The sequence below is a fragment of the Serinus canaria genome, chromosome 4A (assembly GCF_022539315.1).
Source record: "Serinus canaria isolate serCan28SL12 chromosome 4A, serCan2020, whole genome shotgun sequence".
In the NCBI taxonomy this organism is placed as follows: Eukaryota; Metazoa; Chordata; class Aves; order Passeriformes; family Fringillidae; genus Serinus; species Serinus canaria.
Genome location: NC_066318.1, coordinates 5912588 through 5973535, shown reverse-complemented (window position 1 = coordinate 5973535; position 60948 = coordinate 5912588). Strand labels below are relative to the sequence as shown.

Below are 60948 nucleotides of genomic sequence, written 5' to 3'. Positions count from 1 at the left end.
GGCAGCCTTCTGCAGCCTGGTTGTCACCTCCGCGTGGTTCCCATCGCCCCCAGGAGCTCCGGGGAGCACAGCCCGGTGCTCGGTGCCGCAACCAGGACCGGGCTCGCAGGCAGCCCAGGGAGGTGAGCTGTGAGATGTGAGCTGCCAGCCTCAGCCGCCACCACCAGCCACCATGGTGGTGCCTCGCCTGGCCCTGCTGTGGAGTTTCTGCCTGCTCAGTGATGGGCAAGAAGACACTTTCATTCAACAAGCAGTGTTTGTGGTTTTTTTTAAAGACAATTTACCAGTCCTGGAAACTCCACTCAAAAGAGGTGTTCCCAAGTGCAGCTCTGGCTTTGTAGTTACACTTTGTTTGGATAAAACTCAAATTTAGCATTTTTCTCCCCTAAGTGAATCTTTTAAGGCAAATATTCTGCTTGCTGAATTGTACCCTAGGGCAAACAAATGGGGCAGGTGACAGTGGAAGGACGGACTTTTCAGTAAAATCAGTAAAATCAGGAAGTATTACCCACAGAGTGCTGCTGTTGGCAGCTGGGACTGTGAACCTGACCTTTGGCTTTCTTGGCAGGGTAAGCAGGTGACATGGCTGCAGGAGCTGGAAGGCAGGCTGGAGGCTGCTGAATCTCCACGCTGCAGGTACCGAATGCAAGGGCAGTGGCAGGTGGGATGGGACAGGCTGTGTCCAGCACAGAGGGCTCCTCAGTGGACATGTCAGGGGAGTGTCACCAAGGGCAGGTGTGACAGCCCAGCACAGGGACAGCTGCTGGCACAGACACAAGGGTCACTGCATTGCTCTGCTGTCACCTTGTCATGGGGCAATGCCTGTGCTGGGGGGCTCAGGGTCTCTGGGAGACAAAAGTGAAGGTTTGCTCTTATTTATTCTGAGTCCTAGTTGGAATAAAAACCAATAATAAGTGCACTTCCTGATGCAGGAAGGACAGGTTTGGTGTTTCTGCCCCAGTTACCTTCTCTGAACCTTGTCCCCTCTGCCCACGTTTCAGGGAAGGGAACAGGGCAAGTTTTCTGGAGTGCCACAGCTTCCCCATGCCTGGTACCTTGTCATATCTGTGCTCTGAGCCCTCTGTGTGTGAGCAGCTGCTGCTCATGCTGCTGAGGGAAGCAAGGGAGCATCATCAGAGCCTTGGGGACAGTGGGCATGTGGGCAGGCAGGGTCCCCCCACCTGGGAACTCTGTTCTTCCCAGCTATGCCCAGGTGGGAGGAGGTGGAGTGGTTCTCTGCCTCAGCCAAATTTCCCCTGCCTGTGCAGAAGTCTTGGCCCAGCTCCTTCCAGGAGCCTGAAACACACCTCAGACAGCCTGAAATCCATCCCAACGAGCCCCCTCCAAATCCCCTCTCTTCCCTCTGTGCTGCATTGCCAGCAGCAGTGAAAAGGACACGATGGGAAGCACACCCTCCTCTGAAAGTATAGGGGGAATTTGGTATTTTAAGAGAGAAATGAAGAGTACAAACACAGCTGGCTGAATTATACTGTGGGTCTGCATGCTCTGGTGAGGAGAGCATGGAGGTTCCTGGAGTGAGGGCCATAACACCCTTTTCTAATCAAATGGAATGGAAAGGAAAATGAAGAAAAGCAAAATAAATGTAGTCTTCTGTGTAGTTCTGGCTAATGAGTTTTGGTTTTGCATTGCCAGCTCTGCCAGTGGTGGCGAGGTTCCATCCACGGACGATGGAGCTGAGGAGCGCTGGGCACCAAGCAAAGCCACCAGTGTCCCCAGGCCAGCAGGATGAGCCCCCAACCCCATGCTCTTCCTTATCAGCTGAAGATGAGGAAAGTGTCTATGGCTTCCTCTGTCCAAGGAGCAGCAATTGCAGTGCTGAGGATGAGCCTGGTTATGAGCTGATCCATGACACATCCTTGCTGTTCCTCTGGGGATCTTTTCCCAGGAGAAGCAGGAGGCAGCAATCAAGATTTATCAGCCTCACGCAGGGACCTGCAGGGCACAGCAGGGATGCTGCAGGCCACAATAAATTTTTCAGCAGCAGTGAAGAGCTGGCCTTTGGTGAACATTCCCAGACAAAGCCTGGGCACGTGCTCAGGCACAACGAAACAGAGGAGCTGGGGCTGCTCAGGGCAGACCTGGGGAGAGCCCACAATGCCTTGGATTGCAAGGAAGATGACGTTAATGTCTTCCCTGTGTCTCCTGGGGAAGTGAAGGCATGTCCTGGACATCTGGTAAGTGTTCCACATGGTGGCTGTAGGTGCCTGTTCCCTGTGCCCCATTCCCTGCTCCCTAGAGGTGCCCAGCTGGTCCTGAGGTTGGGATGCTCCGGCAGACATGGATGCTTTGTCTTCTCTTTTCTTCTAAACCCCTGCTTTAGACTGGTGATGTGCAGTTCAAATCCAGTGTGTTAAGTTGCCTTTGTATACTTTAACAGTTGGTCTTACTACCCTGAGAGGTTTCTGCCCAAATAGGAACTGGATTTCTGTTCATCCTGGTGTGGTGGCCAAGCAGAGCAGGAGTGTGCCAGGGGTTCAGGGCAGAATGTGTTCCCCCAAGGCCCTGCAGGGAGGAGAAGCCCCTTGGGCCAGGGGAACTGGCACCGGCTGTTTTCCTCTGTGTTTGATCTGGGCATTGTGGGCTTTTCTCTCAGCTCCTCCTGTGCCTGTGGACCCAGAGGCTCCTGGCTGGGCTCCCTCACTGCAGTGTCTGTGCTCCTTGGGCAGCCTGTTTGTCTGTCAGGTCCCAGTGACACCTCTGTACCCCTCTGAGTCCCTGCGCTTATAAGAAACTCATGAGAGCATAGTGCCCCTCAAGACATCTGGTCCTGGTTATTTGGGCTGCAGGGAGTTCCAGGCTCCAGAGCCCTGGAGCAGAGCAGCTGTGGGGGCCAGTGGAGCCATTGGAGCAGCCTTGTCCCCATGGCTGTTCTCCTTCCCCATCCCTGTCTCTGTTCTTGTGCTTCCCACAGCAGCTGCTGCTGCAAGGCAGGAGCCTGATAAGCTCATTGATATCTACAGGAGAAAGGCAAAGGGTGAATTTCAGAGCTCAGCAAGAACTGCTGGAATTCACCAGGATTGTTTTCTGGTTCTTTTCAAGTATTTTTCTGGTGTTTTGTGTCACTGTCTCAGGATCATAAACAGAAAATGCAATTATTTATCCTGGGCACTGATTTAAATCCTTCCTCTCCCCATAACTCAGCCCTCCCTTAGCAAAACCCACGGGGCTGAGGTCTGGGCTGGGGCTGCTGCCTCTTCTTTCTCAGGGCTTTGGAATTCTTCCCAGAAGCAGGAACAGAAGCCCAAGACAGCCCAGCACAGGGTGTGGGGACAGCCTGCTCTGCACCCTGCCTGCAGCCAGGATCTGTCCCCAAAAAGCCTCTTCTACCTCTTGGTTCCCTTTGGGGTGGCTGCAGCTCAGCCCTGTGGCACAGGGCTGGGAGCATGATCCCTCTCAGGACCAGCCTGGCAGCCCCCACGGGGGCGAAAGGAATTCACTGTCACATAATGAGGCTTTGTGTGTGTGAGGGTTGGCATAAAGGGTTTTCTGAAGCTGCCTCAGAGCCTTTCCTGGCATCCCCAAAGAAGGCTGGCAGTGGCACGTGGCCCCTGTCCAGCCTGGAAATATCCTGGGGTGTGGTGCCCGGGAGAACGGGATGGGCACTTGGTGTCCCTGAGCATGGAATGTCTCTCCTTGTCCATGCCTGAAGGAAAGCTCATCTTTGGGCAGTAGTTTTGACTGGACAGGTGTCAAGAGAAGATGTGCCTGATGCTGTTTGCTGTAAATGTGCTCTGGTGCTCCTGAGAGGGAGGAGCACCATGTCCCTGCCAGCCCCCACTGCTGCTGCCTGCCCATGCCCTGAGCCCCCTCAGCTCTGCTCTTGGGGTACCCACAAAACCAGCCTGGCTCCGGTGGGGTTTGACAGCAACCCCAGGCTCTGAGGGCACCTGGGGAGCATCTCCTACCACTTGTCTCTGCATTGTGGTGGAGCCAGGCAGTGGGTCATGGTGGCAATCCTCTGGACACCCCAGAGTGCTGCAGTGTGACAAACTGGGTGCAGGTGGGCCTGCAAAGACCCCTGGGTCCTGTCACCTCCATGCTCCCACCTGCTCTGGGGCTGCATGCTTGGAGCTATCAGGGGATTTGATATTGATTGCTGGCACCCAGGAGCTGTCGAGTCCCCCATCCTGTGTCCCAGTCCTGATGCCATGTCCCCAGCTCTGCCCAAGAAGCTGCACTGGACAGGGTTTACCTCTGGATTTGGGTAAGGGAAAGTTAGTACACGAATGGCCCAACCCTCCATGAGTGAAGGGAGATGTGAATTCATGCTGGGATTCAGCTTGCAGACACCTGCCCTTGAGGGAGCCAGCACTGCACCTGACAAGATTCCTCTGTCCTGGGAGTTAATCCCAACCCTTGGCCAGAATTAGGGCTGGGATCCTCCCCAGACAGCAGCTGTTACCAGAACTATGTGCAAAAATACCCAAGGAGCTCATATGAAGTTTATTAAATGGCATTTCATGGTGCCAGCCAGAGGAGGAGGTGTCCCTGTCACCTTTGGTTGTTCTTTAGCTGCTGAGTGTGCTGTCAGTGGCAGGTACCAGGGCTGAGGGTGAGTGTGAATGTGAGTGCACACATGTGCTGCCAGCCCTCCCCATGCCACCACGGGAGCCTCCCTGCTCCAGCTAATAATAAGAGCTGCTGCAATTCCTTGGGCTGCTCTGGTGCCTGCCTTGGGGGCAGGGGATTAATGTCCCAGGATTAATGTCCCAGCCAGGCTCCAGCAGCTCAGTGCTATTCCCAGGGGTAGGAAAAACTGCCTGGTGAGCATTCTGCTTATGTCCCCTTTTGTACTTAAAAATGCAGCCTGATTTATATTTCTTGCTTTCACAAAGGCATCTTGAAGGGAACTAGAGAGCAGCAGCAGGAGGTTTTTACTGGAGTCCTGCATAGGAATCTCTGTAAATACCCCCAGACAGTAACTCTCGGGTGCTTGAATATGAATTGAGTTAACACTGAATGAAAATATGGCTCTCAAAAAAATCTGTTTCCTTCTGTATCACTTGTGTCTATTTGTAATTTGCATATCTTGTCTACAGTATCTCAAAAATGTCACCACTTCAGTTATGCTCTTTTAAGTGCATTTAAATAGCCCCATGCTGAGCACAGCCCAAGGCCCCTGTTGAGCTCCCAAGTCTTTCTGGCTCTGGGAATTGGGGTGGGAGCACTCCCCAGCTGGTGCAGCAGAAATTCCCTAGAACTATCATGGACTGGTTTTTTTTTTCAGTGAAACTGGGAGGTTTTACCAGTCTGTGAGGATTAGTCAGCTGCAAAGTTTGTTTGGTTTTGTGTGTGTGCTAAATCAGTCGGTGTTTGTGAATTCTCTCACTGGTGTTTGCAAACTGGAGCATCCTGTGTGGGGAAATGCACAGAGCCGTCTGTGCCAGGACCCCTCTGGGGACAGGGAATGCAGGAGGCTTCCTGCAGACCCCGGCTTGTCTCTGGGAATCCAGCACACATCTGGGCTAAGCAAAAGTGTCACTGGCTTCGGAGGGTGACGCTTCAGCAGGACACAAGGGCCACCAGTGCTGGGAGAGGGGACATCCCACTGTGCTGCCCCAGCCCTCAGGAAGGGGCATTCTGAGGGGATGCCATGGGCCTGGCTGGCTGCTCCATCCCTGTGGGATGGGGCATCGATGCCTTTGGCCCCGGGAGGCTCTCCAGGGTACTGCCCTGCTCATCCAAGCGCTTCCTTCTGCCGCAGGAGCTGCACGTGGGGATTAAGTAATTGCCTAATTGCCCGTCCCAGAGAGAAGCTTTCCCTCAGGGCTGGAGCTCCGGTGCAGCCTGTGGTTTGTGTGGCAATCCTCATCTGTCCTGAACCCTCCCAGTGTGCCCATGCCCAGCACATCCCACCCGGGTGCTACTGGAGACTGGAGCATATCTGGATTATTTTAAACGAGGAGCTTTTTAATGGAGAAGCAGCGGTGGCAAGTGGGCAGGGGGCTCACAGGTGGCATGGGGCAGCTGTAGGACTGTGGGGATCTGGGCAGTGTCTTCTGCTGCCCCTGAGCATCTCTCAGCTGCCTTCCTGTGGTCTGCTCGTGGTGGTGCCTCTTTGGTGCCATCGGAGACATTTGGCCTCTTGGGCTGGAGCTGGGCACCGAGCTCTGAGCAGGGCTGGCCCCACAGTGCAGCCCCTGCCCTGGGCAGCTGTGGGGTGCCGTGGGGTCCTGTGTGCTGGCCCTTGCTAAGCACGGCCCTCGCTCGGGGGCACACAGAGGGGTTCAGCCCTGTCCTTGCCCTCTCTGCCTCCCCACCGGGGGCTGCAGTTTCCCCGCCTTCTCCCTCCCCCGTCCCTGTCTCACCGCCCTCGTGGTGTCACAGTCCCAGCACCGCCAGCACCCGCCCCGTGTCCGGCGTCGGGAGAAGAAAAGGGTCCCTGTTCCCGCTGTGCTAATGGGGAAACGCCAGCTCGGCGGGAGCTGCGCCCTTCCCAGCCTCGGGAAATGCCTGTGCCCGGCGGAAAGTGGAAAATCCCCGTGTGCCGCCGGCTCGGGGCTCGGCTGGCCCGGGGGAGCCCCCGCTCACAGCCCGCGGTGCCAGCGCGGCTTCTGTGGCTGCGGGGACCTGGCCTGGGCTGGCACTGATCCTGGGCGACAGCCGCCAGAGCAATAGCTCATCGGCACACAGAAATAGCTCCGGCCCTGGACACGGGATCCTCCTTCCAGGGAATGATCGGTTGTGGGGAGAGGCTGTACCTGTCCTCCTAAATACCGGCCCTGTCCCGTGACTTTCGGAGAAGGCGGGATGCGTGTGGTGGTGCTGGGGCTGGTTGGTGACATCCTGGTGTCTGTCCCGGCTCCGGGCAGCAGTGGGCAGCTCTTAGTGAATGTCTACAGGGTGGCAATTTCCTTAGAATCAGCTTCTTAAAATTAACTCAGGTTTAAAATGGGTTCTTATGTGGGTCTGAGGAGGATAGTGACACATGCACATGCACACGCACATATTTATTTATAGAATGAATGGATATTGCTTTTGCTTGTCCTGTAAGCTTGTCTGCAGAGTGGGTACATTAGGAATTTTGGGATGAGCCAAATGCAGCAGTGGGGTCATTCCCCTGTCCATTCAGCAGAAATACCCATTTGGTGTGCACAGCTCCTGCCACTTCCCCATGGATCCAGTCCCCAGGAGCTATTCCTGCCGAGGATAGTGTCCTGGCACGCTGAGGAAGGATCCAAGATGTAGCATTACTGGAATGCTTTTGGGATGACCGGGTAGGAAGAAGCTACACAAGTATGCAGAAACCGCTGTGGTTTGTCTCCCAGGCCTGGGAATGAGACAGCCTGCTTCTATTTGTGCTAGCTTGGCTTTTTTAGCTTCTGGAGGAAGTGGGAGAAGGACCCGATGCCACTGGAGCCAGCAGGGGCAATTCTCTGGGTCCTGGCAGGGTTATGGCTGAAGCAGCAGGGCCAGTCCTGCCCCAGAATAACGCACAGTGCTGAAGAGTGAGCCTCTGATGGGAAGAGGAGCCCAGTGCCACCAAGCCTGGCAGTGCCTGCCTCTCTGAAGGGACAGTCCCTCCTGTCACAGCTGCCTTCAGCCTCACCCTGATGTCCCAGAGCCTGTAAAATCATTAAAGAGTCTCCTTGGACTCCTCAGAATGACAATGGCAGAGCCTTTCACTGTGCTGGCAGTGCCTCTCTGTGTCCTGGCCATGGTGGTGGTCCCCTGGCAGCCTCAGCCCCAGGGCAGCAGTGCCCAGCGAGCTGAATGGGGGTGTCTGGCAGTGAGCAGTGCCCCAGATGCCTTCATCCCTGCAGGGGACTATTAGCAAGTCCTTGGGGTAATACTGCAGCTCTTGGTGGGTGAATTACTGAGGGTGGGCAGCAGCGCTGGGCTTTAAATCCCGTGGGGAAAATCCCTGCTAGAAGAGGTGACCCTGGTGGGCAACGTGCCACAGAGGTGAGACTGTCCAACCCTGGGTTTTTGAGGGATGAGAAAAGAGTGGTGTACAAAGCTTGTGCTGCCTTGGAGTCCCCAGCCCTGCTGGGGACATTACTGGCCCAGTTACACCAGCAATGCAGGGGACAGGGTGAGGAGGTGCAGCTGGTGCCAAGGCTGGGAGCAGTGCCAGAGCCTGCTGAGGAATGAGTGAGGGGGAGATGGAAGGAGGCAGCTGGAGCCGGCGCCGGGACTGCTGCTGCCTGTGAGCTGCTGCTGGGGCCATGGCAGAGCTGTGCCAGTGCCAGTCCAGGGCCCTGGTGCTTCTCAGGTCTGCTGGATGCTGGATACTGGCAGTGCCTCATACCATCCTCCCCAGGCAGGTACATCTGACAAGGCTGTGCCATGGTCTTCCCTGCTTTTTGTGCTTGCCTTCTCTCTCTTATCCTTATGTTTTGGGGCCCCACACCCGGTTCTGGCCTGCCCTGACACGTGGCACTGGACACAGCTGCCACAGGCACCAGCTGCTGGGGGTTGGGTAGAGACGTGTCACATCCAGAGCAGAACCATTGTGCTCTGGCTTGTGTTCCTCCTGCAGGTCCTGTCAGAGTGGAGCTGACACCAGCCCGAGATGGGCAGTGGGCAGGTACCATCCCACTGTAGAGCCTGATGCCAGTCCAGGGTGTGTGACAGCCACCAAGTGTCCTTTGGAGTAGGGCTAGCGCAGACTTCACTGTGGATCTGCTTGCCCTTGCTCCTTCTGAACTGCTGACACAAATCACCAGTTTTGGGGGTGTTCTTTTGTGCCTGCAGGAAGAATCCTGGCCTGAGGGGCTGTGAGTAGGGTGCTGGCACAAATGTTTGTGACTTGACCTTTTATTGTGGCGCTTGTGAAGGAATGATGTTTGCAGAAGGCAGATACGGAGCTGGGAATAGCTGGAATAAAGGGCTCAGACCTATTTGATGGCTGGGGGGATTCCCTCGGGTTGTTTGCCCCGATTGGATCCCACCAGCAGGCTGGCCTTGCTCTGCTGTGCCCGTGGTGAGGCCAGCAGCACCTGAGCACGCAGGGATGGCACCACGGCTGGGTACACCTTGTGCCTGCAGAGGGAAGCGCCGGGAGCTGCCAGCCGGCTCGGGCAGGACCGGAGTGACAATCTGAACCGTCCAGGGTTTGGGTTTCTAACGTCCTACATGTGCCTTTGACAGCCAAAATCCCCCTTCTCCTGCTCTGGAGTGTCGGTCACCCCTCGCCCCTTCCCACTGCCTGGGAATGGGAGCAGCTCGGGTGCGTTCCAGGCAGGAAGGAAAGCCTGGAGCTGTTTAAAACTCGCAATCTTCGGGGAATTTCAATCGCGTCCAAGCCCGTTCCCAACCAACTGAATAACGGTGCAGGGTTTGAATGCTGGCCCGCCTCCGCCGCTGCCGGCCGCTCCTCCCTCCGCGCCGCCCGCACCGGGCTCTGCCGGCTCCGCCGCTGCAACGCTGCCATGGGGGTGCCGGGGGGGGCTCTCCCCGCCGCCAGGGGCAGCGCCGCTCTCTAAGGGGGTCTGCCGGGCCCCCCGGCACATCATGCCATTGCTGGACTTCTTCTGGGCTTGCTTCAAAAGAGCCAAGGTAGGGGAGCGCTGCCCCGCGGTGTCCGTCGCTGACACGCTCCGCTTTGCGAAGCCTCTGCAAGGGGCGCCTGGGACGCGTCCCCGGCGGGGTTCGGCTTCTTCGCGGTGTCGGCGTCTGCTCCGGGGGGTGTCGTGTCCGCGAGAGGGTTTAATTTTGGCTGGGCCGTGTGTAGGTGCGCTGGTCCCTGTGCCCTGAGCTCGCCCGCTGCCCTTTCCTGGGTCACCGTGTCCTGGCAGCGACAGCCCTGGGCGGGCAGGGGGCTCTGCCCGCCGAGCTGGGCTCTGTGTTTGTGTGTGTGTGTGTGTGTGTGTCTGTCTGTCTGTCTGTGTTTTTGAGTGTGTGTGCACCCTCAGCCCCCCGAGGTGGTCAGCCCATGCCCGGAGGGTCCTTCCGTGCCTGCCTGTATGGCGTGGCCGGGCTGGGACATCCTTCCCAGCCCAGAGGCTCAGGTCACCCGTGGCGTGGCTGTGGGACCGTGGCCAACCTGGAGGGTCAGGGCAGCTTGAGCAGGATGACAAAGGAGCAGCAAGGCCAAGGGCCCCCAGTATTTTATTTCCTGCAGCAGCAGTTCTCATGGCGTGACATCTGAGATTTTTCTCTAGGGTTTAATTCTTCATCTGCCACCTTAATAACAAACAACTCTCCCTGCCTCCTCCTGATTACTGTTGGTTTATTGTGTTCCAGCCCATGCAGTGTGGTGGGAGGTGAGCTGGGGAGATTGTGGAGTTATAGTTAGTGTGAATTTCAGGAGTTTCAGATTGGGAAAAGCGTTAAAATCCCTTTTCAGACAGTGCTGTACACCAGGCTGTGCTGAGTGAGTGGATCTGCTGTGGTGAAATGAATGTGGAATGCACGCTGTCCCCCCGGGCTTTCAGTGCAATGCTTAAAATAGTTGAGTCTAAAAATGACATTTGTGAAATTCATTGGTAATATTAGTGGCTGTCTTGTCCCTGCTGTCTCATCCCCGCTGTCTCTGGAGAGCTTAGCTGTCCTCATTAACCCTGTTTGTCCTGTGTGCTGCGTGTTGGCATTGCCATCATACTGGTGGTGGCACGGACAGTGACACCGAGTCCTGCATGGCCACTGGCACAGCTGCAGCTTGGGATGACTCCAGCCTGGCCTGCACAGGCTCTGGTGCCCACGGGTTTCAGCCTCCTTGGAAGCACCCAGCAGTCCCCTGCCTACAGCCCATCTCTTTAGCCCAATGTGGGGTCTAGTGGCCCAGCCGGCCAGGCCACCACCCTCCTGGTTGCCTTCAGTGGCCTCCTGTAGGGCTGAGCCTTCTGCTTCAGCCTGGACCCTCTCTCCTCCCCATGCCAGCACTGCTCAGCTGCTCAGCTGGTCACCACCAACAGGCGAGGAATTCTCACCTTCCTTGCTGAGGAATTTCTTGAACAGGGAGAAACGTGCTGGGCTCTGTCTGTGGGATTAAAGCTTTCCAGGCTAAATGAAGTGGATCTTGGCTGGTGGAAGATTTCATGGGAAAAGGAAGGTGTGGGAACAGATTGGGCAATGCCAAAGGATCCAGAGGAGCTGGATAAGGGCACGCTTTGAGGTCCAGCGATGACTCCAGCCCTGGTGATGGCACCCCTCGGGCAGGCAGTGCTGGGGAAGCACAGCAGCAGGGACATGGTTAAGCCTGGCTTCCCTGGGCCAGCTCAGCCCTGCTGCCCCGGCAGGAAGAGGGGTCCCGGGGTCCGTGGGAAAGCCGGGCTCGTTCCACGGCGCATTCCTGCGGTGATCCCGCCGTCACCTCCGGCCGTTCGCGGGGCAGCAGCACTGCAGGGGCTCAGTCTTCACCCAGAGAGGGACTGGGGAGCCTCCTGGGCTCTGGGCTCACCTCGGGACCAGGAATGGGGACCTTCTGCTGCTCCTCCACTCTGCAAAGTGCTGCTGTGTCCCAGGTGCTGCCAGGCCCTGCTGTGAGTCCCGTTTTCCGTGGCTTCCCTCAGGAGCCGGGCTGGTGGGTGCCAGGTTTGCCATCTTTGCCCGGTGCTCAGGGCCCTTGGGAGTGGCAGTGGTGTTTTACAACCAGTGGGGTGATGCCCTTGGGAGAAGCCTTGTCCAGGGCCCCAAGCATCATTGCTTGTTCCAGCAATGCTGGTCAGCACTGCTGGTCTCAGGTCACTTCTGGGCCCCGGGGAGCTGGAGCAGGGACCGAGCCCAGATGTGAGGGGCAGCATTCCGCAAATGTGAGAATCAAAATGATAAAAAAAATTATTTCTATTTTTTTTCTTCCTTTCTTTTCACAGAAATTCACGTTGTTAGAAGATAAAAAAGATGCAGGTAAGCTGCAGCAATAATCTTTGGGGCAGGAGTGCCCTTGCTGTTAAACAAGGGCAGGTGAGCAGGGATCACGGGAAAAGAAATATCCCCTTGCTGGGTTCTTCTGCCAGCAGTGTGATTTTTTTCCCCCAAAACTGTTATTTTCAAGAGAAAATATTTACAAAGGGACTTTGGTTCCTTTTCAGGTCCTCTTGTCTTTGTGGTGAGCAGCTTTGTGCTCAGCAGATAATCCCATGGGGAGCCCCAGAGCCTTGGCACTGCAGTGCCATGGGCAGGAAGGGCACCCCTGGCTCAGAGACCCTTGGCTTTGTGTGTCTGGGGTGTCTCACCCATGACTGTGGGGCAGGAGGGACTGGCAGTGCAGCTGCAGGCTGATCCTGGGGGTTGGGGTTGTGCACGGCTGCTGCTGCCCTGATCCAACCTCTGTCAAGGTGGGGGCACAGGTTGGGCATGGGGCTGCCCTGCCATGAGGGGTTTGTGGGTGCTGGGGAGGCTGGTGGAGGTCTCTGGGAGCAAGAGGAGGAGGAGGAGGAGGAGGAGGAGGAGGAGGGGGAGGAGGTGTGCCAGCAGGACCAGGAAGCAGGGATAGGGATGGGGCTGTGGCAGGGCGGCAGAGGAGCCTTTCCTCATCCCTCCATTGGTGCCATGGAGGTCTTTGTGCAGTGACACCTCCATGTCAAACCCGTCCCATCCTACACAGGGTGCCCTGTGGCCATGGCTCTGGTGGCCCTGGTGGCCCTAGAAGTGGAGGGACATGGAGCTGGGGTAGTTCTGCTACTTTGGACACAGGGCTCAGGACACGCCCCGTGGATGGTGGCTCTGGTGTCGGAGGTGGGGGCAGTGGGGCTGCCCACACTGCTGGCTGGAGCCTTGGCATCATGGAAAGGGAAATCCACTGTGCAGGGAGTCCATGGGATGTGCCTGGGGATCTCCAGGCAGTTCCCTGCCCAAAGGGTGGTGCACTGAGGGCCTCTTGTTCTCATGCACATAAGGGTGAAGTGAGCTCTGAGTCTGGCTGGTGAGAGCCCAGAGCACAGGAGAGCTCTGGGTAACAAAAGGTGCTTTGTTAGAGAGCCCCAGAGGTGACTTGGGTGGTCTCTGGCCCTTGCATGGGAGAGATTAAGAACATAAAAGTCAAGAGTTAAAGAGCCCTGTGGAAGGGAAGGCTCCTATGGATCACGCTCTGACTGGGATTCTGAGGCAAAAAATGTTTATAGGTTCCCCTTGGTTAAAACTGCCTGTAGAATCCAGGTCTCTCCTGATGAAGGCTCAATGAGACTCAAATGACCCCAGTTGACACTTGCCTGTCACATGTCCCTGTCCCAGCTCTGGCTGCTGGAGGGATGCTGGGTGGCCATGGGCTCTGGGGGCAAGAGGAGCAGGAGCTTCATGTCCTGAGCAGGAGCCTTGTGTCCTGAGCAGCTGCAGAGTTTCTCACTGTGGGATTTGTCACCTGTGACTTGATGTGATGATGGGGTCATAGCAGTTCCTGGTGTCACTGTGACCTGCAGCAGTGCCTGGGGCAGGCTGCAGTTCTCCTTTTCCTATGGATTACACTGGACAGGAGCAAGCCTGCAGGGAGGTTGTGCCCTCCACTGGGAATGGGCCAGGGCAGGTGCCTGCTGTCCTCTTCACCCATTGTCCCCAGAAGATGCTCAAACAAAGGGGGCATTCAGGCCATGCGCTTGGGGACACCATTCCCTTCCCTTATGATGATTTTCAGTCTCCTTGGATGGGTGGCACGAGGACCTCAGCTCCCAGCACAGTGGCACAAGGCAGGGTGGAGATGGTTCTGCTTTATCTCAGCAGCTCTTAGCAAAGTGTCTCTTATATAAATTCCCAGAGCTTGTCTCTGACTTTCCCCCTTCAGCACTGCTGCTCTCCCAGCACACCTGGCAAACTCCCTGAGCTGCTTTCCAGGCAAGGACAGACTCACTCCCAGCCCCTGTTTGGAGCTGTGGTTGTGCTGCCACAGCCCCTTCCCTGAACATTGGCTGGATGAGGTCACTGTGGCATTGAAACGCCTGGGTATGCCATGGCAGCTCCTGCAGCAGTGATGGTGGAAAAGAACTTGGATTTCATCTGCTTTCTTGGAGGTGATGTTCCAGCCATGGAGCACATGGGGACTCCTGTGTCCCTACTCTCCCTCCTGCTGCCCTGTTTTGCATCAAAGCCCTCTTGGCCCACCCTGCAGTCCCCTTGGCTGCATGGGACACAGAGCCCCTGCAGAGCCCCAGACTGAACCACTGGAACAATCCCAGCTGGGTCAGGTTTCCATGGATTTCCTAACCCTTTGTTTCCACTCCAGCATTCACTTCCCATGTATTGTTCTGGACTGAGCAGAAAGGAAAAGCTTGAAGAAAGGAAAGGCTCACAGCCTGGCCATGCACCTGAAAACTGCATCCTCAGAATAAATTCCTACCAAGAGCAGCACCAGACCCCTCCAGAAAGGATTGGGAAGTCAGAGCAGGGGCTCCTCTTGCTGCTCAAGGACAGGGACGGAGCTGGTGGCTCCTGCCAGCACTGCCAGACAGTGGTGTCACAGTGGTGACATTGCAGCATTTCAGGGTGGGCTCCTGTGGCTGGATGTGGTAAACTAACAGGGAAAAGCAGCACAAGGGACTCGGCTGAACTTTTGCCCCTGCATGAAATAATAAGGTTGTATTTACTCAGCATCTGGATCACCGAAAATAACCTGCTAAATTTAGCTGTTGTTGATGTGTTGTCACAGCTGAGCTGTTCTTCTCTCCTTGCACAAAAATCTCCTGCACTGGCTTGGTGGGCTTGTGGCCTGAGCACGAGGCCCCTGTTCCTCACCTGACCTGAGCCCGTGAGTGTGGTTCCCTGGGTTTGGGGGGAGAAGCAGAGACTGGGATCTGGTTTTGTCATTGTCTGAATGTGTTGGAAGGGAGAGGGGCTGGGGACTGGCAAGTCCTGGGTGTGCAAGGGCTGCTGCTCTTGGCACTGGGGCCATGCTCTGGCTGTGGCATGAGAGCCAGCCAGGGAGATCAGAGGGGACCCATGGAGTGAGTGGGATGCTGGATGTGGCAGCAGGGACCCATTCTGGGCATTTCTGGAACTCCTTGAGAAACTGCTGCTCTTACATGGTGGAAAAGGCAGTCATGGGGCTGGGTGTGGGTCAGAGCGCTGGGAAGTAGAAAAGCTGAACCGAATGTGATTATTTGTGGTTTTAGTGGGACATGTGATGAGGGGATTCTGTGCTGCTCCTTCCTCTTCCTCTTCCTTGCCCTCCTGGGTTCTGGCTTGGCTGGTGAATCACCAGTTCTCATTCTTGTGTCCCTCTGCCTGTAAAATTTTTGTAGCTTTGACCCCCTGATTACTGCTGCAGTGACAGAGACCCCTCCCCCAGCTCAGCTCCTTCCTTCTGGGCTTTAATTCCAGGGCTGGAAGTTTTCCCATTTCCTGTAGCTAACAAAATACAGATTCCCCCCTCTGGACAGCAGGATCCGCTCACAGGTTGGGGGATTTTCTTTGAAGGCCAGAAAGGAAGAGCCTGGGTTAGAGAGAAGGTTTTTCTGTGTTCGTGAGCTTCAGAGCACGTGGGAAGTGCAGGGAACGAGCTGGGAAAAGGCCCCTTTAGCCACCTCTTGCCCAGAGCGTCGCCAAGTTTTTCCCATGACAGCAAGGAGTGACTGAGACTGGCTGGAAAGTAACTGCAGGCAGGAAAGCACATTTCTATCTGCATCCTCGGGTGGTTTGCATGAGACTGAAAGGAGCTAGAGGGAAGTTCCGAGTGTGGTCATTTCCCTGAAATTATCATGAGAAAATACACTGAAAACTGGCAGAAAGGTTTGGCTGGGCAATGGTTTTCTTTGGTCAGAACTTTGACATGCAAACTGCTTTAACTATCACAGGAGGGTAATCCTGTGCCTGAAGTAGCCCCTCAGTCCTTCTGGGTAAAGTTGATGCAAAGGGAGCAGGCATGGGGCTGTGGCAGCCTCCTGGGTTTGTGTGATGCTCATGGGAGTTTGTTTTCAAAGCCCGAGAGGTCAGATGGGGGAAAAGCCGTGTGAGGTATTGGCAGGCCAGTCTGATCACGTTAATTCCTTCCCTTCTTAATGAAGAGCCCCTGAGCCCTGCCCGGCGCGTCCGCAGGGCTTTGAACATTCGCCCGCCCCCAGGAGCGGAGGCGGCAGCGGAGCGGGGGTGACTCAGTTTTGGGAGGGTGCAGGTGGAACACGTGGCTCAGCATCACCTTCACCTCGGCCCCTGGTGATGCCCGAGCCTGGGGGAAGGGGCTGAGCGGGCTCCCAGGTGAGCGCCCGGGGGATGCTGCCGGCCCCGGCGGGGGGAGCGTCCACCGGGGCCAGCGGCTTCCTCGGCCGGAGGAGCGGGGAACGGGCGGAAGGGGAGCGGGCGTTCCCCGGGAGCGGCTTCAGTCCCGTGCCCGCATCCCGGCGGGGGAGGAGCGGCAGCTCGCCCGTCCCGCCGGAGCAGCGATGGGTCGCCGGGACGGGGCCGGGGTCGCGGCTCCGCGCTGGGGCTCCGGGCGCTCCCTGGGACTGCGGCTACGCCGCGCCGCGGCCGCGGCTCCGTGCGGGGGGAGACGGCGAGGGCGGGCAGGTGAGTGCGGGCCGGGGCTGCTGGGGCGAGCCCGGTGCGGGGGCTGCGAGCCGCCCGGTGCGGGGCAGCGCCGGGAGCGGGGCCGGCGCGTTCGCTGCTCGGCGGGCGGGGGGACGGGGCTGGCGCAGGGTGGGCTCCGTGCGTGTCAGTGCGGTGGGCGCAAAGGGCAGAGCGCAGACAGGGGATGCGGCTGAGGGGCGCGGGCTCTGCTTTCCGTCCAAACCCGAGCGATTTTGGTGGCGTTCTGGGCCGTGCCCGGCTTTCTGTCGTGTCTGAGTGATGCCGGTCCCAAAGCCGAGGCGGGGACTGTTCTGAGCCGACTGGTAAAGCAAATCATCCGTCCGAGGGTCGGTCAGGTGAAAAGAACTGCCACTTTTCATCAAAGAAAGAGCATTATTTTGTATTTGATAATGTTTTAATGATGCTTGTATCAGTCATCTTGTCAAGGCTGTGAAAATGCTTAAGGAAGTTTTTGTTCATTTAAAACTCCGGTGCTAAAACTGGTTTGATGTGGCTTGTAAAGATGCCTGTGATAACAGGGTGTGGGTAATGATCTTGAAAGCCATTTATTTTGGTTTGTGTGAAGGAGGAACGCCTGCTGCCTGGTTTCTCCGTCGGCTGTGATGCTTAGTGAACAATTCCACCTCACACCTGGAAACTCATTCTTTCTGCTGATAAATGATCCCTTCAAGAATGGCCCAAAACACACTGGGTGGACAGGGGCTATTTCTCAGGGATGAGTAGATAGTCTTAATTTGTTGTAGGCGAGGGGGAAGTGGAGTTCTCTAAAGATCTCACACTGTCAGACCCCGTGCCAGTGACATTGCCTGGCTCAGAGCTGGCACATGTGGCAAGTTGTAGCCCGGGGCTGTTTGCCCCATGGATCAGAGGGGACAGGATCTCCTGCAGGGGAAAGGAGATTGTTCTGGGATCATCCACATGAGAGTAGGGAGCACAGATCCTCTCTGGCGTCTCCTGGACATCTGTGGTTGCTCCCAGGAGCCAGCCCTGCCAGGAAGATTTTCACAAGATTGCTCATCATCCTGTCTCTTTTCACACGTGCTGGTAACCCTGTGCATGCTTCCAAGGATGGACCAGAATGGAAAACCACGTTCTTAGACTTGCAAAGCACTGCCCTTATTTTTGGGACCACAGCCCACTTGCCTTGCCATATGTCCCCCGAGCAGCCCTGCAGCCCCTTGTGCCCCTGCCTGCTGCAGCCAGGTCCCTGTGTGGGCTGGGGAGCAGGGCCCTCACCCTCCTCTTGGTGGGCCTGTCTGGAGGCAGGAGCAGCAGCAGATATCCCCCCACCCCTGATGTGATGAGAGGAAGCTCTGACTCGGGTGGGTGAGGCAGGAACAGTTGGATAATGGAGCTGGTTGCTCATCACTTGCCAGCGTTTTGCCTTCCAGGAGCTGGGGGCTTTCTGCTCTGCTCCAGCAGTGGCCACATAATCCGGATTCCTCGGATAAATTCCTGCTGTTTCTCCCAGATCTGTGGCTGCTGTTTTAATTGCCTGGAGCTCCAAGCCAGACACAGGACCCTTGTTGCACAAACCCAGCTCCATGAATGATGCTGTTGTGTGTGTCTCTGAGCTTCTCTTTTCCTCCCTCTCGCCCTCCTCCTTTGGAAGCCGGAGAATTCAGCACTGCTGAGATCCTGCCTGCTGTGTTCGTGCAGCTGGCAGCACGGCTCCAGCTGCCATTTCGGGTGTGCCAGTTGACCTCTTTCCCCTGATTTTCCTCTCACGAAGGACATTGAAGCCATCTTCCTCCTCTTGGCTGGTTTGCTCCCTTCCTGGTGGTGTGAGGCCAGTGCTGGAACATCCCTGTGGTCCTGGAAGCTCCACGTGGATGGGCAAAGATTGTTTCTGGGCTCTCTGTGCTGCAGATTCACTGCTGTTTTCAGGGCTGTTAGGGATGCCCTGTGGGCCTGGGGTTCCTTGTAGGATTTGCTGGGTACCCTGTGATTGGAAGGGCTGCAGTGGCAGCACCGGGGTGATGCTTTTAGGTCTGGGGACTGGGAAAAGCCAAAAGGTGTTCTGCACTAGGGCAGCTGGACAGAGATAAATGGGGCATCCCAAGGTGGGCAGGGATGCCAGTACAGGCTGGGCCAGCTCTGCCAGGGGGTGGCACCCTTCATGTGAAAATAACACGAGTTTTCTCCTGTTCTCCATCCACAGCAGTGGAAAAACAGGAGCCATGGATAATGCATTAGCAGGGCAGGAGTCCCCTGGCAGCTGGATGTGACACACATGCCCCAGACTCCATTGCCTATGGGTGCCTTTTGAGGCTCTGTTTGTATTTATGTGCCTGAAAGAAAACGGTAACCTTTTTTTCCCCCCATTTATTTGGGTTGTTGGAAAGGAGCAGCAGTGAAAAGGCTGTGGTGTGCCGGAGCAGGCTGTGTCCGGGGGGTGCCTGGGTTCCTCTTCTGCGGGGGGTTCCCAGCTGGAGCAAATGTGTTTTTTCCGTGGATTCGGAGTCGTTTTTCGTTCCTTTCCGCTGTTTCCTCGCTGTGACTCTTCCGGGGGTTTCAGGAGCCGGGGGCAGCAGACGGATCCGTGTCCCACGGGGCCGGGGGGGGGTCGCGCTTTGGGACCCCCGGGCCCCGCCTGGGAGCGGCCGCCCCCGCTGCCCCCGCCGCCGCTTTCCAGCTCAGCGTCTCCGCGAGATTTCCTGCTCTTGCCTCCACACCCTCCCTTGTTCCTGCTTCACGCAAGGAACGAGCAGAAAAATGCCTGAAACCTCTGAGCCCGGCGTTTTTCCAGTGGCCGTCACCGTACTGGGACCACCCGGGTGAAATAACCATCCTGGCTGTCCCCGGGGTGCTGGCTTTGGGAGTCAGCCAGCACGCCAAAGCTCTGCACCCGAAGTGTTTCCAGAGCCTCTGCGCACCCTCTGTCCCTTTTTGTCCCCTCCTCGGGGAGCCGGACTTGTGGGGGTCAAGGCTCGGCTGGGTCCTGACACCCGGATCCCGCTGACCCCTCCTCTGCCCGCGGGTCCTCACAGCCTAAATGACCTTCCAGTGATCCCCCCCGGATCAACAGCTTCTCCCTTTGCTGGGGCTGACCCCGGGGGGCACCGGCTGCCTGCTGTCACCCCCTGCCACCCCCTGCCCGCCCCTCGGGTCCAGCTGGCGAGCGGCTCTCACGCACAAAGCTGCGGGAGGAGTTTGTAGCCAACAAGAGGCGCATTGAGCAGCCTGTGCTGAGTCCCTTCCCTCCGCGGGGAGAGCCAGGGCAGGGGGGGCTGCGACAGGTTGGTGGGAGGAGAGTCAGGAGCTTGGGAAGGAAGGAAGGAGATGTGCCTCTCAGACTATGAAAACAATGGGGAAAAATCCTGTTTTTTAACTTGATTCTCCCGTGTCTGGAGCTTGGGCTTCTCTCCAAGCAGTGATTTCCAGAGGAAAGGTGGTTTATGGCATCCCTGCAATGTACCTGGTCTATCTCCTGCTTTTCTAGTCATCCCACCCCAGATCACTGCCTGCCTCCATCTCACCCTCTGCCTCCTCTGCCTCTACCTCCATGTTTAGGCTGGTGCTTCCTGACCTCCAGCCCTTTCACCTCTCATTACTCACAGAAATGTCATCTTTCAAGGCCAAAGCACCGTTTCTTTCTTTTAAGCACCATTTTTCCCTCTTGCAAATCACCTGTGGCTGTGTCCCTCTGGTGTGACGGGAGGTGTGGTCCAGAGCCAGGTTGTGAGGTGTGTGTGCCATGAAGAAGGTCCTCCTCACTCTGCCCTGTTGGATTAGGAACTACAGAGCAGTGCAAGGGAATTTTTGGGGACATGAGTCCCTGCGAGCAGCCCCACTACTCTTCTCAATGCCTCCCTGTGCCTTCCACCCCAACTGTTCCATCTGCTGGCTCTGACCAACAGGGAGAGCTGGGGACAGCCAGGTGTGTCCAGAAATTGTCCTGGGGCTCCTCTTTGTGGGGAGAACAGCCTGAGGGATCCCTGTGCATCCTCAGCCCTGTGCATCCTCAGCAGGGAGGTGGCAGCTGTTGGTGTCCCCATCCTGCAGCCCCAGGGGCCAGGCCAGGCCCTGCAGTTGCTGCTGCCAGTCTGGGAATGGAGGGGGAGGGACGGATGAGCTGGGGGGGGGACGGGGGCCTGGTGCACTGCGGGACATGGATGAGGCTTGGGGTTCCACTGGGTTCCACACGGCACAAAATGGTTTGGGTGGGAAGGGGCCTTAAAGTTCATCTCTTTCCCTCCTCTGCCATGGGCAAGGACATCTTCCACTGTCCCAGGTTGCTCCAAGCCCCATCCAATCTGGCCTTGGACCCTTACAGGGATGGAGCAGCCACAGCTTCTCTGGGCAACCCGTGCCAGGGCCTCACCACCCTCACAGGGAAGAATTTCATCCATCTAACACCTCTCTTTCACAGTGAAAAGCCATTTCCCCTTGTTCTGTTCCTCCATCCCTTGTCCCAAGCTCTCCTGGAGTCCCTTTAGACACTGGCAGCGTCTCTAAGGTCTCCCTGGAGCCTCCTCCAGGTGAACACCCCCAGTTCTCCCAGCCTGGCTCCCTGGCAGAGGGGTTCCAGGCTCCATCTCCATGTCCCTCCTCTGTCGCGGCAGTCCCTTCCCCAGCAGCGGCCGATGCAGCACCGGGGAGCCCCCGCCGCTCCGGGCCAGGGCCGGGGCTGCAGGCGAGGGGCGGTCCCGGGGGCGGCGGGCGGATCCCGGGGCGGGCGGTGCAGGGGATGGGGAGGCGGATCCCGGGGATGGGGGCCGGATCCCGGGGATGGGGAGGCGGATCGCGGGCGGGCTCGCGGCACAGCCCCGCACCTGCCGCTCACACCGACAACAGCCGGAGCGCCGGCTGGCACTGCCGAGCCCGCCCGCTGCCCGCGGCGGCCCGGCCACCGCGATCCCCCCTGCGCCCTCCATCTCCTCCAGAGCCCTCTGTGCTCCCCCTCCCTCGACAGGTCCCCCGAGAGCGCGGCTGGACGGGGCACAGCCACAAGGTAAATGGGGACCTGCGGCTGGGTGCGGGGCTGTGCAGAGGAGGTGCTGGGTTTTGGGAGAAAGCACCCAGCACGCTGCTACCTTTGGGCTGTGCTCCGATTGTTGCACAAGCGTGGCAGAATCTCTTCCTGAAATCGCTTACAACTCTGTGTGTGGTGGAGTGAGTCGACAGGAGGTGACGGAGAGATACAGTAGCCTCAAGTTGTGCCAAGGAAGGTTTAGTTGGATATTAGGAACAATTTTTTTCTTTGAAAGGACTGTCCAGCCGTGGCACAGGCTGCCCGAGGAGTCACTGTCCCTGGAGGGGTTTAACAGCTGTGTAGCTGTGGCACTTGGGGACTGGGTTAGTGGTGGCCTTGGAAATTCTGGGGGAACACTTGGGCTCGGTGGTCACAGTGGATTTTCTAACCCGAATGAGATTCTGTGATTCACCTGTGGCTCCAGAGAACGCTGCTCAGCCCCGCTGTCTCCAGCAGCACCGGGATGCCCCAGGTGGGATGTGCGTGCTCTGGCACCGGTGTCTGTGTTGGGCCGGACTCGGTGCCTGGAGGAGGTGGCTGTCGCTGCAGGTGGGGAGGATGAGGAGCTTGGAGCTGATATGCAGCTCCTGACAGCCTCGTGCAGTAACTGGATCCCCCTCTGTCCTCCCGGGCTGAGTCATGGCCGTGTGTGGTGCAAGAATCTGGGCGAGAATCTGCCTTTGGAGCGGCCGGTTCGGGTTCGGCTCTGGCTCAGCCGTGCTGACCCGCACACGGCTGGCAGGGCTCGGGAGGGATGTGGGGTTTGGGCCACCTGCCTTTCCCCAGGGCTCCTCTTCACCTCCTCTGCCTGGGATTAGTGCAGGTAGCCTGTGGCTGGGAAAGCACGGATTTGCCATCTATCAGGGGACTCCAGATTAGGCCCTCTCCCTGCAGTGGGGGAGGCTGGGCTCTAAGTCCTGGCTTTCAGTGCCCTGGGCACGTTTGCAGCAGGTTGGCTCCTTTGGAGCCCTTTGTCCTTGCTAGGGAGGGGTGGGTTTGCTGTGTGAGTGTCATTTGTCACATTGTGACCCAGCAGTGCTCTGGGGAAGCGTGCTGCCAAGGTGAGAGGCTGCTTCCTCAGGGGCTCTTTGATGTGCCGAGCTCAAACACCAGCTCTTTGTGTGTTTGGATTTGTGGTTTGTGTTCTGAAATGCTCTGTGTGCCGAGGGCAGCAGAGCCTCTTCTACTTAAAGACCTTTGTACAGTCCCTGGGTGTTGGAGTGCATATTGTGAATTTTTGGCAGAAATCCACTCTCTTTTCCACTTGCATACGTGAACTGTTATCAATGGCTGTGCCTTTTTCTGTTTGCACTCTCACCAAAGCCCAGTTGAGGAGGTGGCTGTGCAGCCACCCCTTGCTGCTCTTGGCACACGTGTGCCAACAGGAGCAGAGGCCATGGATCAGCTCTCATCCCATCAGTCTCCCTCCATTCTTGCAGGGGAAAAATCAGCCCCCACCCTTATCCTGACAGCTTGTCAGTATTTTCTGTGTGTGGCAAAACATGAAGTTCCAGCACAGAGCAGGTATCAAAGCTCCTTCTGAGGAGCAGCTTATGTTCCTGCCATGTGCTCGCACTTCCTCCAAGAAATCCTTTTCTGATAAAAGACTGAGTGCATAAATCCAGCCGTGCTTCCGTTGAGAATTCCTTGTCTGCATTGCCTCCAGTGCCCAAAGCCCAGTGTGTGTTCACAGGACAGGCTGCCAGCGCTTCAGTTTCATAAGAGAACAAAATGTGGTTGTGCCCAAGGGCACGTCAGTACTTCCCTTTGGTTTTGTACTAATTTCAAAAAGATTTGAAGGTTCTCAAAGTCAATTGAAGTGAGTGGGGGAACGAAAGGTCGCCCTTTCCCCGAGGGCATGCTGAGGCTGCTGCGTGACTTTGGGCAGAAGGACCAAGCCTGGAAGTTGGCTGGCACTGAAGGGTGCAGGCAGTGCCGAGGGTAAATCACTGCCAGCAGAGAAAAGAACGAAGTCTCCTTCCTTCAAGTGATCACCCCGTGAAAAGCCTGAGATAGTTTGCCTGTTGCAGGGGTTTGGGATTTGCCTTTGCCCTCAGTGTGGCTTTGGAAGGGCTTTTGCATTTGGTGTCTATGGGAGTTTAATCCCCAAATTCAGGCAGGGGCTGCAGGGAAGGGAATGCCTTTGGAGTGGTCACTGTGGCCCTGATGCATGGGGAGCTGGGGGTCCTGTGGTGTGGTGGGACCAGGGGTCAGAGCATCTCCTAACACGGGGGTCTCCTTTCCTCCCCCCAGCCCCATAGCAGAGATGTTGCTCCATCCCTTCTGCCCATTGGATTTGGTGACAAGGATTACCAGAGCCCAGGGATGAAAGCTGAGCTGGTTTTGTGCATGTAAAAAGCTTTAGAAGTGGCATGGGGGCTGTAAAACCTGAGATGCTGTTGCTCTGCCAGTCTTCCCATCTCATGGCATCCCCGTGCTGGTCCTGCTGCAGCAGCAATGGTACTCCAAGGCAAGAGGAGCCACAAGGAGTAACAGCTCCCCAAACCATGTCACAGGTTTGCTGAGCATGGGAACGTCTCCCTGGAACTTGGGATTTCTTATTTCTCAACTTCCCTTCTTGCACATGGTGTTCCACCCCTGCTGACACATGTGGCAGAGGTGTTTGGGGGGTTTAGCCCTGGAGGAAAGCTGTGCTGGAAAGGGGCTGGAGCCTCCAGGGGCTGGTGGCCAGGGCAGAGGAGCTCCTGTGAACCTTTGAGCAGAGCTCCGGAGGGGACTGGCGGTGGCACATTCCAGCGAGGCCGGGGGTCTCGGCAGGTTAATGATTGAGCTGCTCGGGCCCTTTGGCTCCTGCCATTTGCAGAGGCACCTCGGCAACATGGGAACCTTTCCAGGCTGCCAGGGATTTAAAGAGACAGGGTCTGTCCCTGCATTTCCAGTAAGAGGACACTTTTTTGGTGCTCTTCTGGTGATGGCTTCTGGATTTTTGTTGTCTGTTTGCCTTCTGATTCACTGGTTATGTTACCTGCATGTCCTGCAGGAGGAGCATTGTTAGTGTGGAGCTGTGCTGGCCTCACTCTGCCCATTCCAGGCTCATCACCCTCTCCCTAATGATGCAGGTGTGACCCTGATCCCACAGGATGTGGCTTTTACTGGGTCCCCATGTGTCCCCTGCCTCTGGTTACTGTGACACCCATGGGTGGCTGTGTCCCCAGCCTGCTGCTGTCCCCTGCAGCTGCTGGGTTAATCATTGACAGGTCCCGGTGCCACGTGGGCACTGGCCTGGCTGTTTGCAGAACGCTTATCAGCACAGGGCACTTGTCACCCCGTGCCAGTTACAGGCAGAGCAAACGTTAACGGCAGGGCTGGGAGCAGCTTCAGCAACTCAGGGGACCTTCCCCATGGGCTCAGCCACTTCCCATCCCACTGCACTGGAGGCACGTGGAACCCCAGCAGGGGTGCAGTGTCAAAGCCTGGGGGTCTACAGGGGAGACAGGCTGGGGGAGTGGTCAGGATGAGCCCTGGGACACCTGGCTTCTGGCATGGTCCTGGGATGAACAGCTGGATTTCCATGGATGCTGCAGCCAAGGCTTGGTCCTGTTGCTTAAGTGAGAGCAGGAGCTGGTAGCTTCTCCCAGGGTATCCTGGTGCTGAACCTGAGGGGACCTGTGTGCCCCAGCCTGGGTGAGATGAGGGATCTCCTGCCCTGCAGGTGCAGGGGGAGAGGACAAGAAAGCTGGCATTTAAAGGGAAAAGGAAGAAAAAAGGGAAAGGAGTGAAGAGGACAAGGCTTTGCTGGAAGTGCTGAAGGCTGGGCTGGAGCAGGGGTGGTTCTGAGGCTGCAGGTGGGGTTTGCTGTCTGGGCTTTCAGAGGGTTGGCTGCTGGCCTCTGCTGCTCCTGCTGAAACTGGAACTGAGCCTGGGCAGGGCTGTCACAAGGCTGCAGGACAGTGCCCACAGCAGTGACGCAGAGGGCACTGGACCTCGTTTCATCAGTGTCATTGGGCAAGAACAGGATGTTTGGGCAGCCAGGGCTGGCTGGTGTTCCAGCTCTGTTTTTCCAGGCAGAGGGTTGCCCCATGGCCTCCAGACAGCTTCCTGAGCAAATCCCAGGATGGCTGTTGCACGGTGAGAGCCACTGGCATGATCCTCCTGATAGACACACTGGGGGCGCACAGGGACTGTGGCTGGGTGATTTCACCTGGTATGAAGTTGTGGGAGCTGTGGTGCTGCTTTCTTGGGAGCAGCAAGGATGTAGGAAGCAGTGGTTCTCTCCCAGCTAAAAATAATGGATATACACAAAGTGCAAAATCTGAGAGAAGGCAGAGGTTGCCTCTCTTCTCCAGGCAGGTGATCTCTCTCCTGCTGAACCCTGAGCCCTGGCTGCTGCTCTGGACAGACATTTGCTTCCCAGCCAAGTGGCAGCTGACCCCATGCTTCCCTTTCCCACGCCTGGCCTCACAGCTCCACAGCTCTTCCAGAGAAATTCCCAACCACAGCAGGCATGAAGGCGTTCTGCAGCAGCAGCTGAGCTGGATCAAACCATGCAGGGCCTCTGGGGCTGAAAGCACCAAGTGGCTGCTTATTAAAGGGATGTTCAGGGGTGCTGGGGGCTGTTGACACAGAGAGTGCTTCGGCTGTGCCCTTGGCCTTGCTTTGGTCTCCTCTGCTGTACAGAGAGAATGGAATCACCCTCTCTGTGGCTGTGACCTGTGAGTGCACGGGAACACTGCCAGATCCTGGCACTGAGCTTATTTATTGTTTTATTTATTGTGCTGTCCCGTGCTGGAGGGCCTGGGGAGAGAGAGGTCTCTGCTCTCCCCACGGGGCTCCTGGCTTTGCTCTGTCCTTGACTGACTGCTGGAGGCAGCTGCTTCTCCACGTCCTGGATTTCCTGTATTTCTTCTCTTTTTGCTTTCTTGTGCCTTGTGTCAGGACGTTGGTGTGAAGGCAGGGTTTGTGCTTCCTAAGCCTCCACGTGTGTCCCTGCTGGGCTGGAGCAGCTGCAGAGCAGGGCTGGCACGGGGCTGGGGGGGCTGCAGGGGCCCGGGGTACCCCATCCCTGCCCTCCACAGGAAGCTCAGGAGCCACATTTCCATCTGCTGGAGAGCCCAGCACAGCCCCTGAGGGACCCTCGGAGGGGGGTGACTAACACACCCCACCCAGGGCCCTTGTGGAAAGGCTCTGGGTGGGGAGGGGGGCACAGGTGCAGCCCCCTGCCCCCCCGGCTGCAGTGCAGGACCTCCAGCAATGCCAACAGCTGGGCAAGTTCCCCTTCTCCATTCTCCATTCCAGTGCCTCTGGGAATGGAGCCAGAGCTTTTGTGAGGTCAAGAGTGGGTCCCCAGCTATGAGCCTTTTCAGGGATCCCATCCTTTCCTTGCCAGGCAGAGTTTGTGTTTGGATTCCGGGTTTTGTGGCATTTTTTCCAGGATCTGGTAATGCCACAGATAGGTTCTTCTCACATCACCAATGCAGACTCCAGACACCTTGAGATTCCCTGAGGCACACAGGGATTGCATTTACAGCAGGGACTGAAGGGGTTAATAAAGCTGCTTTGCAATGTGATTTAAAAAAAAAAAACAAAAACAACCCATTTCCTTCTTGTCCAGAGACAGTTTATTTTCTGGGCATTCTTCGGGACACAGGGAGGTGCCTTTTCTTTAAGGCATTTCCTGTAAGCAAATTTATATTTGGCCTGAGGAGGGTGGGGAGAGGAGGTGGGTGCTGGGGAGGGTCCACAGCTGAGCCGGGTGACCTCAGCTTTGGCTCCTTGTCCCGAATTGTGGAGGTGGCAGCTGCGGGAGGAGCTGGATGGGCTGGCTGTCACAGCAGGGTGAGGAGCAGGGTCCTGTGGGGTCCCTCCTGTCACAGCAAGGTGAGGAGTGGGGTCCTGCGGGATCCCCTGTGCCCTGTCAGTGCTGCTGCCATTGTGCTGAGGCTGAGCTGGCATCCACGAGGCTGCTTTCAGGCCATCCATCCCTTCCATTATCTTTAAGATGATGAAGATAAGGGCTGCTGAACCCCGTATCCTGTGCTTGGTGTGGCTGTCTTCCCTCCCCTAGGATGGCTTTGATTGCCACTGAAAAGTCCAACAAGCCAAAGTGGAAATACACCAGATCACCAACATTCACTGTGCCCCTGGGGTGGGTAGTGCAGATTTAACTCTTTCCCCAAGGATCTTTGATCAGACCTTGATCCTGGGCCAGGCAGACCCCGATGCCCCAGGCTGGGCTCCCCCAGACTCCAGCTGCTCCCCGATGTTCCCTGTGCCAAACTTCTTCTCCCCCATTTTGTTTTCTTTTTATTACCATGATTTCCTAACATCGGAAGAGGCGAGTTATGAAACTGGAGTTATCCAAACACGTCTTGTTTGAAGATAGCGTTTCATCCAGCAGATGCAGCTTCCTGCCCTGTAAATGGCTCCCATTGTTTTGCCTTGGCTCCTGGCCCCGCAGCTCTGGGGTGTCGCTCTGCTCCAGCAGCCACAGGAGTGGTGGTCCCAGGGCTGGACTGGGAGCACTGGTGCTCTGTAGGCAGCCTCTGAAAGCACCTGGGGCTACCCCAGGTTAAAGGCAGTGAGCTGGCAGGGTACTGGCTGGGTTGGCTGCAAACATCACCTGCAAACAGGGGTCCTTGTGTGCTGGGCCAGGCACAGGGGTAGCACTGATGGATGGTGTGTGCATGGCAGGAGGCAGGGAAGAGGGGGTAAATAAAATGAGGTGGTGCTGGTTGGTTTGGTGAGGACAGTTCCCAGCACAAAAGAAGAAGCAGCACACATTTTAAATTTAAAATGTCTTTTTTTAGTGTCCAAAGAGAGGGGTCAGAGGTGACCCTCAGGTGCTGCTGAGGCACTGGGAAGAAATTTTTTCCTGTGAGGGTGGTGAGGCCCTGGCAGCACAGGTTGCCCAGAGAAGCTGTGGCTGCCCCTGGATCTCTGGAAGTGTCCAAGGCCGGGTTGGATGAGGTTTGGAGTAACGTGGTCTGGTGGAAGGTGTCACTGCCCATGGCAGGGGTTGGAACTGGATGAGCTGAAAGGTCCCTTCCAAACGAAACCATCCTGTAGTTCCAAGAGTCAATGATTCTGTGATTCCTGTGGTGCTGTGGGATTGAAGCAGTGGTAACAGTCAGATTTGCTGGTGAGCTGCAGTTTTATGCCCCATGTTCCCCCTGGACACGGGGCTGCCAGCCTGACCTTGGGTGAGTGTCCTGCAGCTCCAGCCAAGCTCTGGCTACTGCAGGATCCTGGGCACAGGGAGGTGCAGCAGGAGCAGGCTGGGACCTGGTGAGTTGTGGGTGGATGTCCTTCCCCATCAGCAGAGCCTGCTTTGAGAGGAGCTGGGTGTGCCCAAAGCTCTTCCTCCCACTGAGGAAGCCTGGTGGGGATCACGCTGTCCCTGGAGCTCAGGCACAGCTGCTGTGCTGCAGCCACTCTGTGAGGGTGCCTCTCTTCTCCTGCTCTCCATGGCCTTCCCACCTGCTCAAGCAGCAGGGATTGTTTTTTAATTAATTTTTTGTTTCTGTGAACACTGTTAGAGGCTGGGGAGCTGCAGCTGTTGGCTCATTAATGAAGTTCTCTGCAGAACCGTGGCAGGAAGCAGTGCTGGACCCTTGGCTGAGCTCGTAGGTTGACGCTTTTCCTTCCTGCCCTTCTCAGCAAAGCAAACTCACTTTGTGGCTGCCCCCACCTCAGCCCCTGCTCCTTCCCTGCTTTGGGTGTCAATTTTTGCTCTGAGGGTTGGGCTGGGGTCCCCCAGGCAGGGTCCTGTGGAAGGAGCCTGAGTCTTGTGTCTCTGTTATTTTGGCTGTAGCAGTTGGAGAAGACATTGATAGCAAGGTCAGGAGTCTCAATGATTGGCTTTTGATAAGGTTCACTGATATTTTATCAGTGGTCTCCAAGGACAGAAGGAAACTTTGTGAGTTAAGAACATCTGTCTTGGCAGGGCCACATCCCCGAGTGCTCAGTGCTGGCTTGGGATGGAACTCAAATCCTCAGAGATCTCAGTCTCTCCTTGCTGCCAGCACCCACAGAGATCTTGGCTGTTCTTGGGCTGTTCTCTGGCTGTGCTGGCAGAGCTACTCACCTGCCCAGCTGCTTCACCTGGGATTTACCTGCTCTCATGCTGCTCCTTGAGCAGGGACTGAGCCGTGAAAGGCTCCTGGAAGCATGGAAGATGTGGAAGACTAGGTTCCATGGATTATTGAACATTTGTGTTTCTTGGCCAGGTCCTCAGCCCATTGTGGCACACAGTGATGCACTGGTGGCTTTGTCAGTGCTTTCCCTGTTTTTCAAGCACTGCTTCCCTTCAGCTCATCTCCAGCTCTGCCAAGCTCCTGGGTGGGGATGGGCACGGGGGTGTTCTGCAGTGGAAGGGGGAGGAGATGCCATATCCCACCTCTCTCTCTCTGGAAATGCTCTGGGGACCGAGGAGAGCAAAGATCAGCTCCTGCAGCCCTGCTGGTGCTCTCAGGCTGCAGGGACCTTGTGCCACTACTCCACAGTCCTGTGGGCAGGTGGGAATGAAGCACTTGGTGAGCAGCCGGCGGGAAGAGCAGCGCGTCCTTGTGTGTGGCGGTCACGGGTCAGTGTCACCTGTCACATGCCAGGCAGGGCAGTGGAGCGTGGCTGGACTTGTGTGCATGGCTGTGGCTTAGTGAGGCAGTGCTGGCTGAGCAGCCATGGGTCCAGGCTCTGGAACTGGGATTTTGGGCAAATCAAGGCACCAGCTGTTTTGGATGGGGCTGAGGGCAAGTGCTGCTTGTCCCCAGAGATGCTGAAGTGTGCTGGGGCTTTGGGTCCCTTCTGAAAACTCACATGTGAGTGAAAAATTGGTCAGAAAATTAGACGGATAAAGTTCTAGAAGTGTGTGACGTGATTGATTGACCACAAAGACATCAGCCAGCAGCACTGGGGGAGAGCTTTGCTGAGACAAAGGCTTCCTCAGAAACACCAGTGGGGCAACTGCTGCACACTGCTGGGATTGGAAAGGAATGTTTGCTTGGGGAAAGACAAGCATTTTAGAGTGCTGTTCTGAAGGATACAGCCCTGAATGCTGGGGATGGCTCCCCTGCCATGCACAGCTGCTGTGATGGGGGTTTGGCTGGGGAGATTTCTCCCTGTGTGAAACCAGTGGCTATTCCAGAATGACTGTCTTGAGGCCAAAGTGTTCTTAGTATCACCCCTGGGAAGCTCTGAACAGGCTGAAGCCTTTGCCAGCCCTGGCATCAGCCCACAATCAGGAGGGGATCTGTCACCCACGAGCAGCCCCATCCTCACCATGCCCAGCTCTGGGCACCAGTGAGGCCGTTGTGCAGTCAGGCCCAGACAAAAAACCCCAAGTGGGCCTTGCTGTGACAAATCTTTTCCTTACAGAGGGGCTTTCACATGGAAGGGAAGCTGGAACAAACATGCCCATTCCTGCCAAAGGTGATGCTCTGCCAGTAACTGGCCTCTGCTTCCTACTGCAAGTGGTTGATGTGTGGAATTGGGGCTTCCTGCTGTCTGCTGACCCCTGGGTTTCTCCTTCTCCTGACCCCAGGAGCTGTTCCTCTGCTCCTGACCCTGTTCTTGGCAGCCCCCACTCTGGCTCCGGTGTGCTCGGCGTCATAACTTCCCGTGAGCCGGAATAGCTGTGCCAGGGTGTGAGCTCCTGTGCCTGGAAATCCCTCAGAAGGCTGGGAAGTGCTTGGTTAATTAACCAGATTGAAGAAGAGTTGTTTGAACCATGTCTGGGGAGGGTTTCACCTGACTAACAGCAAAAGTCTTGGGATTGCCTTTTAGCCACGGAGCAGCCCAGATCCCTTTGTGCATCCTTGGATCCTTCCCGATCCATGGCTCTCCTCTGTGTCTCACAAGGCTTTGCTTGCCTTGGCTCCTCAGAAATGCTGTTTTTTACATAAAGGGCCCCATTTTGGTCTATGCCCAGGTGCAGGGTGGGCTTGGCTGTGGGAAGGGGCACAACCAAGGGGAAGGCAAACCTGTGCTGGATTCTCTGGTGGGAGGCAGATAGATGGGACCATGTAAGCTGACTCTGACATTCTCATGATTTATCTTCCATTGGGATTCAGCATCTTGACTGTCAGACCAGCATAAGTCTCTAATATTGCTTGAGGCCAGTTTTTTTAGCCTGTTTTATAATATTCCATTACATTCCCCATATTCCTGTCAAGGAGACTTCCGTATTTTATTGAAATGTTCCTTCATCTTTTTGGAAAACTGTGACACCCTTTAAGACTTCTTCAAAATGCTGCTGTCCTGGCATCTTCTGTTAGCTCCGTAAAGAATGGGAAGCCTTGAGTTTCAACTCCAGCCCCAACATCATCTCCTTCCAGTTGGGAGATGAAGGAGGTAGACCATGTGTTCCTGTTTGACTGAGTGACCTCCCTAAACCTGGTGTCCCTCCTGTGTTTCCACCCTTGTCTGCAGGTTTCACTGCCCCCCATGTTTTTGGGATGATATTGGGCCTGTCACCTGAGTTTCCATCATTGACAGAGCCTGTCAGGACAGCAAGGTCTGACAGGCTGGGGACACTCTGGGTCTGCAGGGTCTGACCTGCCAGGTGTGAGCTGAGGACAGGTGGAATGTTTCCCAATGCTGTATCCCTGGATAGGGATGAGAGACCTATGGTGTTTCTCACTGGGAATCAGAAGCAAGGTGAGATGATGCTCAGCTCATTCTGGGAATGATTTGTGCCAAAGCTCTAGTTTGGGAAGTGGAGGCACAGGGAACGTGGTTTTCATTGCTGAGACTAATCCTGTGTCAGACACAACTTTTTGCTTGGACCGTGCTGACCCCTCTGCTTTGGGCTGAGAGGTGAGCAGACTCCTGCTGCATGGGGAAGAAGCATTCCCAGGGCAGGTGGAGCATACTGGGCTCAGCACAAACCGTAAATCTGTAGGGAATTGGGTGATTTAATTTGGATATCTCAGATTGCAAAGAACTCAAGAACTCAAGGACTGCTGTTCTTGTCCCTGAACCATCTTCTTGAGCTTTTTGTCCTCTTTGATATCTTGAGGGACTGGGAAATTTATGATGATCCAGCCTTGGCTGTCACTTTTCCCATCCCTCACACACAGAACCTGCTGGCAGCTCCGGCTGTTGTGCTCCGAGAGGAGCCTCGGCTGAGGCTCACGGCTCTGGTTTGATGATGATGAGAGTGGCCAGTCTGATGATGAGAGGGGGTTTTGGGGTGTCCATCCCGGTGTCCTGCCAGACAGGACAAACTCCCCACCGGCCCCTCTCTCAGCCCCAGCAGCCGGCACCATGCGGGACGCTTCGCCCTTAACCCTTTATTTCTCGGGTTGGGACGGGAAGCTGTGGCTCACCGGGCGGCACCGGGGTGCCGAGCTGGGCAGGACGGTCCCGTGCTGGGCAGGACGGCGGGGCTGGGAGCGGTACCGGATGGAGCCCTGCCGGCGCTCCCACCCCCGCCGTTTCGCTCAGCCCTGCGGGGCCGGGATGTCCTGTTTGCCGGGGCCCCGGGGACACGTCGACTCGGCTCGGCTCGGCACAGCTCTGCAGCTCTGCAGCTCTGCCATGGAGTGCCTGTGCGAAGGTCTCCTGCCGCCGCTGGACGGTGCTGGGTGGCCGAGGAGGGCGTGAAGGAGGCTGGGGGTCATGCTGATATTTTTTTCTGCATTTAATCCACGGGTTCCAATGAACAAAGCCGGGATTAACAGCTCCTGCCATGGTAAATCTGCTCGTGTCTCGGCTCTGTGTTTGGATTGGGAGGCTCCAGCCAGCAAACGCTCTCGGGGGAGGTGGGAAAGGCTCTAAAATGACCTTTTTTCTTGCTAGAGATTTCTTGGAAGCAGCGTTTCCTGTGCAGCAGGGCGGTTTGCTCCGGCTTTTACAGAGCGGGGGCGAGGGCAGGGTTCAGAGGTGTCGCTTGTGTTGTTGTTAAAATTGTTGGGGAGGTTTTTTTTATCTTTTCTCGAAAACCAGAATTTCCTTCACGTTTTTTCCCGTGCCCGGAGCGGGGCTGCAGCGGGATATGCAGGAGCCCTGTGCCCTGCTGGGACCGGGATGCGGCTGAGCGGGGCAGGGATGCGAGGGGCGGTGGCGGTGACAGAGCACGGGCTGGCCTCAGTCACACCGCCAGCAGCTTCTCCTTCCCCGCTCTGCTCCCCACGGGAGCTGCAGCAGGCAGAGGAGACCTGGAGCCTTGGCAATATTTGGGTTTATTTCTGCCAGAGCCAGCCAAGCCGGTGGGAGCGCTGTGTGCCAGCTCCTCCTGTGTCCGGTTGTTTCCTGAGCCAAAATCCTTTCGGTGAGCCTGGACCCCCTCGGCCCTGGCAGGTGGGGAGGAGACCATGGCCAGGGTGCGATGGTGCTGGTGCCAGCCATGCTCTGGGATGTGGCATCACCTGCTGACACCAACTGACTGATTTAAAAGCAGTTTTTAGAAGAAAGAATGAGAAAAGAGCGGGGTTTGGAGCGTGGGGTGGAGGTGGAAATACCCCAAGCGGTGCCCGTGGGTGTGGGGTGCTGCAGTAGGGGGTCCTGATGGGAGAGACCCGTGAGCTGGTGACAGTCCTTCCCCATGGCACACAGACCTGTGTCCCCCTGAGAAATGTCCCTTGGCTGCCCTTTTGGAGTTTGGGTTATGCCTTGATGTGCCTGGAGGGATCCCTGCATGGACAGGGGTTCTGAGGCTGCACCCCGTGTGCTGAGAGAGGCCTTGTGCTCGGCTGCACATCCAGGACTCTTTGGGGTTAAACTCCTGAATTTTGCAGATCTTTCTGATGTGGGATGGGATTTCAGGAGTTTAGCAAGGAGCACATGCAGGCACCTGTACTTCCCCAGGGCAGCAGGGACCAGTTGATAAACCAAAGCTGAGTCTGGTGGGGAAGGAGGAAGGATCTTGTGCTGAGCTGGGAAATACTTGGGGTCATTTTTGTATTGCAAAAGGGAAGAAGAGAGCCCTAAAGTAACCATTTATGCCTCTGCTGGGAATTCAATGCCTGTTCCTTCCTGCAAGGGCTCGTGCCCATGCCAGAGCTGTGGCAGTGGCCAATGGCTGGGTGTGACAGCCGTGGTTTGGGCTCCCTGTCCCTGGGGACATGTAGGGCTCCCACCAAAGCTGCTGGAGCCTGAGCATTCTTCAGCCAGGAACAGGGTGGGTTTGTGATTCTGTACAACATGGAAAAACCTGCAGCAAGACCACAAGGGAATTCTGCTCCATGGGTTCCTCTGGTAACACACGTGTTTATGCTAAATAAATGCATAAAAGTAGGAGGGCATTCCCTTGTGTATTAAGGAAATAACTGTTCTTTAGTGCCTGGATTTAGCAGTAGGAGCTGAGGGTTGTTCCTCTTCCTAGTGGGAAGCAGGAGAGCAGCTGCAGCAGGTCACATCCATGGGAGATACAAATGCTCCAATGGGTGATTGGAGCTGAGAGCTCCTTGCAGAGCCTCTGCTGCTGGTTCTGTTTTTTTAGCCGAACTGTTGGTGTTTTCCTTTGACTTGGCCTTCCTTGGCCTTTGGTGGTGGCTGGTGTTGGGTCTCGTGCAGTACTCCGGATGCTGACCTCAGTCCATGCTGGGTTTAACACTCTTCAGGTGGTAAAACTGGAAAAGTGAAAAACTTTTGCTGTTGTCCATGTAAAGAAAAGTGAGATGTGATGGCTCCTCACTGGGAGAGGCAGCCTGGCTGGTACCTGTGGTGGGTGATGGATGCCAAAGCTCTGGCACCGCTGGCTGCCCTCGGAGTGACGGCGTCCGTTTGTCCAAACAAAGTGCGTGTGAGATCCTTGGGATGGCCAACAGGAAAAGGGAGCAATTTTAGAAAGGGTGGATTACAGGATGGGCAAGACAGATTAATTTTCTTCAGCATCCGAGTAGCTGTTTTTATCTGGCTCCTTGTGGATGCCTCGAGACTGTTCTAGGCCACGTTGGACGGAGCTTGGAGCAACCTGTGGTAGTAGAAGGTGTCCCTGCCCATGGCAGAGGGCCAGAATGAGATAATCTCTAAGGTCCCTTCCAACCCAAACTATTCTGGGATTCTCTTCTGGATTTTTCTTTCTGGCTTCAGCGAACACCAAAGAGAAGGAAGAAACTTCACCCCAAGCCTGGATCTGACAGAGGTGGTTGGTGGCTGTGCTGGTGCTGATAGACCTTCTTGGGGTGGTGCACAGGGTGGGCTGGAGCCAGGGACTCTCTCTGCTCTGAACTTCCTTTGCCATTGCCTTTTCAGAGACGGAACCCCAGGTTCCCTCCATGCTGGGCTTGTTCTCAGACATGGTGGGCTGCTACTATGTGCTCCCAGCACAGTGGGACAAGCCTGCCCTCTCTGTTGTTCCTCTGGGGTCAGAGCAGCTGCAGAAATGCAGGTGGGGGAGGCAAGGACGGATCAGGGTCCTCACCTTCCTGGCCCTTTGTTTCTGTTCTTCTCTTTTTCCATCCCTTGCTCCCCCCAGACATCTGCTCTGCAGCTGCAGCCTGAGCAGTGGGACGTGCAACCCCCGAGCTGCCGCAGAGCTCCTGCTCCCGAGTGCTCTGGAGCTCCTGGGAGGTGGTGTCCTGTAGGCTCAAGGCTCTGAGAAGCTACAAGACTCTGAGAAGCTGCCTGGAGGAGCAGGAATCTGTAATGTGCTGTAGGACACTCCCAAGGCCATCACAGCAGTGCCAGAGGACACCGACTTGGTCTCTGTCACCCCACTGTGTCCTGCTACCAATGTCCATCAGATGGTCTGTCCCAGAGCACTCAGTCCTTCTGGTGCATCCCATGACCCTGAGCGTGGCTGTCCCCTGTTCAGCCCTGCCCTGTGGGGACTGTGAAGATGTTTTGGTGTGAAGAAGGGACTTGGGTTCGTGGTGGCCTTGGCAGTGCTGGACTCGATGACTTAAACAACTTTCCCAGCTTAAACCATTCCATGACTCCTTAATCCTACGTGTCATTTCTTGTGGCTAATATGTCTGCTTCAGTGCTTCCTTCTCATCTTTATTAAGGACAGCACTGGCTGCAAACCTGAATTTAGGTTGTTCTGAGTGATGTTTGAGAAAGCAGAAGTGTTCTCTGAGCAGGCTGGGCCCCTCTCCCAGGTGCCTCCTTTGGGTGGACGGGTGCTGCAGCGTCACCGCAGTTTCGTGGTGCCCGCGGTCCTGCGTGGTGCAGCACAAAGCTCTGCACACTGTGGGCGTGAAGGGCTGCTTGAGGCTTTAGAACAGAGTAAACCAGGCCTGAGGCTGCTGTTGGGTTCGTTTGAGGGAAGGAAATGAGAGCTACCACATTTGGCTGATAAGGGTGGTCACACACAGCCCTGGAGCCCAGCGGAGGGATGAGTGGGCAGAGATAAGGCGGGGGGTGCTCTGGGGGGCTCTGATGGTGCTGCTGGGGGTTTCTGTGCCCAGCCTGCAGGGATTATGATCCACATCTGATCCAGACACCCAACAGCCACAGTCTCCCTGCCCTGTGGTGGCCAGAGGGGTTCCTGTCTGGGTTGTACCAGCCAGTACTCACAGACACCATCCAGCAATTCCCATACAACCTCTAGGATCATTCTTACCCCTGGATGTCCCTCGTGTTCGTGTTCCCAGCAGCTATCTGGGGGTGGCAGAGGGCTCTGCTGCCATCCTCCCTGCCAGGTGCCATCCCCAGGGAGCGATGCCCTTGGAGCAGACATTTCAGGGCTGGAGGTGAAGGAGGCATTTGAGCAATTCCTGATTGGTGACATAGCAAGGAGCAGTTCCCAAAGCTTGTGGGACCTATTTACTGTGTGAAGGTTAATTATGGAAACGCGCCGTGTCTGGGAGAACATCCAAGAGCATTCTTCGTTCCTATTCATGTGCCCTGTCCATGTCTGTGCTGGCAGCTCCAAAATCTCTGCACTTTGCTGAGTGGAGCTGGCAGCTTGGCAGCTGGAAGCAGGAGGTGCTCGTGGCTGGCAGATGCCTGTGGCTGTGTGGAGCTCTGTGTGCCCCCTGCCCCAAGAGCCCAGCTGGGTGGGCAGTGAGTTCCAGTTGTCCCAGTGCTGGGAGGGCACCATGGGGGCTTCCTCCAAACCCCCCTGGGAGGGTCTGGGATTGGCCCTTGGCTGCTGTGGGAGGGATGCCTTGCTCAGGAAGGCAGCTTTGATTTCTCCAGGCAGAGTCAGTCCCTCTGTCCCTGGTACCTTTGGCATGAGTAGGATTCACCTTTCCCATGGGCCCCCCCATTCCGATCCTCATGTTCTCAAGCAGTGAAGGCACATCACCCTGGTTCAGGAGAGGTGTTGGAACTTTCTGTCATTCCTGTAAAAAGCAGGCAAGAAACTTCTGCTTATAGCTGGGAAGGAAAGTCCCTCTTGTAGGCAGTTTTACTTTCAGACAGGATGGAAAGAAATCACACCAACACGAAAGGAAAAACAGCAATTTTCTCCCCTTGGTGCTGGGGCTGAAGTTTCCCCCGCAGTGCCAGGCAGCTGCTTCCAGCTTTCCATGAGGTAACGTGTGAGCGATTTTGTGGTGGAGTTTTCTCCTCACACAATAATTGGCTGTGTGGGATGTTTTATGGGGATTTGGAACCTTGCTGTGGGAAGCTGAGAGCCTGGCCTGGGACTTCTTGTCAGTTTTGATTGTTAAAGTGAAAGTGCAGAGCTGGGGTTCTGGGAAGTGGCTTTCCTGCCTGTAATTCTGCTGGCCTCCAGTGTTTTCCAGGTTGCTTATTTTAGAGCTTTTATGGAATGTTCTGGGCTTTCCCCTTTTTTTCCCTGGTTCACGCCTGTTCAAGAGTGGATGGATGGAGCACCAAAGCACTTGAGAGAGACCTATCAGGCTGCAGACACCCACAGCCAGGAGCCATTCCTGCTGGAGTCACCAGTGGTTATCCCAGGAAAATGCCACAGTGGAGTGACTGCAAGAAGGAGACTGGGGAACTTTGTCCTTTTTTCTCCACTTCAGTGTTGGTTTTCATCCTTTTCTTCTGGAACAATGGGAACATCTTCTCTTCCTTCGTTTTTGATTTCCACCCCTTCCTAGGGGTGTTAGGAAGTCAGGCTGGGGGGGCTGGACCCACTTGGGGAATTTCTGATGGACCTGCAGTCAGGAAGCTGGTGGGATTTATACCCTTGTTTCTCAGGGATGCATGGACTCTGACTGTACTCTCTGCCGCTCCTCCTGCTATACAACTGGAGTTGGATGATTTCTGCTCCATTTAAAACACAGATCTCAAAGATATTGAGTTGCTATAAGCTCCTGGAAATTGTTTTCTGACCAGTGGAGGCACAGAGACCTTCTTTGTGCCCTGCTGAGGGTGGGTGTAGTGTTTGATGAGCCTGCATTAGGAATCAGAGAATCCTGGCATCTGGAGATGTTGGGACTCCATCTCTGTCACTGCTGCCTGGGGCTCGGGCTGAGCTGGGTGGAGGGTGGAGGGTCTCTGGGTAGCAATCCCTGGGCTCAGGTTGGATTCCCAGTGGAGGCTGCAGCCAGGGATGTGTGCTGGGCTCAGGTCCCATCACCCTTCCCGACAGTGAGGCTCCTGAGAGGTGATAGGGAGGGCTGGGAACACGGCTGGAATGGGTGACCCTGTGCCCAGCGTCCGGCCATGCCCCACGGCAGGAGTGTTTGCCTGCCCGGCCTTTCCTGCACTTCCCTGGGAAAGCACGTCCATGGGAAGGGCGGGAAGAGGAGGAAGCTGCTGGCTCCCTCTGGGACAGGACACTTGGAAACCTTTTCTGTGACAGCACTCCTACATCAGGAGGGCTCAGCCTGGGCTGGTCAAACATCCCCCTGCTCTAGGGGACTTCTCCCTGTTGGAGGTGCTCTGGGGGGAGGCAGGACTTGCCACAGCAGGCAGAGCCTGGGACCTGGCTGCTGGAGAGGAGAGGAGAGGTGGAGGTTTGGGGCCCTGGCCCCCTGCCAGCCCGTGTGTGGGGAGGCGGCAGAGGGAAGGAAATGTCGTGCTCTGACTCCGCATTTCCACCACGATGATGGGAGGCTGAGCCCAGTCCTGCACAGAGAGAGCATCCTGCTGCAGCCCTGGGCTCTGGCTGCTCCTGGCCTGCTGGGGTGGCTGTGGTCACACTGGGTGTCCCCAGGCTCCGGCGTGGCCCCAGTCGGTGCCCGGCCATGCTCTGGTACCAGCTGAGCCCCCCTGCGGGCAGGGGTAAGCTCAGCCACGGCCCTGCTCCTGCTTCCCTCTGCCAGACCCATCCCTGGGGCAGGATCCATGGCACAGGTGGGACATTGCTGGTTTTGCTCATGGCTTGGGGCACATGGAGCTGCAGTTGCTGGCTGGGATTGGCCCCATGGAATTCCCATTGGGAGCAGAGTCGGGCAGGAGTGGGAACTGGCAGGTCCCTTGGCAGGGGCTGTGGGAAGTGCCTGTCCCTGGGTCCTGTCCACTCCATGAGTGTGGGAGGGTTCTGCTTCCAGAGCTGGCAGGGCCAGAGAGCATTCCCAGGGACCACCAGTCTTGGTGTCCTTCTGCTGGACATATCCAGCAATGGGTGCCCTCTCCATGGGGTGTTGGGTTCTTTGGTTGGGTGTTGGGAGGGATGTGATGCTCCACATGGACCAGCTGACCTAGGATAGCTCCGGGGTTGAGTTCTCCACTGGGATTGCTGGGTCAGAGCCCTGTTGGGGGCAGGAGGGTTCAGCCCTGGGTTTTGGCAGGACTAATGGCATGGTTAATGACAGCTGTGTGGTTTGGACCCAGATCCTGATGCTCATTCCAAAACTTCTTCCCAAAACTTGCCAAGTATTTGGGTCCAGGGCTTTGGCTTAGTCCTGTCCTGAACTGAGCTGCTTATTCAGAGGTTTCTTTTTTTTGTGGTTTTTTTTTTTTTTTTTTGGTTTTTTTTTTTGTTTTTTTTTTGTTTTTTTTTTTTTTTTTTTTGTTCTGTAAGTTTGGAATTGGGATTGCAAACTGTAGCCAGAGCTCTGGGCTGAGGCAGTGAGCGGATGGGGATGGAATCAGGGTATTCCAGTGCTGGGTGGGTCTGGCCTCAGCCCTCTCTGTGCCGGGTGCTGCCTCCAGCAGGGACAGATCAGACCCTGAGGCTGCCAAGGCATTTTCTACCCTTGAGGTCAGATGTTGTCACCCTCAGCAGCAGAAATGTCATCGGGCCAATGGGTGCTGACACTTGGCAATGACTTGCTGTGGCTGCGGGAGCTCTGGGCTGTTTTCCCTCAGTTTCTCTAAACTGGAGGAATTTCCCAGGAAATACTGCTGGCTGCTGAATGGGCTCCTCTGGGCAATGGCTGATCCCTGTGTGAGGGGTGGGAACCAGCTGGGTGAGGGGTGAAGAACCCCATCAGGAATTTGGGACTGGGACAAACACCAGCTTGAAAGAAGAGGTGGGGAAGGCTGGGTGGTGGGAAGGAGCTGGGGAGGAAGGGCTCGTTTGCTCGGGGATGTTTGCAGAAGTGATCAACGCTGAGCTTTGACGAGCTCTGAACTGATGATTACAAAGAAAGATCGTCCTCTCCTGCCTGGCCAAGAACTGTGTTTGATTTGGGAGGGTTCAGAAACAAAACGTTTAATCAGAAGGTTAAAACTGCATCTTGTGACCCTGTCATTCAGGTGGCATCACTGTCACCTCCTGCTCTTTGCCCAGTGCTGGCAGAGAGCTGCAGCTAAGCTACGTCTGCCCAGGACCCTGCTGCTGGTGGGAGCCCTGGCTCTGCAGGCACACATCTCCACTGCTCTGTGCACATGGTACATGGGCTTGGGGTCAGGGCTCTGGGGGTGTGGGCTGTGTTCTCAGGGTGTTGCTGCTGCTGGCAGGATGCTCAGGCTGGTTCTTTGCTTTCTTACAGAAATCGAAGCCAAGAAAGCGTGTGACTGGCTGCGGGCAGCGGGGTTCCCCCAGTATGCCCAGCTGTACGAAGGTGAGAGCTGCCTCCTGCCACTGACCCTGCTCTCTATCTGCCCAGAGCCTCTATCTCATCCAGATTCCAGGGGGGGTGCAGGGACAGCGCCCACAGCTCCAGGGAGAGGAGGGGACAGAGGGGATTGTTCACTGATTATGTGATTATTGTTTGTTACACTTTGAGCCCTTGGCCACAGCCTGGAGAACCAGCCAGTTAACTTCTCTGCATTCCTGAACTTTTCCCCTTCAGGCAGGGCTCTGAGGAATCCTAGGGCGGCTGCTTTGGCCAAGGGCAGCCAGGCTTTGGAGAGCCATCAGCTCTCAAGTGGTTCAGGGAGTGTTTGCTGTGGGTGGGAGCATACGGGCAGCCAGTGTAGGTAATGTGGAGAGCGAGCATGTTGTCCCTCCTTCTGTCCCTCCCCACTCCCACAACCCCTGCCCTGCTCCAGCCAGTCCTTCCTGAGCACTCAGCCTGGAGCAGACCATGTCCCTGTGCCCCCCTGGGGCAGTGTTCCTACTCCCAGCTCCTGTGCCAGGCACCCAGGGCGGTGGCAGGGTGGCTGTGGTGGTGGTTCTTGCCTCAGGCTCAGCTGTGTGTACTCGGAAGCCGTGGGGGGATGCTGGTCCCAGCCGGTGCGAGGAGCGGCGGCTGCAGCCGGCCCCGTCCGGCCGGACAATAGCGGGAAGCAGGGCCCGGGCGGCCGCAGCCGTGGCCATTGTTCTCAATGGCCGGGCACTTCCCCCGCCCCCTGCAGCACCATCCCCGGTGATGGCTTTATGAGCAGCCTGTTTGCTGCCAGTGCCTATTTTGGGGGGCAGGCCCCACGTGCAAGGACAGGCCGGGTTCCTGCTGGGATACCCAGCCCCAGGTGCTGGCCCCAGACAGTGCTCACAGCTGGGCAGCGAGGAGCGGTGCTGGTGCTGCAGTCTGTGAATCAACCAACCCTTCTCCAGCCTCCATCCACAGAACTTCCCATATCCTCCAAGGGCTTCTCTCTGTTTCCATTCCCGTGGTGATCACACTCCATGGCTTCATGGACAGATGGATTGAGACCCTTGGGGCTGAAGGTCCAGGTCCCACATGCATGATCCCAGCAGAGCTGTGCACAGGGATGAGCAGGGAACAGAATGGAGGCCCTATCACCCTCACTTAACATACCTGGGAAGAGTCGTGCCCAGGGACCCTAGGCATGCACCACCTCCAGGTCATCTCCAGCCACTTTGGCCTCTCCTCCTCCTCCCATGCCCACTGCTGCCCTTTGTCCCTGATGGAGCAGCTGGCTTGGGATCTGCCACTGATGTCACTTCCTCCCCCAGAGTCATCATTCCCTCTTGACATCAGTGCTGTGAAGAAGGACCACAGCTTCCTGGACCAGGATTCCCTCAAATCCCTGTGCAGGTAATGCTCCCCCCACATGGAATCAGCAGGGGGATGTGGCACAAACAAGGACAGTGGCCCAGGCTGATGGGGTGGTGGGCTCAGGGGGTGCCTGATATGGTGGTGGGCTTAGTAGGGTGCCTGCCTTGACCTTGACTGGCCCAGAGCCTGCTCCAGCACTGTCACTCCCCCTGCAGTGAGAACTCAGTTGTTCAGATCAGGGAACATTGCTGGTGTTGGGTGGTTCCAGGGAAACAGGAGGTTTTTATGCTCCATGTTATGCTGGTCGTCCCAGTATCAGGCAACCCAGCCCAGCTGTGCATTTCCACCTGGGCACGGCGCTGCTGCATCTGCAGGTCTGGGAGCTGCCCAGGGCTGGTGTGCAGGGAGCAGCGTGGGGGGGACTCAGAGCAAGCCAGAGCTGGCACCCAGAGCGGGGCATTGACCAGTGGTCGGTCTGGATGGGTCATGTGTCACTCGGTGCTGTGGGTGACTCAGCCCTGCCTTGCCTCTTGGGACATGTCATCACACCCATGTTCCTGTGCTGGCTCCATGCCGTCCCTCCCACCCAGAACAGAGAAGAGGTGGGAACAGGGTCTGTTTCCTATTTGTTTCCCAGCAGAGAGGCTGCTGTGCTGGGCAGGAGGGGATCCCCGTGCCATTTCCTGGGTGCAGAGAGGCAGGAGGTGATGGGAGGTGGCTGCCTGTCCCTGCCTCTCGGAGCTTTCAGGTCCTTTATTCATTCCCTGTCTGGGGCACAGGAGCTTGTGAGGTGATTTTGCTTTTGTAGCCTGGAGCAGACCACACTGCCCATTTGCCACAGCAGCTGGCATGAGCATTGCCTTGACTTGGGCTACCATCTGCTGGCATTGTCCCCTTGTTAGTCAGGTGTCCCTCTGACTGTGGACTCAAAGCAGCGGGTGACAGGCACAGGCAAGGATCTAAGGCAGGAAAATCGAAAGAAGCCAAAGCCATCCCTGTGACCGCAGCAGGGTGGGGACAGGGGCTGGGACCAGGGTAAAGCCACTCTGTTTCTTGCAGGAGGCTGATGACCCTGAACACCTGTGCCTCCATGAAGCTGGATGTTCACTTTCAGCGTAAACAGGTAAGTCCTGGATGCTCAAGGCAGGTGATGGGCAGAGGGGTTCAGGGGATCATGTGCTCAATGGTGGGACAGTGTCCTGATGAGCTCTGGGACTATCCTGGGCACAGAGTGGCTCCTGGAGGCCTCCACTGCCAAAGGGGTCCCGAGTTGGTTTAAGAGGTGACCACGCTGCTCTCCTCCGCTGGTGGCCATGACCCTCTGAGGTGGGGTGATGTGCTGACCCTCCTCTGCTCCAACCCTGTTCTCAACTATCCACAGAATGAAGACTCTGAGGAGGAAGTCGACTTTGCCATCAGCACCCGGTGGTCCTACCAGAGGGACAGCAAAAGGTGGTCACGGGTGGGGTCCACCGATGTCGTGTCCCAGGGCTCAGAGGCCCTGAGCTGCACCATGCACCCGGTGTCCAGCCGCGAGAGCGTCCTCACAGACCTCAGCACCAACCCCGAGGCCACATCCCTGCACAGCACGGGCAGTGTGGGCAGCGTGGGTGGCACAGGTGGCACACTGGGCACTGCAGCCGTGCCATCCGAGCCCCCATCCCCCCTCCGTGCCGCTGCCACCGCCTCCAGCTGCAGCCAGAGTGAGGGTTCTGCACCAGAGCAGCCCTCAGGCCACGGAGAGGCCTCTAAGGAGAAACTGAAGAAACGACGGTCTCGAAGCTTCCTGAAGCGGATCGAGTCCCTGCGGAGGAAGGACAAGGAGAAACCCAGCCCAGACAGGAGGGTGGCTCTGCACAGCAGCGCCACTCTCCCGCCAGGATGGGGCCCTCTGAAGGGTGATGGGGACCTTGCAGCCACCAGGACCAACTCCTCTAAAAGAGGCACACCTGCCCCTTTCCACAGCAAAAAACACTTCTTCTCGGTATCATACAGGACTAACCGCTTGCTCGGCCCCGGGGGCACCAAGGGCAGCTCTGACCCCAAACGCGGTGGGGTTTATTTGGAGGATTACGACACAGACACGGCCACTGCTGCCGGCAGTGCCTGGGCTGCTGCCGAGTGCCAGCGCCGGGCTCGCCATGGCGATTGCCTGGTCTATATACCCTGTGACCACAAGCCCGGCACCTTCCCCAAATCCCTGTCCATCGAGAGCTTGTGTCCCCTGGCCGGCAGCTCCCTGACGCACTGGAGCGCAGGGAGCGCGGCCGTGGGGCTGGGCGGGGGCGGCAGCAGCAGCAGCGTGGAGGGCTCGTCCTCCCCGAGGGGCTTCGCCCGCCGGCGCCGGGGCTCCTGCAGCTCCCTGGGCAGCCGCGTCAGCGTCTACGACAACGTGCCGGACTTCGGCAGCAGCGAGGATTTCTGCAAGGACGGGGAGGTCAACTTCAAAAACCTCGACGATATCGTGCAGCAGGTATGGAGGCTGCAGCAGAAAGTGGAGCTCTGGTGTAAAGCTGTCTCGCCTGGCCTGGATGGAGAGGAAGGGGGCGACGAAGAGGAGGATGAGGAGGAGTCGGACTCGGGAGGGGAACCCTCCAACCTGCATTTCGAAGAACAGTCCATGTCGGATGTTGGCACGTCTGCCAGTGACTTTGATAGCACTGGGAACTCTCTCAACGAGGCTGAAGAAATTGAGACACGGGAGCGCCGGGATTCGGGGGTGGGAGCATCCCTCACAAGACCCTGCAGGTACCACAGAGCCCGAGGTGGTTTGGGTGGGAAGGGACCATAGAGACCATCTCGTTCCACCCGCTCCGTTATGGGCAGAGCCACTTTCCACTAGACCGTATTGCTCCAAACCCCGTCCAGCCTGGCCACTAACACTCCCAGGGACGGGGCTGCTGCAGCAGGGAGGGGTACACAGCCCGTGGGTCTGGGGAGCAGCGCCCGATCCCGTCCTCGGGGGCTGGATAATCGCCCCTTGCCAGAAGGCAGAAGCGGGCGGAGGGAGGGGAGTGCTGCCGGAGCCGCACGGTGCGGGCAGCGCAGCGCAGCGCGGCGCGCGGGTGCGCTCTGGTGGCCGCAGGACACCGCTGCCAGCACTTCAGCACTGCCACCGCTGCCGGCCCTGTCTGCCTGCACGGATCCGCGATTGAAAGGTTTTTATTAACTAATAACGAGTGTAAACGAAGGGGGGTATGGGCTTCCCCTGTGCCAGTATTCCCTGGGGTTCTCGCCAGGAGAGCTATGGCTGGTGCCGAGCTCTCTGGCTTTGCTCACCCAGTTTGGGTGTGCTGGAGGGTGATGTGGAGTAACCATGAAGGAATGGAGAGCAGTGGGGGTTTCCTTAGCTGGGAATGTCTCGTGTGTCCCCAGAAAACTGCGTTGGCACAGCTTCCAGAACTCGCACCGGCCCAGCCTGAACTCAGCCTCGCTGGAGATCAACCGGCAGTCATCGGCCCAGCTCAACCTGCTCCAGAAGTGCTCCCTGCTCCGGCTCACGGCCATCATGGAGAAGTACTCCGTGCCCCACAAGCAGGCGTGGACGTGGTGAGCTGGGGAAAGGGGGACCAGGATGGGGCCCACGGGCTGCAGCTCGTGCTGTGTCCCCAGCCTGGGCAGCTTCAGGGTGTGGAGGGAGAAAAGCTAAACCAAGGGCTGTCTGCTCTGGCAAGTGTGAGCCAGAGCTGAGCCCCAGGCTCCTGGCATCACCCTGGCTTTCAGGAGGGCTCCTGGTATCATCTGCCACTGTGGAGGCTGCAGGTGTTCATGGGGCATTAAAAATGCTGCAGCAACATAAGACAGTGGGACAATGGTTTCTTTTCATAGCCAAGTATCAAAATTATTTTAGCCTAATAAAAGCTGCTGCCATTCCTGCTGGGAAGCTGCCTTGCTTGTATTCCAAATACTGCAGACATGTGTTTATGTGTGTGTATTCCCAGGGTCCTGCTCCCTCTGTTCGGAGAGGTGCTGAAGGCACCTATCATTGCACTGATGTCTCTCTGTCCCACTCTGCAGGACTGTCCCCAAGTTCATGAAGCGCAGTAAAGTCCCTGACTACAGGGACAAGATGGTTTTTGGGGTGCCACCCATCGTCAACGTGCAGCGGACAGGGCAGCCCCTGCCCCAGAGCATCCAGCAGGCCATGCGCTACTTGCGCAGCCAGTGCCTGGACCAGGTGAGAATGTGGCTGCTGGGGAGCAGCACTGGGATTTGGGGGAAAAAACAGCTTTGGGGTTCTTTGTTTACCTCTTGTGGTGTGTGCTGAAGCAGGAGGGTACGATTGTCTGTCAGAACCCAGCAGCATCCCCTTGGCTGTCCCTCACGCAGTGTCTCCTCTGGGTTCAGGGACAATCCCTTTGGGGAGGGAGTCTTTGTCCCACAGGTGCCCACCCAGGCCAGTGCTCGCTCATCCCCGCTCTGCTCCGGCAGGTTGGCATTTTCCGCAAGTCTGGGGTGAAGTCCCGGATCCAGGCGCTCCGGCACATGAACGAGATCAGCCCCGACCACGTTGACTACTCAGGGCAGTCAGCGTACGACGTGGCCGACCTGCTGAAGCAATACTTCCGCGACCTGCCCGAGCCCATCTTCACCAGCAAGCTGACCGACACCTTCCTGCAGATCTACCAGTGTAAGGGCTGGGCTGGGGGTAGCTCGGGGTCTTTGGGGAGGAGGGGTCCCTCTGTTTGGATGGAGAGGATGGGTGGTGACCGTGGGGACGCCCTGCTGACGCTGCCCCGTGCCTGCAGTCGTGTCCAAGGAGCAGCGGCTGCAGGCGGTGCAGGCCGCCATCATCCTCATGCCAGACGAGAACCGGGAGGTGCTGCAGACCCTGCTCTACTTCCTGAGCGACATCGCCTCAGCTGAGGAGAACCAGATGACGGCTGGGAACCTGGCTGTGTGCCTGGCCCCCTCCATCTTCCACCTCAACGTGTCCAAGAAGGAAAGCACATCGCCCAGGTAAGGGCTGGCTGAGCCCCAGCTCCCCAGTTCTCCTTCCCTGCCTGCTGTGGGAGGGGCTGGCAGGGAATGGTGAGACACGGGGGAGCTGTTGGCTCTGCTCTGTGACACAAATGAGGGGGTGCCCGCCGGTGCCAGCACTACCTGATCTTCCACAGGGCCATACACAAGAAGGGCACCATGGGGAAGCCGGACCAGAAGGACCTCAATGAGAACATGGCTGCCACGCAGGGGCTCTCCCACATGATCAGCGATTGCAAGAAGCTCTTCCAGGTGGGTGGCAATGGTGTCCTAGCCCAGTGCTGCCCATGGGAGGTGTGATCTTGCTGGCAGGTGCTTGTCCTGGAGCACCTCATTGGGCAGCAGCCACCAGCCATTTGCCCTGGAGCCAAGCCCAGCTATGTCCTGGGGCAGGAGGTGGTGCAGGCTGTATGTCCACCCTCCCCACTCCCTGGGGACTGAGTTACAGTTCTCTGTGTGTCCAGAGCCACTCACAAAGTCCCCACGCATTCTCTCTGCCTCACTGAACAGCTGTGTGCTTTTGGCTTGCAGGTCTCCCATGACATCTTGCTGCAGCTGAGCAGCTCCTATATGGCTGCAGATGCTTATCCCCACCCCCTGGCTGACTTGGTGTGCCAGGGGGAAAGCAAGGATTTACACTCCTACTTTGAGCAGAGTGTCCAGAACCTGCTCAAAGAGTCATCAGAGAAATTCAAGGGATGGCTGAGTACGCCAGGGCCCCTGAACACGGAGCTGTCCTGCAAAAAGGTAAATTTGTGTGGAGGGGCTTGAGAACATGCAGGGAAATGTGTATGGGGTGACCTCTCCAGCAGCCAGAGCAGGTCCCACCCCATCCCTCACTAGCCAGCAGATGGGATTGTGCTGCTCTATGGCAGTGGGAGCCATCAGTGAAGCTGCTCAGGGATTAGCACTGGGAGTCCTGTGGGACAGTCTGTGTGACCCTCCCCTTGTCCCCTCAGGTTGGGGACGGGCACCCTCTGCGCCTGTGGAAGGTGTCCACGGATGTCGAGGCCCCTCCTGCCACAGTGCTGCACCGGGTGCTGCGGGAGCGTCACCTGTGGGACGAGGACCTGCTGCAGAGCAGGGTGGTGGAGGCGCTGGACAAGGACATGGAGGTGTACCACTATGTGACAGACAGCATGGCCCCGCACCCGCGCAGGGACTGCATGGTGCTCCGGTGAGAGGGGCTTGGGCTCAGTGGGGCACATCTCCTCTGTTGTATTGCACTAAATAGTTTATTTAGTTGTTGTTTTGCACTGAGTGGTCCTTATATTGCACTGAATAGTTGATGTTATATCACGTGGTTTGTTCTTCCCTCCATCACATGGTCTTTCTCTCACCCACCCCAGTACCCCCCGGTGGTCTCTTCCTGGGTTACCCCTCCCCTTGCTACTCCTGACTGGTATCCCATTGGTTGTGGTCCTCCTCCTCCTCTGCTCCCCACTTCCCCAGGTTATAAAAGTCTCCTGCCATCAGGCCATGCCCTCTTTCTCACCTGGGGAGTCACCAGAGTCTGAGGTGTCTCCTAGCAAGACAGTAAACAGAGGACATATGTCCCCATGTGGAAAAGAGCACTTTTGGTCTTTCGTTTTTGTCTATGTAAGACCGTGTAGGTTGGGGTCAGTAGCTAGCCAGAGTGGACCCAAACAGCCCACCGAGACAGGGTCCTACACCCCTCTGCTCCAGCCCCATCTCCTCCTCCTTTCCCGGGCTCTGTGGGGCTCCCACTGTCTGATCCCGTGGTGGGCACGCAGTGACCGCTGCTCTGTCGCAGGCGCTGGCGCACGGACCTGCCGCGGGGAGCCTGCCTGCTCAGCTCCCTCTCGGTGGAGCACGACAAGGTGCCAGTGGAGGGAGGTGTCAAGGCCATCGTGCTGACGTCCCAGTACCTCATCGAGCCTGGCGCCATGGGCCGCTCCCGGGTGACCCACATCTGCAGGGCTGACCTCAGGTAACGGGACCCTCCGGGGAGGGCGTGGAGCAGCAGGATGTACTGCTCCATGATATTGCCAGGGTCTCTACTGCCCACTGACCTCCTCCTGCCTCTTCTCTTCTCCAGGGGTCGGTCTCCCGAGTGGTATAACAGGGTCTTTGGCCACCTCTGTGCCATGGAGCTGGCGAGGATCCGAGACTCTTTCCCAGCCCTGAGTCCCATTGGCCCCGAGACAAAGATTTGAGGCACCAGGAAGATGCTCTGTCCTTTCAGATGTGGACTTGCCATAGGATCCAGACTGGGGCTCTCAGCAGGAAGCACGGTGTGGTGCAGTGCCCGTGGAGGGGGAGACAGAGGCACATATTTATAAACGTCCTTTCACCCTGGGCTGGGCAGTCCCGTGCCACAGCCCAGGTGCTGTGGGGCAGGGTGGCCACTGAGGGGAAGCTGTGGTGTCCCGCAGGAGAAGTGGGGGAGCAGAGGGAAAGAGTGGCCATGGGGTCACCCCTGAATGCAGCCTGTGGCAGGAGGTGGGGCCCCCACACAAGCCAGGAGCAACAGCAGGGGTGAAGGAGCGTGGAGTGAGGCAGGAGGAGCGAGTGGGGAAAATGGGGCCGTGTCCGCAGGTCGCAGTGCAGGGGTGGGAAGTGGAGGGTGGGCAGCGAGGGGGAGACTGTGTGTGTGGTGTCCATGGGGACAGCCAGGGAGTCACTGTGTGGTACTGGAAGAGGCTGCTGTTCTGGGAGGAGGGGGCTGCCTATAGATAGATACATAGGTGTCAGCCCCTGTTGAGGGGCAGATGGAACCTGTTGCAGCATTGGTGCTGAATGCATGGAAGAAGCAGTCCTGTACTCCCGTGCCTTGCTCTTCCTTGGCTAAAAGCCCTCTCTCTGCACTGGGTGTCACTGAGAAGAGGGGTGGATGGACCATGTTCCAAGCCAAGGACGTTCTCAACCAGCCAACCAGTTACTTGCATGGGGCAAACACAGCTGGAGCCCTGGAGCAGCTGTGCCTGGGTGGGACGGGGCAATGCCTGGAAAGAGGCATTGAGGTGGGGAGAGACTCCCCAGACCAGCTCCCCCTTTGTGCTGCCCTCAGTGTTGAAGGCTGTACCCAGAGAGGGAGGAGGGATGGCAGGAGGGGCAGTTGTTTGGGAGTCACCCCTCTTTAGGCAGCTACACATGGCCCATGCCCACCTACTCCCTGCAGAGACATTTGTTCCCCTTTCCACCCCTTCTTTCCCTTCATGAAGGAACTGTTCACTGGAGCTGTCAGAACCCAGGAGATGACCTGGTTTCTCCATTCAGGCAGGGACCCAAATTCCCAGACATCGTTCCAACTGGAAGGCAACACGACCCATGAGCTGGTGACCCCCAGTGTCAGTTTGGCCATAACTGTCTGTCTTTTGGTAAAAAGAAAAGCACAAGTCAGCCTCGAGTCTGTGTTTTTATATATATGTATTTTATATATATATATAAAAAATATAACTAACATGTGGGGGAGTGAATTTTCTCCTGATATTTTTTTAAAGTGTTTATTTTTTTTCTATCTATAAATAGTTGTACAGGTGGAATATTAATATATAACTCTGGTGTCAGAGCTCAGCACCAGGCGACGCTCACTTAGAGCTGGTATTTTGTATTTAAGGGACTTTTATTTTGTATCATATGAAAGTGCAGCTGTTGTTTGACTTGGATTGGGGCTGCTCTTCCCATCCGTGCAATTAATAAAGTACTAACAAGTCTGCTGGCTGATGAGGAAAACTCCATGTTCAGGGCTTCTCCAGCACTGGAACAGCCCAGTGCTGAGCAATGTGTGGCCTTGGGGCAGCCCCTGCGTGGGTGAAGAGACTCAAACCCAGCATTTTCCACATCCAGCTGTGCTCCAGGACCTTGCCAGGGTTTGGGGCTCTCCTGGCATTGCCACCTGCAGCAGGGAGAGCCCCTTGAGGAGCATCCAGCATCGGTGATGCTGATGAAGAACCACATTGTGCTGTTGAAGTCCCTGGAGCAGGCACCTTTGGCTGCTGCTTTGGAAGTAGTGATGGGAAGGGGGTGGAACATGCCGGACTGGATGAAAATGATGGTGATGAAGGCTGCAAGGTTAAAGCTTGGAGAGGAAGAAGTCCTTCTCTGAGCTTGGGATTGGCAGCAGCAGGACTGCTCTGGCTTATAGCCAGAGCTGATGGGCAGAGATATTGGAGCAGCCCTGGCTCATCCCAAAATCACCCATGGACAGGGCTCCAGCACTGGGATGGAGAGGGTGCCCTTCCCACTCTGGGATGGAGGCCAAGCTAGCATCTCTTCTTCCAGGGTCCCAGAAGGATGGCAGCACTTCACAGGCCCACCCAGGCATCCACTGCTGGAGGGGTGTGAGCTCTCACGGACCCCCCACTCCCACAGGGACCCCTGTCCTGCCTCACATTGTCCCCATCCCCGGGTCCCAAGTCCCCAGTGGCTTGAATGAAGCGGTTCCCCATCCCCTGCACAATGCTGTGCTGGGTGCAAACACTAAATAACACCCCAAAGCCTCTGCAAAGCTGGCTGGAGCCATCCCAGGGCTTTTGGGCAAACCCCAGCCATGCTTCCAAGTCCAACTCCCCTCACTGCCATCATCTGATCAGTCCAAAACTGTTTTCCTCCAACCCCTGCTTTGCAGACACTAACATGTAAAACCAATTTCTTACTGAAATTTTTATTAACAGAGATTTATGTTTTCTACCTGCACATTATTACAGATTAATCTTTTCAAACCTTATAAAAGCCAATCCCTACAACTTAACAAACCCCTGCATTGGGAAATGATTGCAGAGCAGCAATGCCAGGCTCAGTTTGGCTTAATTAGAGATAAAAGGAGAGGAAATCATTCCTTATTAGCCAGTCAGGTAGAAGCTGCACTGTATTTAGAGTGCAAACAGCCCAATTACAGGGAGGAACATGCACAGTTGTCTTTCATTACAGGTACTTGAAAATGTGCATCTGGGGGAAATTAATAATGATTCTCGCCTTCCAAAGAGAAGCTGCAGCCATCCCAGCTGGCTGTGTGGGCCAGCCCCAGCACAGGAGTGATGCTTGTCCAGCCTGACCATTTGCCCATCCCTGGGATCCTTGGGCTGTTACCTCAGCCCTGGCAGAAGGATCTTTAAAGGCATTGCCCAGCCACAGCTCTCAGTGCACAGGTAGCACCTGGTGGTGGAGCCTACCTGCCTCACCCCCCACCTACACAGCACCCACTTTCCCCACCCACCCCCACCTACCCTTCTCAAATTCACCTCACTTTGTACCACACCCGTGCCAGGACAGGGCACCTGTGGCTCTGCAACTTCTCTGTCTTATGGGCAGAATGCTCCCCTTGCCTTAGATCAGCTCCAGCCAGGAGAGATCCTCTTGTCCCAGGGGATTTAAACAGTATCTTCATGCTGGGGGGCTTCCAGTGGACTGCAATAACTTTCTCAGGGTCTAGGAGTGAACTGGTTTCTCTTCCTGCACTCAGATTGGGCTTTTTAACCCCAGGCAGTAGCTCAGCACCACAGCCACTTCCTTCCACCACTCTCCATATGGGGATAATAATGGGAAAGAAAAGGGAAACTTTGTAGGTTGAGATAAGAACAGCTTAGTAATTAATAAAAAAAAATTAATGCTAATGAAGAGAGAGAAATAAAACTAGGAGAAACAAGTTATGCCCAGTCCAGTCACCCAACCCCTGCTGTCACAGCATCTTTACACTCTGGTCGTATTTCTCAACATGAGCTTTGTTAGTGGTCCAAGAATTTCCCACCCTTTGGCAGCAGTCCTGGTCCAGCTCCTGGGATTGCATCTCCTCCCAAGCCTGGGATGATGTAGGGCTGTTGGACAACTCCCACCTGGGTTCAGCCTCTGGGTCGTGCAGCACTGCAAATATTACAATACAGATCCTGAGGGGCTTGGGGAAGGCTTGTGCAACCTCATGGCGTAGATTTATATCCTGGGATTGTAAAGGTGTGACCTCCATGGCAGAGCTCTGTAGTCATGTCCCAAGCAGTGCAGCACAGCCACGCAGGCCCCTTCCCACCAGGATAACTTTGTGTTTGAGCAAACCAAGCCAGCTTTTCCTTTTGCTTTGCTTGCCACGGGGATGAGCCCTCAGTTCTCACTCAGGCCTGGCTTTTCTGGAGTTTTTTCCCTGTCTCTGGATGAAAACCACACCACCTGCCTGGCCTGGCAGTCACACAAACAGGCACTCTGATTTCAGCATTCCTGCAAAACGGACATTGTCTGGTCATGGACGAGATGGGAATTTGGACATCCTCCCTGCCTGACTCCACTGCAGAGATTTGGGACAAAACCATTCATCTTTACATAAAAGAAAGGCCCTGCCAACACTGCATTGGCACCCTGACAGACACGGCTCCTCTTGGGATTACACACCCAGCTTGGAGAAGGGCCTGCCATGAGTCCTGTGGGATGGTGAGTGGTCCCAGCAGGAATCCTGAGCGATCAGCCCATTTCAGAGCACACATCCATCTGTAGCTCCCAGCCCAAGGCACCTCACTGGGCTCTGCATTCCTTTTCTGACCTCAGGTGCAGAAGATCCTTCAGGCAGAAAAGAGATGGAAATGGGCAAATGGGAGATAACATTGCTTTAACTGGGACTCTGAAAGTTTAAAAAGGAACACAAGCAGAGTCATGCTGGAAACAGATTGCACAAATCTGACCAGATCCTGTAGGTAAGTGAAGTCAGACAGTCCTTGTGGCAAGGGGAAGACCCAGGTGCTGAAGGAAGCAGGAAACCAGGTCTTTCCTAGAAGCAGGGATGGTTTAGTGACATAGCTACAAAACAGGATGGAAGGGTATTTGGGCAAGGTGCCCAGTAGATGCTCCAGCTCTCCTTTTAGTGACAGTCACTGTGCCAGTCCCATGGTTTTTAACTGGAATTATGACACTGTGCAGATCCCTTGCTGTGGTTGCAGAGGTCAGGAGGGGATCCCATCCTCCCCCAGCTGGTCCATCCTCAGCACTGCAGCTGGAGCTGGGGCAGCATCGAGGCACTCCCAGGGAACATCCATGGTAACAACAGATGTGATCCTGCTCCTAAGTGCCAATCATTCTCATGACATCCTGTTTCTGCTGGGGGCTATGAGAGGCTTTCTAGGGCAGGAGCACATCACATCACCTGCTGAAGTTGTGTGCTGTGGGACAGCTGGCAGGCAAGTGGCTCCTGCTGCCTTGCCCTGCTCTCACTGTTCCCTCAGTGCCTCTAGAAAAGGCAGTTCCACCCTGGGTGTTCCCCCAAAGGTGCTGCTGCCTCTGCAGCCCTGCCAGGAGCTGGTGGCATTTCATGTTTCTTCCCAGACTATTTACTGTCTCTCATCAAACTCCTGTTTGTCACCTGGTGTGAGTTTATCACATTTGTTATTTTATCAAGATAACAAAAACCTCCCCAACCAAACAAACCCCACCCCAACAGTGTCACAATCTCTGGTTCCAACTGAGATATCTCCATAAAGCACAGCCCCTCCCTGGAAAACCTGCTTTTCCCAGAAACTTCCCCAACATCCCAGCCCCAACTCCAGATGTAGAAGCAGCGTTTGCAATAATAATCAAACCTTTAGCAAACTTCATTAGTAACAGCTTGCCAATGAGCAGAAATAATTACAGGTAATTGCTCTATGGACAGCCAAGCAGGGAGCACCATTTTCTCCATGTTAAACAGGGAAACACAAGTAGGGAAAGACAAGTACCAAAGGGCAAAAGTTGTTGTGTAAGGCTACAAAACGAGGAGAGACACCTGCTCTGACCCTACACCACCTTCTGCTTGGCTGGCCTTGTGCAGGGGCCTGAACCATAGCTCCTTGAGCATTCCCGAGGCTGGCATCTGGAGGCACAGCTGGCTGTATTTGCCTTGTCACCGTGCCCCGGGTGTCCTGACCCCAGCAGGACACCCCGGTGTTCCCCTGTCCCTTGGTTGGGACTCGGTCATCCCTACCCGGCTGCCGTGGAACACCTCAGGAGAATCTCAACAAACTGGTGGCAGTTTAGGGCGCCGCGGGGAGCGGATTATGCAAATGAGGACATCCTCTTTAATGGCATTCCAAGATTTTTAGTCAAATTTAATTACCTTCCTTCTTCCCCCTCTCTGTGCCTGTCCCTGATCAAATTAAAACAAACAACCCCCAGCAGAGTGTTTGTGATAGGAGTCGTGTTTGAGACTAATTAAAACCTGACGATTGTCACCGCGACGAGCCTGGCAGCCGCCCGTGGCAGGAGGCGGGGGGAGAGGGACAGGGCAGGCGGCACGGGGACAGGGACAGGGCAGGTGGCACTGGATGCTCCCCAGGGCAGCTCATTATCCGGTCCCGTGTCAAGGCTCCTGCCCGTTCCACGGCTGGCAGGGAGGGACCTGCAGCGGGAACACGTGGGTCTCAATTACTTCTGCGATAATTTAATGGACTAATTAATAAACCCATGCGGCACCTTCTCCGGGGTGCTGCGGGGTGAGGTCTGTGCGGGAGCTGCCGTCTGCCGTGGAGTGGGGAGGGGACAGCTGGGCTAAGCACCCTGTCACACGCCTGTCCCCTTTGGGTCCTGGGCGCACGGGGGCTCAGACTGGTGCTGGCAGCTCCCCCCAGCACAGCACAGCTCCCTCGACCCCAGCCCAGCGTGGGTTGTGTGCTCCTGCCCTCCTCCCCCTCCCGGCAAAGCTCCAGGTTTCACCTTGGTGCGACGAAACCCCTGCTGTGCTCTCCGGAGGATTTTGCCTTCTCCCTCTGTGGTTTACAGCACCCGTGTGCGCTCAATCCCACTGAGATCGGGTCGGCTGCTCCGGGTCTCTGTTCCCCTGGGCACACAGGTCCAGCCGGGCTGGGGAGGATGGATGGATGGATGGATGGATGGATGGATGGATGGATGGATGGATGGATGGATGGATGGATGGATGGATGGATGGATGGATGTTTGCAGTCACTACTTGGCCGAGCAGTGGGAGGGAACAATCTCCCTGTCATGAACCAGCTGTGACCCAACCCCTCGCAGTCTCTTGTTATGGCATCGATGAAGTCACTAAATGATCCCTTGTTCATATTCCCGTAAATCAATAGGTCCTGGCGCTGTAACACACTGGCTGGTTCCAATATTTTAGTTGGGATAGTCCTCAAGGGGAGCTGGGCTCGTTAATTAAATCCATCTAATCAATCTGGCCTGGAAGGGCACCGGTTATTTATTCATCAGAGGCTGCACTGTGAAGCCCAGGCGATCTGAAAGGCAGTAAATAAACATGGAAATGAAAAGCTGAGGCAACAGAGTTTGCCTGGGCCTGGGGGACTTCAGAGCCGGGTCAGATAAAATGGGATCACATGTTTAATTTAACAAAATCCAATAAAAAGTGCACCTGGATTGAACGAAATCCCTGGGATGGGGGAGCTGCCAGGGCTGACGCAGGAGGAGCCCTCAGGGGTCAGGGTGTGCTCAGGCCCTGCCCTCCCTGGAGAGCCCATCCATGTCCCCACACCCAGGGACACCTTGGGCTGAGGGCAGCACCAAGCTCAGCAGCTTCCCATGGATTGTCCTGCTCAGCTGCCTCTGCTGCTGAGGAACTCACAGCATGGTGGGGCTCACGTGTTCCTGGAAGTTAATTACAAAGAGAGCCTTCCAGGAACTGGGGATGAGGAAAATCTGAGCTGATGCATGAGAAAACGAAGGAGGGCGTAATGTCACTTTTCAGCTCATGGTTTTGCAGAATTGCTCCCTGCTCTACTGTGAAATGCTGAGGGAGCTGAGCTGCCAGAGAGGATGAGCTCCCTCCCTTCCCACCCAAGCCTGGTTTTGCCATTGTTGGAAACCAAAGTCATTTCAACATTGCTGTGATTGCAAAGATCTGCAAATCAGTTCTGGATAAAATATCACTGCTCTGAGTGGGGCATGGCTGAACCCTTGGTCCGTTGGGTTTGCTGTCTCTTGCAGCTTGAAGAGCTGAAATATCCCTTCTTCTGGCTTGGTTTTCATGCACAAGAAGCTGGATTAACCTCCATGGTGTTGGGATTGCCCAAGAGCATTTCCAGAGCAAAGGTCAGGGCAGGAACCCTCTGCCCAGCAGCCTCTGGGAGTTTTCACCAGCCCTGGAATGATGCTCCTGCTGCAGGCAGTGCCTGAGGGATTCATGGACGGATGGCACAGCTAAATACTGGGGTGGGAGTGGGAATGTGGGTCAGGAACCCATATGGAGGACAGGAGGAAGATGAGGCCTTATGGTATTTGCAGGGAATGCCCCGATGAAGGGAGAAATTATGAGGAAGACTCTATCTTATCTGAAGGCTAATTAATTACTTTATTATACTATATTATTCTGTACTATATTCCATTACATCTAAACTGAATCTGCCAAGAACTCCACTGCACAGAATCTCGTGACTGTCAGTTGACAGTCCCGACACACACTCACCTGGATCCAATTGGTCAGTGAATCAAAACACACCAGAATCCAATTATCAATTCCCTTCAGGTAAACAATCTTCCATGATGCATTCCACTTGTCAACAACACAGGAGCAGTAAATGAGATAAGAAGTGGGTTTTTTTTTCTCTGAGGTTCAGAGAATGTGAAACTCAGAAATCTTCTTGGGAAGAATTGTGCCTTGCTTTTCTCTGTGAAGAGAAATGTGGTGACAAAGCATCACTGTGCCTGTGCAAAGAGACCTTCTTGCACCTCTGCAGGGGCTGAGGAAGAGACATCTGGACTGACTGGATGGGGAAGATGAGGAAAACCTGCCAGAACACAAGCATGGGAAGAAGGAGTGGGGAAGAGTGTGGCAGAGACACTGCAGGGCAGGGACCAGCTCTGGCTGGACCCTGGTTGGAGTTTGAGGCTGAGCCCAATGCACAGGAATGCTCAGAGCTGGCGTTTGCTCCCAGCTGCTTTCCACACCCTTGGGTGACTCTCAGAGGGAGGTGGCTCCCCTGAGACACCCAGGGCAGAGGTAGGAGGAGGCCTTGGCAGTCCCATGGGTGGTCTTAGCCAGAGTCTGCAGGGGAAAAAGGTGATTCAGGTTTGGGTGGGTGCTGAGGCTGTCACGGCACAGGGAGTGGCTCAGGATTAGCCTGTAAACCATAATTAATGAATATGCAAAGAAGGGTTTGTCCCACTGCAGCTCCCTTTCAATGTGAGAACTCTTGGATGTCACCCCACCACGGAGTCATTTTCCCAAAGCCCCAGACACCTTTAACCTGGAAAACTTGTGCAAAGAGATGCTCTGCTCACATTGTGAGTGCACTGGCACCAAGGAACAAGAACCTTTTGGGAACCGCTCCTGTGGAGGGGGACAACTCGAGAGAGCAGGAGGGTGCCCTAAGCCTTCTCCTCCTCCTCCTCCTCCTCCTCCTCCTCCTGCACCCTGGGATTCATTGGGCTGGCAGAGCCTGCAGCCCTCCCTCCCTCCCACTTCATCCAGCCCAGCAGCACCACCCACAGCCCCAGCCATGGACAGGGTGGGGACAGGTCCCTGCAGGGCCAGGGCAGAGCTCTGGCATCTCCAAGGGGGCCTTTGCTGGAGGGGACAGAGACCAGACCTTCCTGAGCCCACCACCCCTTCACCAGCTCCTGCATCCCCTGGGCTGGGTTGGTTCCTGTGTTACCTGGGGCTTTCCCCTTCTGCTTTCCTGGGAGCTTGCGATGGAGCTCTAATGACACAAACTGTTAAGTGGTTTCAGTCATGAAGAAAGAAGCAGGATTTGCGTCCAGGTTTGGTCCAATCCAGTGTTTTTCCAAGCTGGTTTCTCCCACTGCGTCCCAGCCTCCTGGTGATTCCCCATGACCTCATTACTTCTGAGTTAACACAACACACTTGGCTGCTGGAAGATGGTTTATTAATCCTGGACTCATTCCCGAGAAGATGTGTCCTATCTAGAGACAAAATGCTTTTATCATGTGTCCCAAGATTCCGGTCAGCCCCTTTGGTCTCCAAGCTTGCCTGGGGTGAGGACGAGAGCATGAGGAACAATAAATTGAAACTTTCAGACAGTTTTTCGTCTGAGGATCAGGAAGCCCAGACACATCTGCCCAGAGGGTGCGCTGGGCAGGGGATGGAGAGGAGATGGTTCATCAGTGTCCCTGTAACAGCACAGAAGCTGTGTCCTGGGATGAACAGAGCACATTTCCCAATGCAGCACGTTCCTGAAATCCCTGAATGGAAAATCCATAGGCCTGGAAATGAATGCATTTGTTCTCTTGCTGTCTCCATTGTTAGCGGGAGGAACAGCTAACAGAGTGTGTCTTCTCTGGCGGCTGCAGCGGGAAGACAGATGGTGAGAGTGACTCCAGCTGTCAGTCCCTGGAGATGTGTGGAGGAATCAGTGTTTGACATCTGATTTAGCTCCTTCCTCAAGTCACCACTGTCCCTGGCTCTGAAAGACGTGTGTGCTTCTGAGACGGTTCAATTAAACCTTTCCCAACCAAGGGGCACATGCTCAGCTCCTCAGAAATGTCAGCTGGCAGCTTGTCAACAGGAGCCAATGGATCTGGGTTCCCTCCCTGGAATCTGGGCGTCTACCTCCTTCCCCTTGCAGGGTAGAGTCACACTGGCCTGGGGGAGGATTGGCAGCCAACCAAGCAGGCAGAACAGCTTTTGGAAAGGGGGAGCCTTCGGGGAGCATCCCCTTTCCAGGCTGGCTCCAGAGTGGGGACAAGCCAAAGGGAGCCCTGCTTAGGGGACAGGCTGTGTTACCTGGGCAGAGGACACCTGAGAAGCAGAAACACTGAAGAGGAGGAGGAGGAGGAAGAGACAGACATTCCATGAGACTCTCCATCTGTATGCAAAGGGAGTATGGTCCAGGGCTGAAACACATCCCAGATGAGGTGGGAAGGGCTCAGCAGAGCATGAGTCACTGCAGGGGAGGGGAGAGCAGCTCTCTGATAAGAGGTGAAGCAACTCCCTGTGGCTGGCTAATCTTCATTCACTGACTGCCAGTGGAGTCTTGCACAAGGCTTGGTGACCCGAGCATTCAACCCCGTCCCTTGGCTGCTGGACAGTCCTTATGTCCCTCCTGGGCACGTGGCAGTGAAGTTCTGGTGCCCAGAGAGGGTGTGGGGCAGGGACACATGAGAGCTGCCTGTAGGGTCAATCTAGATGGGGCTGCCTCTGGAGACTCCAGGAGGTTCCTTTCCAGCACAGGTTGGACCCGTCCCATCCCCACTGGCACGAGAAGATTAAGGGACACCTTCCACTGTCCCAGGTTGCTCCAAGCCCTGTCCAGCCTGGCCTTGGACACTTCCAGGGATCCAGGGACAGCCACAGCTTCCCTGGACAACCCATCCCAGGGCCTGCCCACCCTCTGAATATTCTCAAGTAAATCTCCCCCAGTGTTTGAGCATTTCCCTCCCATCCTTCCCATCCCTCCTGGTGACCCTCGTCTGTCTCAAACTGCTGTAGATCTGTCTGTATGTCTGGGCATTGTTCCCCGGTGGATGCGTGTCCCTCTGTCAGTGTGGATGCAGGTCCGTGGGTCCGGGTCTATCTGTGGGTGCGGGTCTGTCCGTGGGTCTGTCCGTGGGTGCGGGCCCGTG

At 56.2% G+C, this 60948-nt stretch overlaps 1 protein-coding gene across 5 annotated transcripts; it reads left to right on the top strand.

Annotated features, from left to right (window-relative positions):
* Positions 1-9364: 9364 nt before the first annotated feature.
* Positions 9365-51166, top strand: STARD8 (StAR related lipid transfer domain containing 8). 5 transcript variants are annotated; one of them, XM_018914405.3, is made up of 15 exons: positions 9365-9522; positions 11778-11811; positions 41092-41163; positions 42462-42543; positions 43564-43627; positions 43886-45252; positions 45880-46053; positions 46522-46681; positions 46936-47134; positions 47253-47463; positions 47622-47736; positions 48016-48231; positions 48444-48661; positions 49259-49435; positions 49544-51166. In XM_018914405.3, exons 1-15 carry the CDS (start codon positions 9478-9480, stop codon positions 49659-49661), a joined length of 3252 nt encoding a protein of 1083 aa, XP_018769950.1. In that variant the 5' UTR covers positions 9365-9477; the 3' UTR covers positions 49662-51166. The 5 variants fall into 5 exon arrangements, with proteins under 5 accessions (XP_018769950.1, XP_030084830.1, XP_009088653.1 ...); XM_030228970.2 differs by lacking the exons at positions 9365-9522; positions 11778-11811 and adding an exon at positions 16374-16395; XM_009090405.4 differs by lacking the exons at positions 9365-9522; positions 11778-11811 and adding an exon at positions 21209-21370.
* The last annotated feature ends 9782 nt before the right edge of the window (positions 51167-60948 follow it).

What these genes read in the sequence shown, in the direction of transcription:
- STARD8 (XM_018914404.3), top strand. Translation starts at nt 39,400, where the DNA reads ATGCTCTGGTACCAGCTGAGCCCCCCTGCGGGCAGGGGTAAGCTCAGC. An exon ending in CACAAGCAGGCGTGGACGTG is followed by an intron (nt 46,054 to 46,521) that starts GTGAGCTGGGGA and finishes CCCACTCTGCAG; the next exon opens with GACTGTCCCCAAGTTCATGA. An exon ending in CGGAGCTGTCCTGCAAAAAG is followed by an intron (nt 48,232 to 48,443) that starts GTAAATTTGTGT and finishes TTGTCCCCTCAG; the next exon opens with GTTGGGGACGGGCACCCTCT.